The sequence below is a fragment of the Pseudorasbora parva genome, chromosome 24 (genome assembly GCF_024679245.1).
Source record: "Pseudorasbora parva isolate DD20220531a chromosome 24, ASM2467924v1, whole genome shotgun sequence".
Taxonomy (NCBI): domain Eukaryota; kingdom Metazoa; phylum Chordata; class Actinopteri; order Cypriniformes; family Gobionidae; genus Pseudorasbora; species Pseudorasbora parva.
Window position 1 is genome coordinate 9,017,709 of NC_090195.1, and position 53,676 is coordinate 9,071,384.

Sequence of the window (53,676 nt, forward strand, 5' to 3'; positions counted from 1 at the left end):
AACTTTTTTCGTCGGTGAAATCTTGGGGAAAATGGAACAAACCAAGGTTGTTTTGATCTAAAATGTAAGTAACTTAATATTAATTAGGCTACTTGTTTATTGAACTAGGCTACACAATTCACGATTGCAAAAACTCAGTTTTACCCCAGTATGTTTCTTCTGTGAGTTTATATTGCTGCTCAATTGTTTTGATTTGAATTGAATTGAATTCAATAGAATTGTTTTGACGAATGTCTCTCACAAAGAGACTGGCAGTGCGAGCCTCAACGCGACTTGTTAAAGGGATAGTTCACTTTGAAATTAAATTTTGATATGTTTTAGCATTGAAATTCTCTCATGAACAATCTGCTCAAGGGAATGACTATCAGGGCTGAGGCCATCAGTCCCAGTAGCCTGAGGCATGTGCGGAAAGAGACATTTTTTCGCATCTAAAATTCGGCCAGGCATCGAGTAAATTTTACCACAATGTCCTTTGACAGTCGTGCTCTGAATGTCACCGAGTCCAGTGACAGTCCCAGATAAGTTATAGACTGCGTGGGGATTAGAACACTCTTTTCTGTGTTCAATTTTAAACCCAGTCTCTGTATGTATTCCAGAAGCATGGCTGTGGAATACATGCTTCCACAGCATGTGGAACTTGCTTCCTGCTCTGACTGAGCTGTCACCAGCCAGTCGTCTATGTAAGTAGCGAGACAAACACCCTTCTCCCTGAGAGGAGTCAGAGCCGCTTCTGTGCATTTTACAAATACTCTTAGGCTGAAGGCGGTCGCACACCGGACGCGGAGCTCGGCGCCGCGCAGCGTCTCAGGTATCGCACACCGGACACGCACATTTTAAAAGGCTACGTTTATTATACATTTCCCCAAAATATGTTTAGACTTTATTCAAGCTGTTGAACTCAGAATGTAAAACAAATGTGTCTTGTAGCAAAGGTTGAAATCAGTATACCTTAACGATAATATACTTTTAATATAAAGCCTTGAAATGGAGCTCTGTGGCGCGGCAGGATTTAGAACAACTTCCTGAGTCGCCGCGGACAGGCGCCAAATGCCGCCACCGGTGTGCGTACACTCATTGAAAACAATGTGTTCGAATTTTAAAGACGTGGCGTGCCGCCGAGCGCCGCCGAGCTCCGCGTCCGGTGTGCGACCCCCCTTTAGAGACAAGCCAAATAGGAGAACCAGCCACACCACGGAAGGCAAACCTCAGGAATTTCCTGTGTGGCGGGTATATCTTTATGTGAAAATATGCGTCTTTCAGGTCAATCGACGTAAACCAATCGCCCTGGCACACTATTTTTAGTGTAGAATGGGTGAGCATCCTGAACCTTTACTTTCTTAAGTATTTGTTCTGTGCACGCAGATCTAATATGGGATGAAGAGCCATCTTCGGAACGAGAAAATATCTCGAATAAAACCAACTGTGGCTTTGCTTAGGTGGGACTATTCTTATCGCCTTTTTGTTCAACAGAGAGGAAATTTCTTCCTGAAAGACATGCTTTAATTCTCCCCGCACCTGAGAAAGAATTATTCCTTTGAACTGCAGGGGAGAAGTGACTAGTGGCTCCATGGGGGGGCATTCGGAGAAGGCCATCCTTCTCCATCCCCTCCACGTCAAGTGCGGGCATCTTACTGGTGAACGGTTTGTCCTTCCAGGTCACAGCAACCTTCTCCAGGAGCTCTGGAAATTCTGGAAGGAGCTGACGTGCTGCCCGTTTCGCTCTGAGCAGCCTCTTGCCCTCGTAGCGAGATTTTGCAGTCTGCGCCACCATGGTTGGCCATGGAATATTTAGTTTATCTGCAGCACGTTTGCACACATCTTGCAGATCAACACTGAGAAGCGGAGAGGATGGTGCCCCACCTGCCTCTTCCGTGGTTCCCGCCGCAGCGAGGAGTTGGAAAGGAAGAGGGAGTCCTCGAAATCTTTCTCTTCTTCAGAGAGAAGATACTCAGATTGCCCCTCTTCCTCAAAATCGAGTACGTCCTCATTCTCGTCCATGCTGAGCACGCTAGGCAGAGGGACACAGACATCAAGCTCTTCACTCCAGGATAAAGCTGCCGTGGCGGGCAGCTCTACTACAGGAATGGTTACATGCGGAGTGGCAGCTGGAACAGGGCTAGGTGACGAGGGGATCTTGGCCTGACAGGCTAGCTTGGCGTGCTAGCCTGCGTCGAAGGCTCGTCATGGTGAAGCGTGCGCAGTGTTCACAGAAGCCGAGGTTCTCAATCGCCATTTGGGCATGTTTCAGCCTGAGACATGCAGAGCAGAGCTGGTGTGTGTCCTTGCATGAAATTTTATTCCCGCATGAACAGAGTCGCACCGCATCTCCCTCGCTAGCCATGATAGTTTGCATTGCTTCAGCCATCGTGGTTATGGAACAATCCTTGCAATCGGCTGGGATGCAAATTGAAGGAGCCAGACGAAAAACGGTGTGGTGGCCAGTAGTTCATCTAGAAGTTTGTTGTTTTTTTCCAAAAGCCCTTCGGCTTCTGGTGTGACGCGAGAACAGGTTTTTGAATGTCGTAGTGACGTTGTGTAACCCCTTTTATACTGAGGGAGGGGAGGTCACTCCCAGACACAACGTCACGTCTGCCAGCCAATTGGGGCTGGCGTAATGTAATAGTGCTTCTGAGGAATATGCAGAAGGGGCGTATCCCATAGTAAGACGGAATGCTTGAAAGAGAACCGTCACAGCTATAATCGCAAGAAAGTGCGTCAAAATGACCACTCAAACTGTAAATGTTTTGCACATTTAAGAATTTTAATTCTGCATTTACTTGCTCTCATGTTGTTTTCGCACGTCACGCAATCATTTGAACGTCCATGTTTACTACAGTATGTGCGTCATGTTATATTCATAAAATAAAACCATTGTGTCTTTTCAGAAGACTTCAGAAGATTTGGATTAGACACTCAATTAGTTATTTTTAACGATGCCTTTATGACATTTTTTTTATTACTTAAGTTTGAGAGGAATAATGGACTTTAAAAATGGAGGAACAGAAATCCCTCAGGTTTCATAAAGAACATCTTAATTTGTGTTAAACGAAAAATGATATGATGGTGAGTACATAATGACAGAGTTTACATTTGTGGTAGCCTAAATTTGTTCATTTGTGGTTGGGTGAATTATACCTTATAAATAGGCCTAATACAGCAAGTTGAGCCTTGGATAAAACGGCTATATCGCAAATCATATAGTTTCCATCAACAATACATATCATCACATTTCCACGATATATCGCTTAACGATATATCATTACACTCCTAGTATAAGAACAAGTACATGTGCCATTGTGACTCATAATGCGATTCGTATGTTCCTGTCTTTTTCATGAAGCTTTTCACAACAGATGCATTGGAAATATGGGGAAACTGCTCTGAAACATACACACAAAAAAAAGAGTAATGAGTACCATATCAGGTGACTATGCATTTAAAATAAGGCACAGATAAGCTGATTTATATGGCATATATTGATCTGAATGTCACTGAAAGGTTGTTAAGTTATCCCCACGTGCATCAGTTAGTCTAAACTGACCTGTTGCCGGTTCACCACTGTTCCTTCCTTGGGCCACTTTTGATAGATATCATGGAATGAGAATGAAAGCTTGTATAATATAATATAATATAATATAATATAATATAATATAATATAATATAATATAATATAATATAGCTATCAGGTAAATGAGTAGAGACCACTGAAAGTATATTCACAACATTGATATTAAATGCTCAGCTCAGCTGCATACATCAGCCTCATCTGTTACTCAGCCACTGATTCGTTGATGTTAAAATGTTACTGTTATTTTGTATATTTTTCACAAACAGAACGTACCATTGGAGGTTTGGCATATGGTTGTATTTTAGTACTGTCATGATGTTTTTAAAACGTATTGTTTCCGACATGCAGATAACGTTATTTTAACACCTGAATAAAACGTTGTAGGAAATGATTCGGATAAAATAACTCAAAGGGGTATTGAATTACAGTAGAAGAAACCATGATACATATAAAAGGATTCAAAATTAATATTTAACACTATCAACTATTCGTCCAGCGATACGTTGAAATTAGAGTACATTATTAATCCTGAATTGGGATATTACCCATTACAATGTTCACTGTTTGTGAGCTTAGGTAACACTATCGATCAGGTTGAGGCAGTAACTTATAAACACATAGCCAAAGACACTTGTATATATGAAAAAGGTAAACAAAAAGTTTATTGGACTATTCTAAACACACAGAAACTTGTGTGGAGCTGATAACTCGCACTGTGGCTAAATGAAATATTGGCTGTTTGAAAGATGATGTGTTCGCCATGACTGTTTTACTATTGACAGACAACAAGTTATTTTTTGGTAGCTTGTTTATTGACTTGTTAAGAGCAGTTTATTGTGGAAAATGTGACAAGCGGGTCCAGTCGTGTCTGTGTAGCACATTACGGGTCTCTTCGGGTTCAGGTATACATTTTTGGACCCGTGAAGACCTCTAGATCGGACATGTGTAAAAGTGACATATAATATGCAGCGAAGACTCAAGAAGGTTTTTGTCTTATTCTAAAGCCTATATTAGAGTAGAATAATGTTGAGATGTGCATGTTGTGGATTAAATTGTGTTAGCCTTTATTCCCAAACAAACACATTTAAAATCTTTAGGCTAAGCATTGAATTTGGCCTTCATTTCTGGTGCAACATTACATTTGCTATAATTCTAATATAACTCACTGGCGCTCATCACTCAACACAGCAGAATATCACATCACAGATCTTTTGCTGTTATACAATACATCATATAATATAACCCACCTTGTGGGTTATTACCTTTATGACAAAAGTAAACACAATGCAATGTACTAAACCAGGGGTTTTCAAACTGGGGTCCGGGGACCCGGGGTCCTCCAGAAGTTTCTAAGGGGTCCCCAGAAAATGTTCAGATGATTAAAAGACAAAGCAAAAATGGATAAAGTCTACTAAACAATCTAACTGTTTAATTTCTAAATGTTTCTCTCCCTGTTACATACCATCAGGGCCGTGTCAAGCCTTTGCAGGGCCCTGGGCTAAGCTTTTGCGGGGCCCTTGTCAGCATTACAATACACCATCTAAATGTCACGTTTAAACAATGTTTAATTCAATTCATAACTTAATATTTACTTTATATTTATTATATATTACGTTGCTCAAGCAAGTGGCAAAATATTTAAACTAGCCCTATGTTAAAATCAAAAACCTTTTACATTAAAACTTACAATAGACAAAAAATCTAGTCTTTAATTTCTTTAACTTTTAAATCTTTTAAGAAATCCTGCAGGTCATAAAGAACTTTATTTTTTCATAGCATCCGTGTGTAGTGAGAAAGCTGAAATCCGTTAACATTGGGACGTACAGGCGATCTGTTCGTGATCAAACTATTTGCGTTGCAGATCTAAGAAGTCCGCCCCTGCCTGCCACTGTCATATTTTCTTACATTTTCGTTCGACATGTTGAGGTGACGATGTACTGTGACAACGATGCTCAACGTACGCATATAATTACCTCGATCAAAAAAAAAAAAAAAAAAAGGATAACGCAAAAGATAATTGTCTCGGGGGCCCCCTGGTGTTTGGGGCCCTGGGCTGTAGCCCATGTTGCCCATTAGGATAACGCGGCCCTGCATACCATATACATACTTTTCAGAATTGTATATGTTTGCTTTGTATCTTGCTAGTGAGTTTTTCTCACTATAGTCCCCTTTATTATGCTCACTGGGTTTGTAGAGTAATATTAAATTACAAAATTAATGTAATTGTTGTATTTCTAAGGTAAAATGTGTAATTTAATTAGTTACTAATCATATTAAAAGTAAATTGCTTTGCATTGATAAAATAATCCAAATAAAGTAATCTAAACCACATTTATAATGAGTTTCTTATAACAGTAAGCAATTATATTTACATTTACATTTAATCATTTAGCAGACGCTTTTATCCAAAGCGACTTACAAAAAAGGGGAGAGCAATAGAAGCAACGAAACAGACAAGGCCAACAACCTGTAAGAGGTGTAAGAAGTCTCAGTTAATTAGCACAGTACACAGGTTTTTTTTTTTTTTTTTGGACAAACAAACAAAAATTAATGGATAGTTAAGTGCTATTCAACCTTACAAAAGTATGACTTACAAAAGTTATTCTTAACTAAGATCGTTTCGGGAAACACATGTTAACGTTAAGGTACACCTTTAGGAATAACTTAAGAATGACGTAGCGTTAAGAAGGTTTCGGGAAATCCAGCCCTGACCACTCAAGAAAAACATTAAAGTTGTCTCTTCTTTATCACTCAATAGAATAAAATGCTACTGTAAAGTGCAGTTGAAGTTAATAATTGTGTTAATATTTACAAAAAATTGCTGCAAAAATAGTGAAACTGCTGCCAGTCCTGCTTAATCCTATTCAAACGGATTGACAGCGCAGAGTTGTTTAGAACTATTGAGAGGTCTATGAAAGTAGAAGCGAGATCAACGAGTGTCGCAACTCTCTTTTTCTATGGCCCTGATGAGAAGCTGAAGTCTGTCAGATTATTCATAACCTTAAGACTAACGTAGTCTTACTAAAAGCTAAAAAACTTCAATTTTGATTTCAGGGGGTCTTTAAGTTGTGTTTAACCGGCCTGTTATCAGATTTATATTAAACTTGGAGTATTTTGGATCTAATTTGTCTGTCTTCATCTTCTTGCCTGAGCACAATGTGACAATAAGTCTATTATATTCTAATTTAAAAACGTGTATCTAAGTGCATATATGTTATTGCAAGCATGTAAGCATTATTTCATCCCTTTGTTTGGTCCTAAGCAGAAGCAGTCTGTAGGAAGTCCACAACCTCTTTATGTTCAGAGGCTCTTGCCTAAAGGTGAGAGAAGCCAAATCATGAATAAATACAGGAAGCATGACATTATCAACATATCTTATCATACATATTTGATATTTTCTGATATATAAGACAGATTCTCACAAACAATCAGTCATTTTGCAAAGCAACGTACAAACGAGGAACATTTAAATGACTTCTATCCACAAATCCACTCATACAGCTTTATAAATGACAAGTCACTGAAGGCACTGGTTGTTGGGTTGTATATTCCTCACACATCCCCCATTAACTCACCACTTCAACAGGCGTCTTTCCATCATAACCGGGTAAGGCCATATTAACCCCAGCTAACTTCCAAATCTTCAATCCCTCCAAGTCACCACTTGCAGCAAGACTGTAAAACAAAGATCAGAATATCTACATGAGCCATCATGAACCCTGAAGCTACTATCATCATTCCAGCTCCAGAAAATTCTGTTCTGGCGTGTGTTTAATACATTGATCTGTCCAGGAGACATCAACCTCATGTCAGCAAGGCTTTAAATTGATACTTCTGATCTGTACTCTATGTGGAGGGCATTTATCATTGCCAGTGAGGGGGGATAAGAGACAGTTTAATCTTGTTTTATAAAGCATATTCTAGAGCATAAATTCTGGCCTGATGAACCTTGTTCAAATAAATTGAATTTAATCAATTGACACTGCTTGTAAATTTGAAACAGTATACTGTTTAGTAGACTGCATGCCATAGAGTTTTTATTTATTTATGAATTTGTATACTATTATTAATAATACACTTATAGATTTATAGATCTTTGGTGACATACAGTATGAAGACTGATGTAGCTGAAGGACTGACACAAGATGGTCATGTTTAGAGCTAAATTCCAATAATATCTTTGCTGTCTCAATGCAATAAAAGTCCCTGAATGACTGGTCAGACCAGAATAAATACTACAGAAAGGGTGAGAGGAAATGTGTGTGAAAGAGAGAGAGAGAGAGAGAGAGAGAGAGACCTGCACAGCTTTGTTCCAGTATCCTGCAATTCCTCAGGGGAGAGGTGAGCTCCTCTGTTTCTCAGCAGCTCCACAATATCCTTATGCCTACAGACAGAGAAAAGTGACATGTCTTAAAGGGATAGTTCACCAAAAATGAAAAGATTTTTCCCAAGATTTGATTGATTGATTGACTTTTATTATCCCGAAGGAAATTTGTCTTGGACACATCCTGCTGTATAAAAACAATAAAAAGAGGATGCAAAATGGCACCGTAGAGTAAACACACATTTTTGCAAGCTGCGTGGCAAGCCTCGGTTTTCTGTAAAATTTGCCAGTTCATTTAATCGGAGGACCAGCTATGTAAGTAGCTTTGTTTGAGTAGGATGAGTCTCAACAATTATTTTACCAAACCGTCAGGTTTTTCACTGAGAAGTGCAAAAAAAGCGCCGCCAAGGAAAACGCAGAGGAAGACAGACATGGCCGCAGATAACGTATTAGCTACTACAACCCAGGTAATCTCAGACGAAGAGGCCGCAAAAGTTACTTCTGATGACCCTATTAGCAAGCCTGCTACCGATCCTAACATTATTCAAGCTATGAAGAGCATGGCGAACGATATAGTGGCAGTGATTGACGCTAAGATCTCGACGGTTCTCGAAGCAAACGATAACCAGTCGTCTAAAATTCAAAGTATTTTACAGTGAGTTCAAGAGGCGGAGGACAGGTAAACGACTTAGAGAATCGTGGAAGAAGATGTAATGTACGCATTATCGGCTTACCGGAGGATACGGAGGGATCTAATCCAGTCAAATTCTTCGAGAAATGGATCTCGGATTACCTCAACTTGGACGCAAAGGCAGGTAAAGTGAAACTAGAGAGAGCCCACCGTTCCCTCGCTCCAAAGGCGGCGCACGGCCACCGTCCTCGACTGGTCATTGTTCGATTTCACAATTTCCAAGTCAAGCAAAGAGTGATGACAGCTGCCAGTAAGCGCTTCGCTCTCAACAGCAAGCCGCAACAGCAAACAGGTTTTTTTTATTTTCTTTGATGTGTGTTTCATTTGTACTATAGTTATGGTCAATGTTTTCTGTTTTTGTTTAGCTTGGCAAAATTCTTTTTTAGGTCACTATCACTCAAAGATGTTTAGGTACAACTCTTTCTTAATTGAGGTTTATTACAATGGATAACACATTCCATATTTGTACTTGGAATGTCAAGGGAATGCACAATCCTACAAAAAGGAAGAAGGTTTTGTCCTATATTCGAAAGAAGAAGATTGGTATAGCTCTATTACAAGAAACACATTTAGACAAACAAGAACATTTAAAACTAAAACAGGGAGGATATAATCAGGTATACTCTTCATCCTTCTCATCAAAAAATAGAGGGGTGGCAGTATTGATCAGAAAAGACATCCCACTTAATGTGGTTAAACTGATAGAAGATGACAGAGGCCGTTTTGTTATTTTAAATGGCACCTTATTTGGCAGTTTGCTCTGTTCCATCCAGCGGCTCTACCACTGATACTGCTGCCTCCTGCTCTGTTACATCCAACGGCTCTAGCACTTATTCTGCTGCTTCCTGCTCTGTTCCATCCAGCGGCTCTACCATCTATACTGCTGTCTCTTGCCCTGTCCCATCCAGCGGCTCTACCATCTATACTGCTGTCTCTTGCCCTGTCCCATCCAGCAGCTCTACCATCTATACTGCTGTCTCTTGCCCTGTCCCATCCAGCGGCTCTACCATCTATACTGCTGTCTCTTGCCCTGTCCCATCCAGTGGCTCTACCATCTATACTGCGGTCTCTTGCCCTGTCCCATCCAGTGGCTCTACCATCTATACTGCTGTCTCCTGCTCTGTTCCATCCAGCGGCTCTACCATCTATACTGCTGCCTCCTGCTCTGTTCCATCCAGCGGCTCTACCATCTATACTGCTGTCTCTTGCCCTGTCCAATCCAGCGGCTCTACCATCTATACTGCTGTCTCTGGCCCTGTCCCATCCAGTGGCTCTACCATCTATACTGCTGTCTCCTGCTCTGTTCCAACCAGCGGCTCTACCATCTATACTGCTGTCTCCTGCTCTGTTCCAACCAGCGGCTCTACCATCTATACTGCTGTCTCCTGCTCTGTTCCATCCAGCGGCTCTACCATCTATACTGCTGTCTCTTGCCCTGTCCCATCCAGCGGCTCTACCACTGATACTGCTGCCTCCTGCTCTGTTCCATCCAGCTGCTCTACCACTGATACTGCTGCCTCCTGCTCTGTTCCATCCAGCGGCTCTACCACTGATACTGCTGCCTCCTGCTCTGTTCTATCCAGCGGCTCTACCACTGATACTGCTGCCTCCTGCTCTGTCCCATCCAGCGGCTCTACCACTGAGACTGCTGCCTCCTGCTCTGTCCCATCCAGCGGCTCAACCACTGATACTGCTGCCTCCTGCTCTGTCCCATCCAGCGGCTCTACCACTGATACTGCTGCCTCCTGCTCTGTCCCATCCAGCGGCTCTACCACTGATACTGCTGCCTCCTGCTCTGTCCCATCCAGCGGCTCTACCACTGATACTGCTGCCTCCTGCTCTGTCCCATCCAGCGGCTCTACCCCTGATACTGCTGCCTCCTGCTCTGTTCTATCCAGCGGCTCTACCACTGATACTGCTGCCTCCTGCTCTGTCCCATCCAGCGGCTCTACCACTGATACTGCTGCCTCCTGCTCTGTTCCATCCAGCAGCTCTACCACTGATACTGCTGCCTCCTGCTCTTTTCCATCCAGTGGCTCTACCACTGATACTGCTGCCTCCTGCTCTGTCCCATCCAGCGGCTCTACCACTGATACTGCTGCCTCCTGCTCTGTTCCATCCAGCGGCTCTACCACTGATACTGCTGCCTCCTGCTCTGTTCCATCCAGCGGCTCTACCACTGATACTGCTGACTCCTGTTCTGTCCCATCCAGCAGCTCTACCACTGATACTGCTGCCTCCTGCTCTGTTCCATCCAGCGGCTCTACCACTGATACTGCTGCCTCCAGCTCTGTTCTATCCAGCGGCTCTACCACTGATACTGCTGCCTCCTGCTCTGTCCTATCCAGCGGCTCTACCACTGATACTGCTGCCTCCTGCTCTGTCCCATCCAGCGGCTCTACCACTGATACTGCTGCCTCCTGCTCTGTCCCATCCAGCGGCTCTACCACTGATACTGCTGACTCCTGCTCTGTCCCATCCAGCAGCTCTACCACTGATACTGCTGTCTCCTGCTCTGTCCCATCCAGCGGCTCTACCACTGATACTGCTGCCTCCTGCTCTGTCCCATCCAGCGGCTCTACCACTGATACTGCTGACTCCTGCTCTGTCCCATCCAGCAGCTCTACCACTGATACTGCTGACTCCTGCTCTGTCCCATCCAGCAGCTCTACCACTGATACTGCTGCCTCCTGCTCTGTTCCATCCAGCGGCTCTACCACTGATACTGCTGCCTCCTGCTCTGTCCCATCCAGCGGCTCTACCACTGATACTGCTGCCTCCTGCTCTGTCCCATCCAGCAGCTCTACCACTGATACTGCTGCCTCCTGCTCTGTTCCATCCAGCGGCTCTACCACTGATACTGCTGCCTCCTGCTCTGTCCCATCCAGCAGCTCTACCACTGATACTGCTGCCTCCTGCTCTGTTCCATCCAGCGGCTCTACCACTTTATAAGTTGTTCTGATTCTCATTGACAATGCTTTAATTAGCAGTACTCTATATCTGCTACTACTATTGTCTAAACTTCAATCTTTTATCAACGGTTGTGATATAGTTTGCATTTTACATTCTTCTTCTTCTGTATTATTAGTAGTAGTAGTGATAGTAGTAGTAATAATATTTATTTTTTTTTTATTTTTTTTCTTATTTCTTAGAAGTTCTGGGGCTCTTACAAGTATTTTTGCATCTCAACCTTTTTTCGTCTTATTTTTCATTATCTGCACCTCTACAGTTTTACAGTTTTATCTCTTGTTCTTTAATCAATTCTTGTTTTATTGGGGTTATTATTAAGTTGTTACTGGGTCTGTTGGGGGCTGAAATATAACATTGGAAATTCTGGGTTGATTATTTCTGCCTTGCATAGCTCCTTATGAGCTTTCAACATTCTGCAACCTTTCATTGTGCGTCTCTGGTCAAGCCCATCCCCTTCTTTTTCATTTGCTGACCCACATCTGCTCTTTAATGTTTGATCATTTTGTTAGCATCATATCTTCACCTGGGTGACTCTTTGAGAGTCGCAATGGGCTTTCCCTTGTTGGTAAGGGAGAGATGTCACTAGTACGCTCTGAATCCCCTACTTCATGGTATGTGGGAATGCTGAAGCTGGCTGATGTATTTTAAGATGAGAAGCATGGACTCAATTGTCCTCTGGTGATCAATACACAATCTGTCCCATTGTTGCGGTGAAAAGCTTTTGTGAGGCTGAGTGCTGTCCTGTCCCCTTTTAGGGCTCTCAACTTACATCACTAGCAGGGCTTAAACCCCTATTTATAATAATTTTTATCTCATACCATTTTTCCTCAAAGAGTTTCAAATGTATTCTTTACAATTGGCCAATTCAACTCAGTTATCTAATTGAGTCTCATTGTTCTTTCACAATTTCTTACTCAACCCACTTTGAAAACTTTTAAATCAGCTCCGTCAGCTCCATAGCGATATGCTGAAAAGAAACGTAGATATGTTATGCACTGCGCAAATGTGGCAATATTTTTCCCTCTTTTTTACCACAAAAGTATTGACCAGGAAACTTAACCAGATTCATCCATGGTCATTATTTTATTGGGCATAATTTGCACTGTGGGCCCACATACTAAATTTAGATACAGATGTTTTGGCAAAATATATTTTTGCCTTAGTGTCTCTTCAGACACTATCTCTCATTCACTCACTCACACCCCCATGGCCATCAATCACACCACCATTATGTATCTTTGTTTCTGCTTCCGGCAGGTTGTGTTCTAATTGGGGAAAATATCAGGAATGCCACAAGGTCTGAACCATAGGCACTGTAGCATTCCCTGAGCATGAACCTTTCTTTCTTTTTCCACAAAATCTAATAGATAGTAGACCTAGTTATGGTGCAGTTGAGACAGCCGATTGTAATTTCTCAAGTGCATTTAATAATTTGTTCATCTCATTTTAAATTTGTAATTTTCTTTTTGTTCTTGCTCATGAGCTTCTTTAAGAAGAATATTGGAGATCTTTTCATTATCATGGATCCTTGGCCAATAATATTTTATCTCGTTATCCCACTGATGACAGCATTGTGACTTCATGTTTTTCATGACTTTGGAGTTATTATTATTTAATCCAGCTCTAGTTAAAGTTAAATCCATTAAACAAGATGGAGTGACCAATATTATTATTTCACCAATCACATTTTTTCTGTGAAACATCTTCTAAATCTATATTTTCTTACCACAGAATAAATATTTTATGCTTTTAGCCCTAGTTGTTTAACATACTAGCCCTTACTATACCAAATCCAGCCTCAGTTGTAACTATTAGGTGTCTTTTTTCTTTTCTTTTCAGACATAGAGCTGGACTGGTACCTATACTGAAAAAGCAGAGAAGGTTAGTTTAGCAGAGAATATAAAGAACTGCTATGAGACCAATGAATTATCAAGATTAATTAAGTTAATATAATAACTAACAAAATTTGAAGCAGACTCTAGAGTGATCATTGTAGATGCTACACCTGTGCCGCCCGTAAGGGAATCGATGTCAGTCCTTCTGTATAGATCATCAGTCTTTTGAAGCTGCTTGGCTGTTATTCCGCATGTTTCATCAGCCTGATGTCCCTCAAAGGCCTGTTGAAAAGTCCTGGTGTTGTCGATTGGGATATAGGCTCTTTTATTTCTCAGCCTCTTCTCCATTTTAGCTTTTGAATGATCTTGTCACATTTTTGCATGTCAGGATATTGTCTCTGTTCTCAGAAAAGCCTCAAGTGAAGGTTTTACCTTTCCCTGCATTAAATCAGTCTTTCTCCATGCTGACCTTTTGGAAAGTGTCATCTTCTCCTTGCAGCAGGGGAGCTAAAAAAACAAAAAAACATCACCCACGTTCTCTTCTTCTCTCTGCAGCCGTGTCTTCAACTTTCCCCAATTGTTTCTTCCAGTGGTCAAGGCACTGCAATTGAAGCCATCTGAAATTTGAACACTCAGAGATCTGCATGAATCAAATTGAACTTTTATATCTTCTAATTCCAATTGTATCTGAGCACTCAGCTCTTTTTCCAAATTCCATTCTCTAACCATCTTCTTCACTAGTATGTCACTGGTTGACTACAGCAGTTCCCTCATTCTATTTTTTAGTTGCAGCAAGTTCTTCGTTGCAGTATGCAGAAAAGAAAGACAATAATCTATCTTACTGATCTGAATGTAATACAACTAAATACTTTTCATTATTCTATATTCACATGCTGGGATAAAAATAATCTAGAAATGGTAAATAAAACATTTCTCAACCAACAGGAATTCTTTTTGGTTTAATTTGAATCAACAAGTTCCATTCACTAAGGTCCTACGATTGTTGCAAATTATCTATGAATGTTAAAACTTTTCTTAAAACTTGGTCACCCAATCTCATTCTCTCTCAGCTCAATGCACAAGTTATTTTAACACAAGCATAAATCTCTGCTTTGGAATACTTTCTCATACTGTCCCCCAGGGATAAGGAGATACACAAGTCTTCAGATATAAGATCCCTGGTTTGTCCCTCCCGTCCCTCTTTGGTCTGTCCCTCCCGTCCCTCCCTGGTCTGTCCTGCCCGTCCCTAGTAGAGCGTCTGGTAGCCACTCCTTAAGGAGGGGGTAATGTAACATGCCTGTCCTGTCTTGTGTGCAGTATGGTTTTGGTTTTGTCAGTATGGCCATTGTGCTTCTGTCTTTGTCTGATCCCTCCCCCCTTGTTATCTAATAAGTGTTTTATTTCTCCCACCTGTGTTCCCTCGGTCCCTGCCTCATTTGTCCCCTTTATAAGCTCCTTGTGTTTGTCAGTCTGTGTCGGATCCTTGTAATGTCTATGTCTCCCGTCTTCCCTGTGATTCCTTTTATGGTATGTTTAAGTTATGTTCTATTATTTCTAGTTTAGGTGTTTTGCCCCCTTGTGGGTTTTGTTTTGTATTTATGTTTCTTTTTATACATAAATCATTCATTTCTGCACTTGAGTCTTCGGACCATTTTCCTTTGTATGTGACATGACAAAAAACATGCCCACACCCGCACATGCACACCCGCACATTAGTTGCAGTGAAAACAGAGAGAATTTTTTTTTATCTTAGATATAGGCAAAACATTCAGTTATATACAAATGTACTATTTTACACCTAATGCAAACAGGTATTAAAGGGTTACTTCAGTGATTTAGCATTTGGCTTTGTATCAGTAGAAACCCGGGAGTATATTTGAATGATCGTTTCTACTACACTAACGACCCAGTTTAAATACACAGCTTAATGCTAAATCACTGAAGCAACCCTTTAAGGTAAAACATCTGACCTTACTGGCCTGGCTTACCTAAATTGAATGGCATTGTGAAGTGGTGTATCACCAAATCGATCTTTGACCGAGACAGTGGTCCCTTTACTCAGCAGATACTGAACCACTTCCAGATTACCCTCACATGTGGCGATGTGAAGGGGAGTTCGGCCATCATAATCTGCCATGCTCAAGTCAGTGCCCTATAAACAACAAACAATAACAAAAAGAAAGCATCATTCTTATGTCTTTTTCTCCCACAAGAGAAGAGAAATTTGGTACAAACAATGGTGGAGGTAACAGTAGTTTGGCTGTCTGTGTCTGTTGGTACACCGACTGGATATAAAATTGGCATTTGTTGGGACGTGAAACGCCATAACAAAGAGTTGCACAGTACAGTCATTACAAAGGGACTTGCTGTTACAGCAAACACTCAAATGCTTACCATTTCCTTTATGGCCTCTAAAGCCACCGTATCTCCATTCTTAGCAGCAGCACAGGCCAGAGTGGGCATTAGCGCATTTCGTATGGCTTCAAGCTCCTAAGGACATCAGAAAAATTATAGTGAATTACAACTGTTAAGCACAACCTTTTCTTGTCCTGAATGTGCTTGTTCATTATGGGGCTATACAAACAAGATTAGAGGCAAAAGGTCTGGCCTACTCACCTCTTTACAGCCAATGCTGAGAGCCTTGGCGATGACCTGAATAAAGCGACTGTCACTGAGAGAGAGCTTTGCACCCTCTAGGTCAGCTACCATCTCACCACGCAGATTGCGACTCATCATCTTATGAACAAATGACATTTTGAAACCATAAAGTAACACCACTTATACTGTACGGTGCAAACTGTCCTGGGAGAAGTAAAAATCTCCCTTCCTGTTTAATATTTAGATTGTCTTTGTGTTTTCTTTACCTCCTTCTTCTTTTCTATACTGAGGTCCTGTTTTGCCAACACATAGGAGAGCTTTGAAAGAGCAGCTTCTGGAGTCATATCAAACCCAGCAACCACACCCGCCTTACTTAGAGCCTGGGAGGGAATATTAAAGTAATACACACTCATGTAGTACACCCATATGAGGTCTTTCTCAAGCAAACTCCCATACCTGTCCAGTGGCGTATGATATTGTGACTGTGCCCCTGAGGCACTGAGTGCAGTTGACAATGATGAGTCCTCTATCAGTCGCTTTACGGATCTCATTCAGCAAGTCTTGGCGATTATCAGGGGCGTTACCACTGCCATAGGTCTCCAAAATGACACCCTCCATAGGAGCCTTCAAGAAGGCCTTGACCTGATGTGAAAATCTGAATATCTAAAAACTTGCATGTCGATATTAAATGGTAAATGGACTGCATTTATATAACACTTTTAACAGACCTATGGCCATCCAAAGTGCTTTACATATTGCCTCACATTCACCCATTCATACACCGACTGTGAATGTTTAATTCATTTATTATTAAACATTAACAAGCCGTTTTATTTCCATAATCTAATGTAATTCTGAGTGAAACAGAAAGTTTGGAGTAGCTGGGAGCCTCAGATCACAGATAGAATAAAGTTGACAAAACTTGATGAAATTAAGCTTAGCTGAGTGTTGAGTGCATTCAATGCTAGTTGAACTAAATATACGTTCACTTTACTTGAAGAAAATGTGGAAACCGATTGCACATAGTTTTTTAAGTCGCCATAGCTGAAAATGACCGATTAAACTATGTTGTGAATAATAGTAAGGTATTTAAGGTGTTTGAAACCATATACACTGTTTGAACATAACACTGTTACTTAAATGGAATTACTGAAGTAATATTGCTATTAAATCTTAAGTAAGATTAGTAAATATTGTAGAGTAGGCCTATGTTAACTAGAAATGGCATTAAACTAACTTGATCTTTATTATTTAATTTACTTGGGAGATGATAGCTTTCTTTTAGCTGATAATTAAATTAACTTCATGTTTCCCTTTAAGTTTTGATTTACAAAAATAAGGCAATCAGTTTCCAAAACCTTTTTTTAAGTAAACTAAACTTGTTAGAATTTACAGAGTATATATTTTTTAAATAATACATTTGATAAATATTTTAACTTTCTCTTATTTGTAATTTACCAACACAGGGTTCATTTTGATTTAATAATGACTTATTATCTTGTGGTAAAACACAACTTTGTAGGATCCATCTATTAACAGTCACCACAAGCTTTTTATTCTTTCATTTTACACATTTTTGTAAAATGAATGCGTGTCCCATTAGGATCACAATCTAATCACATTGTCACATTGTTATACTTGAGGGTGTTTGTGGCCCAATGGAGAAAATAATTAATGATGCTGAAGATTCAATTAGACTCCGAGCCTGGTACAGCACATCTGGAGCTGGTACCAAACATCAGCACACCCAAGGATGTCTCAAAGGCATCACAGGCACAGGCCTGAGATGTGAGATGAAATTAAGAATATTTCTGATGTTACTTGATGGCTAGACTTGGTTAAGCCATAACAATATCGAGAAAAACATGAATATTGGCATTATGACTATAGATGAACATGAAGATGTGTAACCCCCCCCCCTCCCCCACACTGGTCTGAAAGGGTTACTTCAGTGATTTAGCATTAAGCTTTGTATTTAAACTGGATCATTAATGTAGTAGAAATGTGAAATTATTTTTGAATTTGGTTCCTTCTAAGGACTGTGAAAAGACCGAAACTGTATTTATGGGGGGGGGGGGGGCAGCCATTGTTCCGCTCAGAGAACGCGGCATTCACATTCTAAACTATCTCGACGACTGGCTCATACTCGCCCAGTTGCGGGAGCGGTTGTGCAAACACAGGGACATGGTGCTCAGTCACCTCAGCCTGTTGGACCTTCGGGTCAACCGACCGAGAAAAGATCAAACTCTGTCCCACACACTCGGTCTTACCTTAGTATGGAGCTGGATTCGGTCAACCGGACTGCGCGCCTCACAGAGGAGCGAGTCCAGTCAGTGTTGAACTGCTTGAATTCATTCAAGAGCAGGACAGCGGTCCCACTAAAACTTTTTCAGAGGTTCCTGGGGCATATGGCATCTGCAGCCACTGTAACGCCGCTTGGATTGCTTCATATGAGACCGCTTCAACGCTGGCTTCATGGCCTAGTCCCGAGGTGGGCGTGGCAGAGCGGTCAGTACCGGGTCCCAGTGACTCCTTACTGCCACCAAACCTTCAGACTGTATGTAACCCTCATTCCCTGAAGTCCCGTCACCAGGTGCCGTGCTTCCGCTAGGAGGCCAAGTCACTAGTTGGCTCCTCAGCAGGAAAAAGCGCTGATCTACCATTCCACTTCCTATTTATACCCGCACTGCAGGACGGAGCGTGGAATGCGTGGATCGCATGCCAAATTTGTTCGGCTGGTTTTTACACACTCAAAGTAGGATTGGTCTCTAAAGTCAGATCCCAATTCGTCGGTTAGTTCCGATGTCAGTCCCTCCTGTTCTCTAACCGAGACAATTTATTTACAGTCTATGGTTGTATCACACCTGAGCACCAGAAACTGAGTAGGCTATCGTATATTTACATAATTTTCAGGTTTGATATTTTTGACAAGACTAGTTGCACTGTGCTGACCCAGGCTTTTTAAAAGTGAAATAAATCCATACTCCAGAGAGCCCCATGCCCCATGGCTAAAAGAACAAGTGGGCACGCACGCACCGGAAATCAGGTGTCCATGGAAACCAAAACCTGCGCGATTGGAACCGATGATCGGAACCGAAAACAAATTTTCTAAACGATTCCAATGGCATCGTTATTTTTAAAACGGTTCCAAGTTAGAACCGGTTCTCGATGCCCAACCGGAATTCATTGAAAAGTGGAAACACTCACTTTTCTCTGCACTGCTCCATTATGAATGCCTGAGGCCATGCTGTGCACATTTACATTCTGTAAGTAAGATCCCTCCCCTTTGTACGGGTTGAAAACATGCAGAACTAGCTCCCTCTACTGGCTGTAGTCTTTAGGCTCTGGCCAAAAAAATCCTCCAATGACGCAAAATGACGATATTTGCATCATCGAAGGATTTTTTTCCAGAAATAAAATGCATAATTCTCTCATCTCAGGGGGATATGAGGGGGGAAAGTACCATAATTTGAATATACTACCGGGTTTCTAATACAAAGCTTAATGCTAAATTACTGAAGTAACCCTTTAATAGAGTTGGCGTAAATGCTAATGCTAATTCCTGGATATTTTAGGACATGCTCTGTCTCATCACATACAGTTAATCTGCATGTAAATTAACCTCTCATCATCAGTAACAGATTGAAATTTACTACACATATTTTGTCACTCAACATTAAAGATGTTTGGCCAAAATATGTGGCATATTGCCACACAGTCTTACTGTATCAGTAGTAATCCCTGGGAAGAGTCGGAGGAGACCCACATTTTGGTTCAGTTGTGTGTTGACCTTGAATTTTTCACATGTGCTTGGTCGCCACACAGTGTCCCAGTTAACTAAACAATAATAAATTATCATTTTTACATCAGAATACAATCAGAATACAATTACATCAGTAATGAGGTAGCTCACATGAAATTGCAAGTTTTGGCAGTAACCATTTCTTGTGACACTGTCTGTTAAGCTACTTGAAATTTACTACAGATTGTGAGATATGTTTACTGTACAGTTGCTGATCATATAATTAGAATATCATTGGGGGAGATTCAGTCGCTTCAAGAACCACAACGCACAGACGTATGCAAGAAATGGGTTTCAGCTGTCGCATTCCTTGTGTCAAGCCACTCTTGAACAACAACAGCCTGGGCTAAAGATAAAAAGGACTGGACTGCTGCTGAGTGGTCCAAAGTTATGTTCTCTGATGAAAATAAATTTTGCTTTTCCTTTGGAAATCAGGGTCCCAGGAAAAGGAAGAGAGGAAAGGCACACAATCCACGTTACTTGAGGTCCAGTGTAAAGTTTCCACAGTCAGTGATGGTTTGGGGTGCCATGGCATCTTCTGGTGATGGTCCACTGTGTTTTCTAATGGTCCAAGGTCAACACAGCCGTATACCAAGAAGTTTTAGAGCACTTCATGCTTCCTGCTTTCCAACTTTATGGAGATGAGGATTTCATTTTCCAACAGGACTTGGGACCTGCACACAGTGCCAAAGCAACCAGTACCTGGTTTAAGGACCATGGTATCTCTGTTCTTAATTGGCCAGCAAACTCGCCTGACCTTGACTCCATAGAAAATCTATTCGGTATTGTGAAGAGGAAAATGTGACATGCCAGACACAACACTATCAGAGCAACCTGAGCTCTCATAACACCTGAGCAGTGCCACAGACTGATCGACCCCATACCACGCCGAATTGCTGCAGTAATTCAGGCAAAAGGAGCCCCAACTAAGTATTGAGTGCTGTACATGCTCATACTTTTCATGTTCCTACTTTTCAGTTGGCCAAGATTTCTAAAAATCCTTTCTTTGTATTGGTCATAAGTAATATTCTAATTTTCTCAGATACTGAATTTGGGATTTTCCTTAGTTGTTGTCAGTCATAATTATCAAAATAATAAAATAAAAACATTTGAAATATATCAGTCTGTGCGTAATGATTGAATGTAATATCCAAGTTTCACTTTTTGAATGGAATTACTGAAATAAATAAACTTTTTGATGATATTCTAATTATATGACCAGCACTTGTATATATAGCTTATACACACAGTAAACTAATTTCACAATCTATAGTAGATTTCAAGTAGCCTAATATTTCTGACTAATGCGGACATAAATGTTGGAAGAACTGGAATTACTGTTGATGTCAACTTCAGCATTGGCTAATGGTGGAAGATTTGGTGAGGCAAATCCATTAAAGCTTCCAGAGTCAACCTTGGTGACACGATTGCCTCTGTACATCTTATGGTGAAAATAGAGGCAAACCTGTGGAGAAATAAAGAGATAAAAGGATATTTTCTTGTCACTTACTAATTTTAAACAGTGTTATGTCCTGTTATTGTGCTTCATTGTGTGTCAGCCTTCACTGGAACACCTTATCATGGACCATCAAAACATGTACTGACTTATTTGACTTATTTGAAAAAAACGAGCGCCTGGAGGCGTATCGTGTGGGCGGAGCTAAAGAATGACGAATGCGCACACAAAGCATCCTCAAGCGTCCTTTATTTTGTAATTATTTTAGGTAGTTATTATCACGATGATCCATGGCCAAGGATGAGATGGGTTTTATTCGTTACTTATTTGACAGGATGCTATAAACACACAGGGACCTCCTCGAGCTTTTATTTTGACACTTCCGGATGGCATTCTGAATTTGCATATTAGTTAAATATTTAGTTTTTTATCGAAACATTTAGATTTAACATTTAGATTTAACATTTAGATTTAACATTTAGATATAACATTTAGATTTAGATTTTAGATTTAGATTTAACATTTAGATTTAGATTTAGAATTTAGAGTAAACATTTAACATTTAGTTGTAACATTTAATATTTAGATTTAACTATTTAAAATATCTCTAAGTTGACAAATATTGTTGTAAATGGGCTAAAAAGTGACTGTCAAAAATTCAAACCAGTTTTTTTAAACATTGTTTGAAGCTAAATGTGACAAAATGTTGCTGTTTATTTTCATCATGAGCCGCGGTCTCCCTCCCTTTATAATCAGTAAGTACACCGCAAGCTCACTGATCTCGGCACACTTGTGAAAACTCCCATTTTATTCAATGAGTGTAACTAAAGTGCACAATAAATCTTTGTTTACAGTGTGTTTACACTTTTTTCCACACGAAAGTATAATAACTGATGTTCGAATTTTGCTGAGGAGGAACTCTGAGAGACGTATCATTTTTGTGTTACCGGGTTAAATACTCAATTAATACCAGGCCTGACTATAAAAGTGACTATATATACTGATTATAAACTAAGTATTACACTATATGCATTATGGTCAATTCACCTATGCATCATGTTTTTGGATGTTGCAGAGTGGGGAAACCAGAGGACCCAAACTCATAAAATGTATTCCATATTCAATATCACTATACGAACACTATACAAACATTTTTAATATCTATATCATACTGCTTGCACATACTGCTTTTGCAATGGATAAAAAAGCATTTTAAAATAAATATCTCTCACCTCAGGAATGTCAAACTGTCCAGCAATCAACAGCGCCCCCAAAAGGTTGTCCCTCCCATCACTCCTCATCTCAAAGATGGGCAACTATCACACATAAATTGATTAGTTAAAGGAATAGTTCACTTAAAATACCTTTAAAAGCCAGTGAGTTACTTGTGAGCCAGTGAGGATGACAGGCTTTCCCAGATTCTCACACATGAATGATAAGGCAGAGGCGGTGTAAGCCATGGTGTCAGTGCCATGCAGAACCACAAAGCCATCATAGTTCTCGTAGTATTTCTACGAACAAGGCACACAATTCTCATTACTGACTGTCTAAAGTATGTGTTGGGGGGAATAGAGATGGTCAAAAAAGCACCTCAATGTCTTTTGCAATAGTGATCCAGTCATCTGGAGTCATATTACTGGAGTCAAGCAGGGGAGAGTACTCTAAAAACGTATACACAACCCTCATGTCCAGTTTGGATTGTCTGAGGTTAGACAAAATTAGACAAAAGACAAAATGAGGCTTGATTTTTGTCAACATACACTTGGGATGTACCATAATAACAACAATCTTTAAAAACAATCATTATCTCATTTAGTTGCGTTAAACCATAAAAAAGAAAGAAAGAGTGCTGCAAGCCGCAATTAAAGGGCACTTGTCACCCAGGGCCACCACCACCCGGTGCCCTTAGGAAAGCAGTGAACAGTGGGTGATATGCTTTTTTCGAAAGGGTTCCCAGATCAAGCCACTATCGACATAATGCTAATTCAATGGTAATGTGTCAGTGTTAACTGCATTGACCAACATCAAATTTACACCCGCAATAAATGCAGAAGTTTTTTTTTTTGTTTAATATTAGTTTTTTTTAATCCAAAAATCAATTGTAATTGCATCAATTTTACAATGTGCTGTTGGTTCAACATCATGTTGCACTCTCAGAAAATGAAACATAACAACTACAACTAAAGCCACAGCCTGAAATCAACTGAAAATAAAAGACAATAAATCTCTCAAGATCTCAGCAGAAGTTATTTTTGAGAGTTAACAGAGGTTTAGATGTTGATGTTTTATTGAAAATGTTAGGTCACCATTTTAGTGATCAAAGTTTGATTTAGTTGTGCAGTTTGACTTGGCTCTTTATGTGAGTTTGTAGCAGTGGTTACCAAAATGCATAATTTGTTGAAAAGATAAACAAAGATGATCAGGTGAAATAATTTTCAGCATCATAAAATGTAATAATTCACTAATCATACCCTTGACAAAAGTGGTTATTTGTTATTAATATATTATATTAACCAGCAAATCTTTTTCGCCACAGATAAGACAACCTGAATTGTAATTTTGAAATACATTGTAGGATTTAAAAAATACTAATTTTTAGACACACAGACATCAAGAATCAGCATATGAACCCCAACAATGATGACACGCAATGCATGCTGGGAGCCACCATGGTATAAAACTCATGGCTCCAAATCTGTATTGTGGCATGAAGCCCCATTGCTGAGATTCATATGCTGATTCTTGATATTTGTGTGTGTGTGTGTGTGTGTGTGTGTGTGTGTGTGTGTGTGTGTGTGTGTGTGTGTGTGTGTGTGTGTGTGTGTGTGTGTGTGTGTGTGTGTGTGTGTGTGTGTGTGTGTGTGTGTCTAACAATGTTTTTTCCCATAACGTATTTTAAAAATCAAAATTCAGAAAGTTTCATCTGGTGAGAAAATATTGTTGGTGGATATAATCTATTAATAACAAATAAGCACATTTGGTCATTGATATGATTTGTTCTACTTTATTATGCTGAAAAATATATCATTTTTGTTTTTGTTCAAATTCTGTGTTTCAATAAACACTTATACTTACACTTACACAAACTCACATAAAAGCCAAGAGTCAAACTGCCCAACTAAATCAAATACTGATCAAATATTTTCAATAAAACATCAACATCTAAACCTCTGTTAACCATTAATGTTCAACATTAAATGCGGGTGCAAACGTGATGTTGATTCAATAGTTAACGTTGAGACATTAACATTGATTAATCATCACCAAATAATTTACCATGACATGCTGGGTCCTGATCAAAATCAGCTGAGAGCCACCTCCTTAGATAATAAACTTGATTAAATTGCATGGCAACTTACGGCAGCACCAGTGTTTTCTCCTCAGGCTTGTAACATTCATACAGCTTTGTTTTGTGTGCGTACTCCTCATCATGCAGAAAGGGGAGTTTGCGTAGAGCTTTAACAAGAGCATTGGGTTCTGGAGACAGAACTGCAAATATAGAAGAAAAGCATGTAAGAAAGTTGCATCTCAACAAATTCAGATATGTACAACAGTAAGTGCTGCATGATTAAAACCCCTGGCTCAGTATCATGTTCCGTCCGTTTAATTCAGCATTTTGTAGCGCTTTGAAGCTGTATACCAAACGACAATGTATCATCTATAGCCACGTACACAAATTTGAACTTGATTAATATGGATTACATTTACAATATCTTTATGAGCTTTTCAAAGTGTCAAAGTAGTTGTATGGACTGTCAATGAAGGGACAGAAATCTCTCAGAAGGGTGGGTGTTTATAGCCTGACGTGGTCATACTCTGTCTGTGTGCAGTCTGAAACTTCTCCATTGGGCTGTGATTATGGGGCGTGTTTCAACCGAACCAGGAAAGACCTCAATTGGATAGACCTACAACCAATCAGAGCAACGAAGCGACGCATTATGCTAGTTGTCAAATGTCAACTGAGTTCAACTGCACTGTGTTGTCAAGTCCGAGTTTTTTCCACGGGTTGTTTTCTATGTCCGAGAGTTGAAGCGACTATTATGTGATATAAAGACCCATGAGTGCAAATTTTAGCATGCAACAGTGACAAAATAACACACATTTTACCCCCCAAACACCTTTTTTTTTATCGGGGATATCCCCCCCGAGAAGCTATTGTTTTGTGCTAGTAGTTGGTGGATTTTGTTGTAAAAACCTGGCAACCCTGTCTACACGAGCACTGGAATAAATGATCTTTGCCGGTGTTGTAAAAAAATAAAAGAATTTAATGATACACAGAGTACTTACCCAACATAATCATCTTTTTTGAGAGATTTAGTGAAGGTGAATGCATATACAAACAAGCTCTCCGTTTAGGATTCGAACAAATATAATCCAAGCCCCTTTGATGACGTGCATGATTACGTTACTGTTTATCATCTCTTTGTCATTGTCTAAAGCCCGCGCTGATGATTTCATTGGTCCGAGTTTCCGTTCAGAGATAAATACACCGCATTCACACGGGGCATAAGCGTTAACGCTTCCAATTTACTTTGAATGGGTGACATCATCCGTTGCCGAACTGAATTGTGAGTTCCATTGCGGCGCTTCACTCGCGTTGCAAATGGCAGAAGTTGAAGATTTCTCAACTTTTCAAGCGCCAGCGCAAGCGTCACCAATCAGATCACCGTATGCAAATTTCCTAGAGCAGGCGCTAGCCAATTGCGTTCATTACTGCTCCGTGAACAATCCAGACGCAGCTCCCAAGGGGGTAATCTAGCGCTCGGAAAGCGTTCCACCCCTAGGGGCTGCCATTGCTAACCAAGCCATCACCTGCTGTTAGCATCCCATTGACTCCCATTCATTTTTGAGTCACTTTGACAGTGAATAACTTTACATCTGAGGCGTTTAAAGACTCCATTTGTCCATTGTTTGTTTCTAAAGAAACACGACAATGCATAAAAGGCTCCATTACCTTGTATCTTACACTATCGCCCCGCAGAAGCTGTTTTTGTAAAAATAGGCTAACGATTGCGTCATAACCAACGCGACTCTGTCGCACAGTTGAGAAATTACCGTATAGACCTGAGGAGACGCTCGCAGGCAATATTTTACTGTCTATGAGACAGTCAGGGGGACGTGGAGACATAAAGTCTGATAAAGTCAAGGGGGAAGAATGGGGAGAAGCCCATAGTGAGACAAAAGCAACGGGAGAAAATATTTAAACAACGTGATTCAGCTTTCACTTTCCACAACTACTAGAAGACCTACAGCTGTCAGACAGGAGGCTCACGTCACATCTACGTCGTCAAGCTCAGTCTGAGCCTGCGCAGTTCGCTCAGCCATCAGGAAGTGAGTGCCCCTAGGTTGACTTCATTTTTTCGCCGTTGACGTCAATGGGATCGCTCTGTCCATTTCTTTTACTGTCTATGGCAGCTCCCGGACCAGTACGTGATATTAGGCTTGTTTGAGATGCGCCTTGCCTCGCCTGAAAAAAAGGCGAGACTAAGCGGCTGCAGTGAGGGGAGGAGTGAAAAAAGTGCAGGCAAGCCAGACAGTTCTCTCCTCTCGTAGTGGATCAGACACCTGCGAGATCAGTTGCGGATATTGCGGGATTCACACTCGTGCGCTCTGTTGCTGATAAACTGGATGTAATTTAAGTTCTGTTGCTTTTATATGAAAATAAATATAATGAACAAGACACCCAAAGTTTTTGTTATTTATTTCCATTCGAAAGGCCTGTTTATCAAGCATTTTTACTTTAATTACACACGTTTTATATATATTTTTATATATGACAACAATCACATAACCAACAGAGAGATCGCACAGTCTGATAGTTTGAGAATATTCACACATAATTTATACACATAAAAACATGATATCAGAGTTTTAAAATCAAATATTTAAAAAAATCCAACATACATCACGGTTGTTTAAACCAATAAGCATTAAGCTGTGTCGTCAGCAAGTCGTTTCCCATCATGCTTTTGCTCCGCGCAGTCGGTGGAGAGCAAATGCGCTCGACTGCAGAATCCGACACGTCCGCCTCGCCATCGCGAGAGATTTTTGACATACGTCGGCATGACATCAGAGCAAGACGGACTGCCCTCGGACACATTTCTAACCGGCATGCATCTCACGCTGATCACCGGTGATCGGTTCTGCGCAGATTTTGCTCATCTCAAACAAGCCTATTCTTCCCCCAACAGCTTCGAGCACCTGTGCAGTGCACTGAAAACAACTACAGGGGCAATCGCATTCGCACATAAATGATATTACCTAATTGATATTACATTAATTTGCCCCCTCCCCCAACAATAATGCATAATCGACACACTGCATAATAAAATAATAGATAGATTACTCCTCACTATTTAAAAACATTTAGCCCGATTAAACAAGGAATTATAGCCTAGGTCTAATTATATGATTAATGTCAGAACACTGCAACAATAATGTCAGTCTCAATGAAAAGTAAGAGCAGATTTATCTAAAAACAACTTGTTTAACACAAAATGGGTCGACTTCTCTTCTATTTTTTTCTCACAATATGAACCAAAATAGAAATATTAAGAAAATAAATAGGAAAGAAAATAAGGCAATAGGCTACGTTATCAGTATGTTGAATTACATTTATCTCTCGTTGTCTGAGAATATGCGCCGAAAGCTTGTCAGATTTTACTTTCACTTTCTGTAGTAAATAATTGACTGGGTTTGAGACTGCATTTAAACTGCGCATTGCGTGATATCCATTGACTCGCGTTCATGAAGAAAAAGAACACTATATAATTAATATAAAAAAAGTGAAAGTAAAACAAGTAAATTAATGATCAACTAGCTAAATGAATAATATGCACTGGATATATACACAACACAAACTGGAGGCACAACAGTTTACTTAATTTCTGCTATTTGATAGCTGCCTACATAATTAAAGATCTCACTCTTTTCGTTTTCTTCCTTAATGCTTTTAAAAATTAAATGGTCGAACTTCTGCTTTCGCGCAGGCGCAGTGAGGGGAAATAAGGCAATCAGTTCGTGGCTTTGCTTTAACTGTGCGATAACCTCACGAGGGGCGAGCAGAATTTCTGACACGCCAGAAATTCATCCGACCATCCGATTCCCGATCGTGAGAAGTTTGTCGCCCCTCGTTTCCCCTGTAGCCTACACTGCGCAAACACCTCGCGACAAACGACGCACGATAAACCTGAAAATCGGCCCGACCCAAAAAAGAGTCGCACGAGTCAGAATTCGGCTCAAAATCGGACGAAAATCGCACAGTGTATGCCCGGCTTTAAAGGGGCGATCGCTCAGCGCCGCTATACGTCTTTATAACACTATATTGAGCACCCCCATATTGCCAAAATGGTATGATCCTCGTTTCATAACACCCGTGAAGATTCGACCATAAGATCAGTGGTCGAATCCGGTCCTGCATATCGATGCATCGAATCTTCGACTCTTAGGGGTCACCCCTGTTTGAATCTTTTGCTTTACATGTTTACTGCGAGTAACCATTTGTGCCAACTGAGTAATGATAATCAGCTTTATATGGAGTAAGAGTAATGACATTTTCGCCACCATACAATATATTGCATCGCAGCAGACTTCTTCCCAATAGTCAACATGTCATTACGTCACGAAAGTGCAGACTGTTTCATGAGCCTATATGCACAAATGCTACATTTAAAGTCATTGACTGATAAGGCAGTGTAAAGCAACAAGTCAGCTGGACAAAATTTCTGTTGTAGCCAATACTGAAGTGGCTTAAACTTTAATTAATTGACTGGCCACTAGAAACAGGCTCCAAAAGGGAGCAGAATCAAGTCTCATGTTGAAATCCCCAACTTTACAGTAGAAAAAACATATTTGCCTGGTACAAATTGTAGTTTTGGTCTATATACTTTGCCCTTCATGGCAACTGTGAGGGGGGTGATTTTTTTATAACTCACTCATTTAAATTTTATTAAGCCTTAAAGGTGTGGCCACTTTGAGTGACAGGTGGATTGCCGTTTGTCTGCTGCCTGTTAGCCATCACGTTACCTCAGCTCCAGCCACATCCCACCTCTTTGCCCATTTTCAGTTATGAGCAAAGAAGTGCGGGGATGCGCTGACAAGATGGCAACGGCTGGCTTTAGGTTTTAAAAACTTCAGAAGGTCTTAGGTCTTCAGAAACCTACGGGTGACTGTTTTTTTACAGTCAGGATTCCATCAGGGATGGGCTCTGATGACATCCTGAATGCCTTATTTTTTTCCCAAACCAGTTAAGGGGAAATTCCGCCCAACCAGAGTTTGGTTTTTACATCTCAGAAGTGTATAAAGGGAATGCATCGACGTCACTTTCCCGCCGGGACACGCCCCCTCAGCCGCGACTGAGTGGCAGAAGAGCTGCTGCGTGACCGCAGTTAATAGAGGAAAACGCAAGTTGATCAGTTTAAACTAAAGGTTGGGCTCAATATAGTGTTCCTTACAATTGAAGGAACTGAAGCTCCACTCTCCACCTATTGACCAATCACAAAGTCAGTAGTGTTTGGGCATCCGGGTTGCCAGATCTGCTCTAGTTACCACAGCTGCAGCTACAAACGGAAAGGCTGGATCCTGCAGCCTATCTGGCAACCTCAAGTCAGGGGGGAGGGGATAGTTATTGAAGTACCAGTTTTGGCCACAATCTTACATACACTTCCTTTAACTGAACTCAGCACCTGGACAAACACTCGAGCGGTGAGTGGATTTCAAGTTTGACACCTGTGATTGGCCAATTCCGTTGTAGATATCTACAAACATGTCTGGCTACATTACTCACCGAAGCGAAAAAACACGATGGAAATGTAATCATTTGATGAGTGCATGGGCGTCGGAACCATTGTGTGTGGGTGGGACAAGACCCACCCACTTTTTAAGACCAATTATATTGGACCCACTCACTTTATCGTCTCTAATTCAGCACATGTCTGTTTACCTTGACTACCCCTAAACCGAGAAACTTATTAAGAAACATGTTAAACGCTTTATTTCCCCTTTTCTAATATTTTCTATTTTTTTTATTGAAAATAAATACCTTTCCGATCTGATATGTGATGGGGAAAGGGAGTAGAGCGACTGTGGCAAAAGGCGGATTCAAACCTATGCTTGATATGCGTCAAAACTTGATGCCATACATCTTACCCCTACTCTATACCCACAGTAAATAATACAGTGATTTCTGTCATTTTGTCTGGCCCAATCAATCTTTTAGTAAACGGCATTTTTTCTGTCTTGACACGGAGCATAAAAAACATGCAACTTGTTCATTATCATTATCTGTGAAACTGTCGATTTCTATGGCAGTTAAATGAATATAGCCTTTTTATTAGACTATTGGTATTGACTGGTTTGAGGTCTTTTTTGGTATAGGAAAGGGACATGGCCTCAAACGCACCATAATGCAGGAAATCACATCTATGAAATCGTTTTTTAGTTACATTTAAAATTTTACATGGTATATATCCAGCTAAAAATGTATTAGAGAGGTTTAATTTAGATATTGATTATTCATATGATTTTTGTTCAATAGAAAAATAATCTATTATTCATCCCTTTCGTGATTGTATATACACAAAGATTTTTTGTGTGGACATTGAACATTTCATTAGAAGGAAAACAAATGTTATATTTAAAATAAATAATTTTGATATATGTATATATTATTCCAATGAACGTGATAATAATAATTTCACCTTTATTGTACAACTTTTTATTATTTTGGGAAAATTTCATATACACAAGAAGAAATGTTCAGGATCCAAGCCACGTTTTATTCATTTTCTTCAGGAGACTAAGGACTATTGTACCAGTTTAAAGAATATTATGAATAAAAAAGCAAGAAAGACTTGTAATATTCTTAAAGAATATAATTTGTTTGATTAATTTATCAAGGTTTGTATACTCTGGCATTTTTTTGTTTCATTGTTCTTTTTTATTTATTTTTATTTTATTTTGTTGTATATGTGTATTAATATATTTTCTTTGCTGTATTTTACTAGCCTGAATGCCAGCAGAACTTAACCCGACAGTACCCCCTCCTTAAGGAGCGGCTACCAGACGCTCCACTAGGGACAGGGATGGGAGAAACAGACCAGGGCGGGACAGGAAGGACTGACCAGGCCAGGGGGACATGGGAGGGACAGGGGAAACAGATAAGGAAGGAAAAGACAAGGGAGGGGTAAACAAGGAAGGAACAAGGAAAACAAAAAGTTCAGGAGGCCATGGTGGCCCACAAAGTTCAAATGGCCAGGGCGGCCCACCTAGTTCGGGAGGACCACCGAGTTCAGGTGGCCGGGGAGGCTCGCAGAGTTCAGGCAGCCAGGGCGGCGTGGGCAGAGCAGGGCGCCTCGGTGGCGCGGGCAGAGCAGGGCGCCTCGGTGGCTCAGGCAGAGCAGGGCGCCTCGGGCGCCTCGGTGGCGCAGGCAGAGCAGGGCGCCTCGGTGGCTCAGACAGAGCAGGGCGCCTCGGTGGCTCAGACAGAGCAGGGCGCCTCGGTGGCTCAGACAGAGCAGGGCGCCTCGGTGGCTCAGACAGAGCAGGGCGCCTCGGTGGCTCAGACAGAGCAGGGCGCCTCGGTGGCTCAGACAGAGCAGAGCGCCACGGTGGCTCAGGCAGAGCAGGGCGCCTCGGTGGCTCAGGCAGAGCAGGGCGCCTCGGTGGCTCAGGCAGAGCAGGGCGCCTCGGTGGCTCAGGCAGAGCAGGGCGCCTCGGTGGCTCAGGCAGAGCAGGGCGCCTCGGTGGCTCAGGCAGAGCAGGACGCCGGGGAAACCTCTCCGGTCCAGCAGTGTCCAACGGAACAGAGTCCACCGGCATTGGGACCACCGGAATTCGGACCACCGGTGCAGGGACCACTGGCATCGGGACCACCGGAACACGATCCACTGGCATTGGGACCTCCGGAACACGATCCACCGGCATCGGGACCACCGGAATACGATCCACCCGAACATGATCCACCGGCACTGGGACCACCGGAACACGATCCACCGGCACAGGGACCACCGGAACACGATCCACCGGCACTCAATCCACCGGCACTGGGACCACCGGAACACGATCCACCGGCACAGGGACCACCGGAACACAATCCACCGGCACAGGGACCACTGGAACACAATCCACCGGTACAGGGACCACTGGAATACGATCCACCGGTACTGGGACCACCGGAACACGATCCACCAGCACAGGGACCACCAGAACACAATCCACCGGTACAGGGACCACCGGAATACGATCACTGGGACCACCGGAACACGATCCACTGGCACAGGGACCACCGGAACACGATCCACCGGCACAGGGACCACCGGTACACGATCCACCGGCACAGGGACCACTGGAATACAATCCACCGGCACACAATCCACCGGCACAGGGACCACTGGAACACAATCCACCGGCACAGGGACCACTGGAACACAATCCACCGGCACAGGGACCACCGGAATACGATCCATCGGTACTGGGACCACCGGAACACGATCCACCAGCACAGGGACCACCGGAACACAATCCACCGGTACAGGGACCACAGGAACACAATCACTGGGACCACCGGAATATGATCCACCGGTACTGGGACCACCGGCACAGAAAGTGTCTTTCTCGACCTCCTCCTCTGTTTCTGGGCCGTCAAACTTGGGACCCCCGGAGCAGGGACCACCGGAACTATATCCACCAGAATAGGAACCACTGGAACACGGACCACCGGAGTTATCGGAACCATGGTCCTAGGGAGACTGGAGTCCAGCCGATCCACAAACTCGTTGAAATCAGGAGTCCCCATTCTCTCTATTTCCCTAGGACTGAGAGGCATATCCAGGCAGAGGTTAAACACCTCTGCCTTCTCTGTCTCGTTGAGGTACAGTTGATGCACCTCTTTGAGGAATTGGCAGGCAAACTCCTTTACACCCGCCCCCTGTTGACGGATGTACTTGGAGTTTACCTGCCACATCACCTGTAAATGTCTTTCAAGGTCCATGTCCAACAGAAAACAAACAAAACACGAACACCTCCTGCTGAGTCCTCCTAGTAGGGTTGGATCCTTCTGTCACGTAACACACACGAGAAAACAGGTGCGAGGACTCAAGTGCAAAGGAGTGTATTTATTATAACAAAAGAAACATAAACACAAAACAAAAACCCACAATGGGGCAAAACACATAATCAGAGAACACAAATAAACTCAAAAACCATACCAGCAGGGAAACGGAAGACGCAGACATACAAGGATCCAACAACAGACTGACAAACACAAGGAGCTATAAAGGAAAGAAATCAAGAGGGGAATCAGGGAACACAGGTGGGGCCAATAACACTAATCAGATAACAAGGGGGAGGGGAGCACATGCTCAACATAACAAAACCCACATGTGCACACAAGACAGGACAGGCATGTGACAACAATGCGTCGCTTCGTTGCTCTGATTGGTTGTAGGTCTATCCAATTGATGTCTTTCCTGGTTCGGCTGAAACACGCCCCATAATCACAGCCCAATGAAAAAGTTTCAGACTCATATTCTGAATAGAATTGAGTATAACCACGTCAGGCTAGTATTTTACGTTTTTTTTTTTTTTTGGGGCATTAAAAAATAAAACAAAAAACAAAGATTAACTGCACAATGTGTGTAAACCTCCAATACATCTATAAAGTAATCATTCCATCACAATTCACAAATAAATTTCTCAATTAAGTGACTTTGTCTATAGTATTAAACACAAATTTTACACAACATTAAAATAATATTATTTATTTCAAATAAACTTTTATATTTATTATTATTTTAAATTATTATTGCCCCTGGGTCAGTAATGAACTCTTGTAAAGTAGCAGTGGCTGGGACAGATTTTAAGTATCACCTCAAGATGCAATCTAATCCTCTTTACATGAAATAAGCCTACTCCCGAGCAGGTTTAAGCCAGAGCCATAGAGAAAGAGAGTTGCGACAACGGAAGATCAAAACGCTTGATAGTCACGTGATTCATGTAAACTATAGTTTACTACAGCAGAACAAAGAAAATCATACAGGACTGGAACAACATGAGGGCGAGTAAGTGATGACAGAATTTTCATTTTTGGTAAACTATCCAAAAAATCTGAAATGCTGACAAGAAGCAAGAATGCCCCACTGTATCTATGTTGACTGTGTGTGTAGTTTCCAAACTAAAGGTGCATTAAAGACATTAAAGAAAAGTTACAAGGGCTTTGGTCATTTTTTTTATTTTAAAGAAATTAGTTCCACTGCAATTTCTAGTAACGATTAGAACCATTTAAAAATTAAACCCCTAATTAAAACGTTTTGATTGAATTAATTATAAAAGAGGTTGAGTAAACGTACATTTTAATATTGAAGTCAAGTTTGAGCCAATTAAAAACTGTTAATTCAGGTAACAATTTCTAGAACGAAATTGAGTGAACGTAATACATCTGTGGAACTAGTTACTAAATAATTATTTGAAAGCACTATAATTTTTTTACAGTGTACGGAAGTATGACTTACAGAAGGTATTCTTAACTAAGATCGTTTCTGGAAACACATATTATAACTTAACCCGTTTAATCCCAAAATTTTTCCCTGCAATGTGAGTACATGGAATTTACTCCTTAGACCTCCCTATAACACACAAACTTTATGCCTTCTTTGATTTTATGTTGGTTAAGTTAGTAAAATATTAGGTTTTATACTCTGTCACAATAGTGACCGGTGGGAAACAGCATAGACAGAATTCATTCAAATTCTTCAATTAGACCTATTTACACGTTTAAAACTTAAAATAACAAGCATATCCAACATATAAGAGTGAGATATGATTAGAATTTACTTCAAAACGATTTCTATTGTTCATGATACACAATAAAACAAAATTGGGGTGTGAGAATTGCAACCCATTGAAATAAATACAAAAATCTAGGTAACACGTTCATCTTCACTGAATTAACGTGTCTGGCCAAAGAAAGGGGAAGAGGTGACCAACAAACCTTGAAAAGATCTAGGCACTTACATGTAGTTATTACTCCTAAATATTAGGAAGAGCAACTTTAAACATTGAAGCACCAATTGGTAAATCCAAAATTGGGAAGTGTATAAGGTATATCTTATAAGGTTTATAAGGTATATCTCATAGATATAGATAGACAGATAGACAGACAGAAAGAAGTATAGATAGACAGACAGAAAGAAGTATAGACTGATAGACAGACAAACAGAAGTATAGATAGATAGACAGACAGAAGTATAGATCGATAGACAGACAGACAGACAGACAGAAGTATAGATCGATAGACAGACAGACAGACAGACAGACAGACAGACAGAAGTATAGATAGACAGAGACAAGTATACACAGACAAAAGTTTAGATAAATAGATAGACAGACAGACAGACAGACATATAGATAGACAGACAGAAGTATAGTTAGACAGACAGACAGAAAGAAGTATAGCTAAACAAAGGTATAGACAGACAAAAGTACGATGGATGGATGGATGGATGGATGGATGGATGGATGGATAGTTTTCAGTTCAGTCTGTGAGAGAGTTCATATGAATAACGCAGAATGACATATTCTGTGTTATACTACCGGTCACAATTGTGACCATCTTCATTTATCTGCATCCTGACAACAGAATAAACTGTATTAATATAATTTCAATATGTATAGATAACCCTTTCATGATGATGTGCAAAAAATTAATGAGATGTTTAAAAATTAACTTTGATTAATTCATAAAATTTTCCTGTCATTTCTGTGCTTTCACGTTGTCATTGTGTTAAGATGTAGCCTACCAAGAAATAAGTGTGTGTGGTCACTGCCCAGAACTCACACACATCTTAAATGTAGATTATAAATGAAAATTTGCTTCATAATAGAAGTTGGTTTTTAATACCACACTAAAATATGCGAGGAAAATTGTGACCGGTGGGATTAAACGGGTTAAGAAAGACGTAGTGTTTCGGGAAATCCAGCCCTGGTCAATGTGAATGTGAAAGTGTAAGTGTTTTTTTGTTGTTGTTGTTTTTTTTGTTTTTTTAACCGGCCTATAAAACAATAAAGTAATTCGGAAACACGGTGCTCATTTTGTTTAAGATGTACATCATAGAATAGGCTATGGCATGCATTTAATATAATTACAATATTTAAAATTAGTTTAAAAAAAATCAATAATAGCTTTTGTATCAATAATACAAAAAAATACAATTTTTGTGTGCAATATATCCAGCCTATGATTCTTCGTAATTATATGAAAAACTGTGCCAGTTCTGTTCAATATTAGTTGAGCAGTTCATCTGATGGTGTTTACCGCCGTCTTGCAGGATCATTCCCATGGTTCCGCCGGTGTTTAAGACCAGGACCCTCGCCTCGGTTTTCAGATCAGAGCCGGAAGTGTCGCAGGAGACTCTTCTACGTTTCCCCCTCTGAATCACATAGGATTGATTTAACATGTTACTCGGCGATGCCATGCTTGCTAAAGCATTAACGTAACCAACAAATTATTTCAGAGACAGCGCGTTGATCTGAAACATAGCCATAGGGTGCGTCTCAACCAACTCAGCAGAGCCGTGGGAGGGGGGGTGGCTGCTAAAGCCACTGCCCCTCTGCCCTCATCGGCCAAGGTGCCCTTCTTGCCCCCCTCCCTCCCTCACCCAAGAAAATTCCCATAAAAGCGTTCTGTTCCGCTAAAAATCCCTTAATTCCGCTAATCCATTTCGTGTTTCCCACTCGCTCTGCAGCTTCGTTCAAAGTCTGTTTCGGTGACTGCTCTCGGTGGAGAAGACAGTTCCGGAATGTCATTAACAGTCCACATTACAGACAGTAGCCTAGTTGAACCGCTGAATTAGTAGGCTAGTTTGGTAGTTTGTTTGTTTGTTTCAACATTGCAAACATAGATTCAAAGCTCCAGCATGCAAGCGTGTATCGTCATACACTGTTTACTGAATATTTATCTGACAGTTTGTCACTCTTTAACTCCTGTAAAATATATTTCCGAGTATAATCAATTTTATGAGTTAATACTAGTATCTATAACATGCGTCATATTTATGATGTTTTATTAAGACCATATTAATGGTATACACATTTTTTTTTAAGGTAAAAGGATAGGCTATTATAAATATAAATGAGTTGTATTATAGGGAAGCCTACAAGGGGGCTAAATGCACACCCTCAGAAAAATGTGCTTAATCATATCATGTTAAATATGCCTTTTACCCCATGCCATACTTTTACATTCTGTTATTGAAAAACTGTTGCGTATGATTTACAAAAATCATAAACAAGACCTTAATTTGTCTCAAAATATATTCAATAATATTAGTGATTATAATTTGCTACTTAAATCTCCAATAGAAAAAAGACTAGCATAATTACAACAACATTGAATTGGCACTAAAGCCTAACAGTTGTATTTACAGTATGATTGTAAAAGGTTTGTTATTCATTCTCTATATTAAGGTAAACCTTAAGTGAGGCGTTAGCGGGTGCTGTCCATGACGGCGGTGCTGAATTGGCTTATATCGATGGCTCAAGAATCGATTATTTACTCTATGCAGGGCCGTTTCACTGCGTTATGCGAAAAAAAATATGTTCTGTATAAAAGAAGCACTTCGGAAATAGTTGAACTTTCATTTGTCATACAAAATTGCAACTAAATTTTACATAATTCTGAAATGAGTGCACGAACCATCGTGCTCAACCGCGTGTATAATAATGTAAATCCACTAACTGTGAGTTTGAAAGAGTCATTTAAATTATTACAATATATTTTCCATAGTGTTTTGATTTACTTCACAACCAGGGATGATTGCCCAAGCACAGCTGCATCACATTATTGTGTAAATAACTCATTTATATTATTAGATGGCCTTCTCAATAAAAACACAACACGCAAACCATATAATCAGCTGCTACTATGGCGGAGAAAAAAGAATGAAAGAAAAAGAAGAGCCGCCAGCGCCAGTATGTCTTGGCTGTCTTGGCAGGCAACATTTATTTTGAATAGCAGCCAGGGGACTAAAGTTTTCTCTTATAGTGCATACACTTAATGGATCCGCGGACGGCGCCGTCTTTGATAGTTTGACTAAACGCCCCTCCACAATCATTTCCTTTAAATAGGCTCCTAAGCTTTTCCTGTCTAATGGTTTGCCAGCTGATGTACTTTTGGATAATATCATTAAAAAGCTAACAACATTAGTGTAAAGACAATAGTGTAAAGACATTAGTGTAAAGACAATAGTTTATGACTATTTTAATCCTTGCATAATATGAACTGTTAATAGTTATAAGGTATAGCTAAGAGTGGTCCAGACCAACCTTACGAAAGTATGACTTACAGAAGGTATTTTTAACTAAAATCGTTTCGGGAAACACATGTTAACGTTAAGAGATACCTTAAGGTATAACTTAAGAATGACGTAGTGTTAAGAAGGTTTTGGGAAATCCAGCCCTGGCTTCTTAACTATAGGGAGCTGATTGAAATGCACACATAGCAACCCGCAAATACCATGCAACTATCCTAAATGAACTTAGTTACTTTTACACTTTTATTAACACAAAAGAATAATTATATCAATAATTATATCTTGCACACCAACTGAAATATTTCAGGTCTTTTATTGGTTTAATACTGATGATTTTGGCATACAGCTTATGAAAACCCCAAATTCCTATCTCAAAAAATTAGCATATCATGAAAAGGTTTTCTAAACGAGCTATTAACCTAATCATCTGAATCAACATTTTAAATGTGAGTTTTACAATGAGTAAAAATAATACTTTGTCTTATCAAATCCAGTTATTATTTTCAAAACCTTACCAGGAAATGCAAATCCATGTAATTTTTTTATTTGTATAAGGCTATGTGAATTCACTGATGTCTGTTGAAGATTTTCGTGCCTTCTCTTTTATTTTGTTGCAGACATGAAGTGAAACTTTGTTTAAGCCAATGAGGCCGCTGGACAACTGTCATGTGATTGCAAATTAAAGAACACACAGCTAGTAACTGCTATTGCGACAACACGGCCTTTAAACAATTGCATGCTCATCGTAATTTCTTTCTTTCCTTTTCGTTTTCCTTTTATTCCATTGTTCTAAAAGTTGTTCAGATAACCCGGGCTGAGTTAGACTTTTATTTAGCCTAATAATATCTCACAATATTAAACGCAAAGTAGGCTAGACGACGTTAAAAATGCTGGGCTGTGATATCACTAAAATATTAGCCAATTAATTAAATCAAATCACACGAAAATATTGACCAAAACTAAACATAGGCTAGGTCTTAAGAGTTCGGACATGTTGGAATGGTAGAATTTCTCAGGATGCTCTTCACAACTGGAATAAGCAGAGCATGTCAAACAGTATAGTGAGCTTATCAACTCCCGATCATGAATAACTACATTTTTATAAATAGTATAGGCTTAGTAGGCCATCCCTGTTAGAAAAAAAGTATAGGCCTACTTTATTGTATTTCAAATATATTCCCTTTTAAATAGTATATTGCAAATATACTAGCAAAAATTGTACCATCTATAAAAAGTATATTAGCATCATATTTTCTAAAAAAAGATAAATGATTGGGGGTCGCCAATGTCACGTGATTTCAGCAGTTCGGATCGTGCCAAACTGCTGAAATCACGTGACATTGGCGACCCGAATCTTTGATCGATTCACTGATTCATTAACTGTTTGATTCTTTTTGGAGGCACATGGAGAAGACAATGCTGAATAAAATCATAGTTTTTGATATTTTTGAACCAAAATGTATTTTCGATGCTTCAAGAGATTCTAATCAACCAACTGATGTCACATATGGACTACTTTGATGATGTTTTTATTCCCTTTCTGGACATGGACAGGAAAGTGTGCATTGACTGCATTTTGCTCTGGGACTAAAATATAAAATATCTTAAACTGTGTTCCTATGATGAACGGATGTCTTATGGGTGTGGAACGACATTAGGGTGAGTCATTAATGACATCAATTTCATTTTGGGGTGAACTAACCCTTTAAGGCATTATCTCCGCAACGCTTTATCGTATTCAAACCAAATTTTGTATGACCTAAAGCTACATGCAGTTTTTCGGCACAGCGCCACCTACTGGTCCGGAGATATGAAAAATGCCTATTTTTGCTTATAACTTCTGAACCATTTGTTCAAAAATCATAAAATTGGTCTCATTAGATTAGTCATGCCGAGTCAACTGATATCACATTTTACCATAGCTGTGTCTCATTTCGTTAAATTTCGAAGGCCGCGTCCTCCGGAGGACACGTCCTGTGTGGGATGCAGTATACGGAGTGTCCTCAATCAGAATTAAACGAGACGTCCTTCGTACGACACACAGGCAGGAAGTATCACGTTGCTATGCCCACAAGTTCAGCCTCGTTGCTCTCACGCCAGTTTATATGAATGAAAATTATTTATAACTTGAAAATGAATATGAAATGTTTCTTGTCTTGACAGCAATGTACTGTTCTAAATGTTTAAAATGCACTAAACAGTTGTAATCCTGTTTACCACAACTATCTGTTTGAGGTAATAGAGCTTAAAAAAAAAACAAAAAAAAAGCTTGAACTACTTAATTTAAACACCACACCTACGCTCGCATGTATATCTGGTGGTGGTGCCGTTTTTTCATATAATATAAAAAAAAAATATGACGCTTGTTAACGGAGATGCAAAGAATTGTGGGTTATCTCCAGCCGTGAAGGATATACCTCATGCACACTCCGAATTCCTGTGAAAGAAGGACGCATTCGAAGGTCGCGTTTGGAACTTTTTTGAAATGAGACGGCCTTATGACGTATGCACCCTTCGAATGCGACCTCTGGAGGACGCAGCCTTCTGAAATGAGACACAGCTCATATCGGCCATTTTGGATGTCGGCCATTTTGAATTATATGCTAAAATGCTGTATCTTATAAATGCATGAACGGATTGTTACAAAACTTGGTATGGATCATCACCACGATGCCTTGAAGTAGTCTGAGAAGTTTCAGAACAGCGCCACCTAGTGGAGAATTTTTTTTTAATTTAAATTCTTATAACTTTGGGTGTGGTTGACATATTTTGATGGGAGTAACTTTTTTGTCTCCAGAATCCTTGCCGAGTCCAACAATACCAGACTTGCCAGGTTTCAGCGTATGGTTTGAAACCGCTAGTCTGATCGAGACGAAACCAGCGTCAGAAGTTCGGAAACATAGGTCGATAGCTACAGGTCCTTCTCAAAAAATTAGCATATTGCGATAAAATTCATTATTTTCCGTAATGTAATGATAAAAATTAAACTTTCATGTATTTTAGATTAATTGCACACCAACTGAAATATTTCAGGTCTTTTATTGTTTTAATACTGATGATTTTGGCATACAGCTTATCTCAAAAAATTAGCATATCATGAAAAGGTTCTCTAAACAAGCTATTAACCTAATCATCTGAATCAACTAATAAACTCTAAACACCTGAAAAAGATTCCTGAGGCTTTTAAAAATTCCCAGCCTGGTTCATTACTTAAAACCGCAATCATGGGTAAGACTGCCGACCTGAGTGCTGTCCAGAAGGCCATCATTGACACCCTCAAGTGAGAGGGTAAGACACAGAAAGAAATTTCTGAACGAATAGGCTGTTCCCAGAGTGCTGTATCAGGGCACCCCAGTGGGAAGTCTGTGGGAAGGAAAAGTTGTGGACGCTGCACAACGAGAAGAGGGGACCGGACCCTGAGGAAGATTGTGGAGAAGGACCGATTCCAGACCTTGGGGGACCTGCGTAAGCAGTGGACTGAGTCTGGAGTAGAAACATCTAGAGCCACCGTGCACAGGCGTGTGCAGGAAATAGGCTACAGGTGCTGCATTCCCCAGGTCAAGGCACTTTTGGGCTACTGAGAAGCAGCACTGGACTGTTGCTCAGTGGTCCAAAGTACTTTTTTCGGATGAAAGCAAATTTTGCATGTAATTTGGAAATCAAGGTGCCAGAGTCTGGAGGAAGACTGGGGAGAAGGAAATGCCAAAATGCCTGAAGTCCACAGTCAGCGATGGTCTGGGGTGCCATGTCAGCTGCTGGTGTTGGTCCACTGTGTTTTATCAAGGGGAGGGTCAATGCAGATAGCTATCAGGAGATTTTGGAGCACTTCATGCTTCCATCTGCTGAAAAGCTTTATGGAGATGAAGATTTAGTTTTTCAGCACGACCTGGCACCTGCTCACAGTGCCAAAACCACTGGTAAATGGTTTACTGACCATGGTATTACTGTGCTCAATTGGCCTGCCAACTCTCCTGACCTGAACCCCATAGAGAATCTGTGGGATATTGTGAAGAAAAAGTTGAGAGACGCAAGACCCAACACTCTGGATGAGCTTAAGGCCGCTATCGACGCATCCTGGGCCTCCATAACACCTCAGCAGTGCCACAGGCTGATCGCCTCCATGCCACGCCGCACTGAAGCAGTCATTTCTGCAAAAGGATTCCCGACAAGGTATTGAGTGCATAACTGAACATAATTATTTGAAAGTTGACTTTTTTTGTATTAAAGGTCCCGTTCTTTGCGTGTTTTCGAAGCTTTGATTATGTTTACAGTGTGCAATATAACATGAGTTCATGTTTCGCGTGTGAAGAAACACAGTATTTTTAGCACAATTTACTTATCTGTACAGCGCAGTTTTCTCTGTCCTAAAAACGGCCTGATGATTTCCTTGTTCTATGAAGTCCCTCCTTCAGAAACACGTAACGAGTTCTGATTGGGCCAGCGCTTCCCGTGTTGTGATTGGACAGCAGCTTAGCGCACTTTGCCCGGAAAGGTCCCACCTCTTACCATAACGGCGAGATGCTCTTCTCCACGTGAGAGAGCAACAAGACCACGCCCCCTATTTTGCGTGTACTTGTGGGCGGAGGGTTAGTCAACAAACGCTTCTAGTGACGTCATTCAAGGAAGGAAGTGCAGGAGTGTAGTCCAAACCGGCCGTTCGCTGTAGGCTTTGAAAGGGAACTTCTGTTAAATAAAATATCTTGCTTGGCATTGAACTTTGAGCTTTATAATTTTACAGGTATTATTTATGCTCCAACAGCAACATTTCACACTAACTAAAGTTTGAAAGATGGAATCGCGAAGAATGGGACCTTTAAAAACACTTTTCTTTTATTGGTCGGATGAAATATGCTAATTGTTTGAGAATTTTGGGTTTTCATGAGCTGTATGCCAAAATCATCAGTATTAAAACAATAAAAGACCTGAAATATTTCATTTGGTGTGCAATGAATCTAAAATATATGAGCGGTCATGGAGGGGTTTCCGGTATGATTTATGATGTGACCTTTTGACCTTTCGAACTTCCGGGGTCATGGGGGATTACCGGTATAATATATAATGTTTGACAGATGGTTTTATCCTTTGAAGTGGGTATGATATATTTATGCCAGATGGTTTTATCCTTTGAATTGGGTATAATATATGATGTTTTGAAGTCGTTAATAATAAGAATATGATGTTTTATCCTTTGAAGATTTTGCAATAATAATACTTCATGTTTATGACAGAAAGTGGGTGTTATCAGTACCCTCCTCCTCATTCCATATTATCAGGCTGTACTGTGAAAAAATGTGAAGTGTATCTCACACAAGCCTTCTGTTCTTTTCAAATAATATAAACAAAAATCTACCCCACAAAAGTTGAATGTTTATAAAATAGTTTCACTAGTTCACACTTACATAAAATGTATAGAAAGTAATATTAAGGGGGGGGGGGGGGGGGTGAAACACTCCGTTTCAGTCAATCTCATGTCAATCTTGAGTACCTATAGAGTAGTATTGCATCCTTCATATCTCCGAAAAGTCTTTAGTTTTGTTATATTTATAAAAAAAATATGGGCTGTACCGAGTCTTTCCGGAAAAAACAGAGCACCTGGAGGCATATCGTGTGAGCGAGTGTTTATGGGTGTGCATTTCCTCTTGTGAGAAACCGGAAGGAGTATTTTTGATACTTAGTTTGATACTTAGTCTTTGATACTTTGATACTGCGTATTTTTGAAGTTAGTCTGCCAATGCCTTTCCAGAGCCAACATTTAGTTTGTACTAATTTTATTTCAAAGTATAATCTTTAAAGTTTAAATAAGATCTAAATCAAAATTTTAAAGTTTTAATAAAGTCATATCGTCTTTATCTTTATCTAAAATGATTTTCCTTAAATTCAACCTAAAGTACAAATCGTCTGTTCAAAAAACTTTAGCTTGTCTACAAATATTCAAAGCAGGTCTTAAACTATTAACCTTGTATGAACCCATGCTATAAAACACATTGACAAAGTTTGTCCTCCTCCATGGTCAAAGATACAGCATAAGTAAAGTTGAATTTTACTCGTCTTATGTTTAAGCATGATCTTACTTTAAATAATAAATGGTCATATCTTATACTACTAAAATAGTCAAACATTTTGTGGTAGACGTGATCTAGGATTGTAAGTTGTATATGATTTTACTTTTCTTGTGTCTTCCAAACTGGCCTTCATCACAGTGACACATTATTATGCATTACAGCACAAAGAGCTGATTTGGAATGAGAAAGAGAGACTCTGAGGCCTTCGCAGGGCTGGCACACTGCATTCTCACAAACTTTTCACTCTTCACACTAACTCAGTGTGGGATCTGGCTATGAATTAAAATGGGTTCCAAATAAACATCAGACATTTTCCTTTTAACTCTATCCTTGGACTGAGATCACATTTTCAAATAATCAACCCAAAACATCAGCTTCTAGGTTTTCCAACATATTAACTCACCTATAGTTATTTCAACAATCCAATATTTAGTAAAATAAGCATTATCAGAGTTTTGCAAAAGTGAGAAGAGCAAGAACATATTTATTTTAAATCCTCTACATCACAGTTTATGTATCTTTGCAACATATGTTATTGTCTTTAAATTTATCTCATAATTAAAATTAAAATGATCACAGCTCCTTCTTTCCAAAAATAATTATTTAATTTATTCTTTATTTAGTTTCGTTTACAAAATTTAGGCCCCGTCCACACGGAGCTGTTTAGCTGTATACGTATAAATTTTATACCGTATCAGCGTTTCGTCCACACGGATCCTGCGTTTTAGAAACATGAATCCGATATTTTTCGAAACCGGGTCCCAAAGTGGGTAAATCTGAAAACAATCATCTTCCGTTTTCATGTGTACAGCGAATCCGTATATTTTCTGAAACAGTGATGTCATCATCACACTACGTCCAGCACGGTGAAGAGTTAAGGGATACAACTACGGGCACTGGGCATGCGCACATCAATATCGCATCATTTAATTAATGTATCTGCATTATTGTAAGGGTATGTTTTGGGTTGTGGTAGGTGTAGGCATTAATAAAACGCATCTGTTAAGTAGCAAATGTATTTATTGTTATTTTATTGTGAGATTTTGCCTCACCTCCGACCACTGCTATACCCCTGCTAGCCACAACTCTTCTTCTCCGTTTTAGTGTATTTCTGTGGCAGAATTACAGCGCCACACACTGGCCTGGCATGCAAACTACATCGTTTTTAGTCAGTAATCGTAATCTCGTGTGGACGCAGATATTTCTTGAAATGAGGGGAAAAAAGATCGGATTGGGAAAGCGCTGGCTTCGTGTGGACGGGGCCTTAGTCTGGTGGTCTCATTTTGCCACATTTTCAACACCTTATGGGTGAGTGGACACAGTTATGTGCAAAAATGCCCCGCTGACCACAAATGAACACTTTTATTCAGCAATCGACATGTTTCAGTCTGGTTCCCAATCTGTAAGGCGGTGTCTAAAGCAGCAATCGCTCGGACAGTCAGAGAAGAGAGCTCTGGTCCAATAAAACATACAATTCCTTTTGCAATTAATGGTATCATTCATCTGCTTTTTCAAAACAAAAATCACATTTAGCTATCAGATTCCCTCAGTTACTGGGATCTTTCCTTCAGGGTTTAATGTTATCAGATTATACAATCCCTCCATTACTGGGATCTTTTCCTTCAGGGTTTAATGTTATCAGATTCCCTCAGTTACTGGGATCTTTCCCTCAGGGTTTAATGTTATCAGATTATACAATCCCTCCATTACTGGGATCTTTTCCTTCAGGGTTTAATGGCATTCCACCCATTTTACAACCCATGAATAAGCATTAACATCTAGAAATTTGAATTTCTTTTGTTCTCAATTTATTTGTAGCCAGTTAAGTTGCCGTATAATTGTCTAAACATAATTAAAACATAGCTCCCCATTTTCTTAATAAGTCCTGCTTATTTATTTCAATTGCTATCTTCAGAGCAGAGCTGCTTACAGCATTTGCTCTCCCGTCTCAAAATCTTTATTCGGACTAATCAAGTTACTGATCATGTCATTCAAATTGTTAGCTTTAATTTAGTTAGCATAAATTGTTATCTATAGCTTAATCAAAGTTCATACCCACCAGCGATCTTTAAACAACTGTGGCAACAGTTGTTTAAACACAAGCCCCACAACAGCCCTTAGATTTATCTTCCCTCATCAACAGATTCTTTCACCCCTTTCAGCCCGGTGAAACACAGCATTCCCTCTTTTGGAAATGAGGCATGAAAAAGAGGCATGAAATCGCTCTCACAGACATTTTTCTGCACCGTTCCCACCTGGTGGAATGACCTGCCAATCTCAATTCGTGCTGCCGAGTCTGTAGCCATTTTTAAAAAACATCTTAAGACACATCTTTTCCATTTGCACTTGACCAATACAGAATAGCACTTACTGATCACCACAGCAACGACCAAAAAGCGCACACTCCTGGATCATATCTACGTCTCTCATCCGGATTTGTGCCTTCAGGCGGGTATGTTACATAGTTATCATAACTATCAGAATCCAGTGTTCTGTATTTTGCGTACGTGAGTTTTTGTTGTAGATGGCTATTGCTGCGCGTTTAGCTAGAATGCTATACAAAACCAACCCATTGGGCCACTGAATCTGCATTAACGACAACAGTTGGGGCAACAGCTTTAGTCCTAATGGGTTGTTATCATAGCTATCAAAATCCAGTTTTCGGCATTTTGCGTACGTGAGTTTTTGTTGTAGATGTCTAAAAAAAAATTTAAACAAAAAATTGTGTATTGTGCTAATTAATTGAGACTTCTTACACCTCTTACAGGTTGTTGGCCTTGTCTGTTTCGTTGTTTCTTTTACTCTCCCCTTTTTTGTAAGTCGCTTTGGATAAAAGCGTCTGCTAAATGATTAAATGTAAATGTAAATGTGGAAATCATGATATTTAATTAATTTCTCTATACCTTGCATGCATTTTTGGCCATATAATTTTATTATATGTATCATACCAGTGTATCATATTCTGTTAGCTTGCTTTGGGATTTTACCATATTGGCAGTCCGATTCTGTGGCTGTTCGCGTGCACGCTAGTAATCGGTCGGACGTCTCCGTACAGATCTTATCCTTCCCCCAGACCAGACGGGACGGACGATTACTCAAACGCCTGATTTTTTTTTTTTTTTTTTTGCCCTGGTTACCTGACCGCGGGCGGAACCAATCTCAATCTAAGTAAAATGGTCCCCAGACCAATCTAGGTCTTAGACCAATCTAGGTCTTATTTCAACACAGATTCAGACTCCCACCATGGTTTATCTGTATCAGTTCAAATTTCAATTTAACCAAATTCAATTTAAAATTCTAGCCCAAATGTTTAAGTTTATCTCTTACCAGAAGCGTCCCGTTGCCACCCCGGGTCCATTTTCTGATTCCAGTGGTTGGACCCTCCAGGACCCCTAGAGCAGCCGGCCCTCAGTCGGGGTAAGGCTGTGACTCTAACGTCCAGGATGATCAGTCACCGTCCGCTCTCGGGGTCCGGAAGGCACATCCAAGGAATCCCACTTCTGACACCAAGATTGTTGTGGCAAAAATATGTTAACTTAGTTGCATTTCTGAATAAGAGACAAACCTTAGCCAATTGTGTCTTTTATAAAGATTTAATCCTTGCAAGAAGAAATTCACAGTCAACACAACCAGGTAATGCCTGCATTGAGTATGAAGTGAGGAAACAAAAGAAGGCCCAAGCTGGTGTTGATACAGTTGATACAATTTAGATGATTTTTGAAGGGGTCTTGGTAGTTTCAATTATTTTTTCTAAAACATAATTTTCTTGTCCTGTAGAAACCTTTGCCACCAAACAGTTTTTAATCTGTAAAAATTTCCAGAAGTGATCCCGGCCTTCTAAATATGGAGCTAAATGAGTATCAATAAAGATAAATACACACACTACATTCACAAATGCACACACATGATTCATAAATGCACACACAGGATACACAAATGCACAAAAAAAATTCACAAATGCACACACACAATTTTAAAAAACCCGGAGATTCACAAATACATACAAAATTCATAAATGCACATAAAATTCATAAATACACACAATTCAGAAATGCAAAGAAAATGTACCAATGCGCTCAAGAATCAGAAATGCACATTCCCTGATGTGCATCATTCCCTGTTTAAAAAGGGCATTTGTGTGTTAAGCCAAGTCAGGGGAGTCTCAAAATTCACACACAAATGCAGTGAAGTTCACAGACCGCAAACAGTTTGTAAATCAAGATATATTTGTGTGTTGTAACAACAACGACTCATGAGTTTAATGTCTCGGGGAATAATTAACTCAAAAGGGATTTAATATTCAATATTCATGAATTTATGAATATAATTTGCCAGTTGTTCATTACGTATTAAAATTTTCCGATAGGGAAAATTGTTTAATTAAATACAAGTAACCCTTTATGGAATTGCTTGAAATTATCCTACTAAGTTTGTCCTGCAAATTAGTTATAGACTTTTCAAATCAATTCTCAATAAAGGGATTACTGCTTTACGAGCGCATAAGAAACATTAACTTTACTGATCAGGATAAGTTCAATATTTCAAATGGTCATACAGTTTACTTTACTAACATAGTAGCATAAGCAGTTAGGTAACGTTAGATCGCAAGTTTCATTGACTTTGTGTATGTGGCAGAATAACAGATTCAACTCATTAAATGTCTTTTGAAGGTTTAATAAACACAGACTAAAAATAACACTACAATTCACACCGAAAGTACATACTAAATATGCATCAAGAGAGTAGAAGTATAGATATTAACGAAAGAATACATAAAAGAGAATAATGAATAGACTGAAGTTAGAGAGAGATAAAAGAGAGAGAGAGAGACAAAGAGAGTGAGAGAGAGAGAGAGAGACAAAGAGAGTGGGGGGAGGGTAAGCAACAACTTTCCTTCAGTTCACCCAAATACGACCTTCACGGAGTTAATTTATCCCAACGGGAAAATAACACACCCTCTTTACAGCAGTAAGAATAAGAATACTTGCATTCTTTTTGGTTTCGTTTTGGCTTCTCGCTTGTGTGCGCGTGCGTTCCGAGTTCAAATGTCCTGCGTGTCCGGCGGTCCTTTCCGAGGTTGGGAGGGAAGCGGCTGTTTGCTTTAGCAATGCTTCGTGTTCTTGAAGATCGGATTGTAGAAGAGAAGATTTTTGGAGGGGCTGAGGCCTGCTTGGAGGGCCTGCATTGGTGGCATGGCTTAAGTGCCAGCCCCCCCCCCCCCCCCCCCCCCCCCCCGTGGGTGTTGGCTCCCACAGGAGAGAGTTGAAGAAGTAAAAGCCAGAGAGTTTCGGAGAAGAGAAGAGAAGGAGGGCATCCGAGGTCCTCCTTTTATGGTCTGGCCGTAGTCCCACCCTCCAGGGTTAGACTTAACCAATGAGAGTGTTGGGATTTCCCGGCGGGAAATTCCTCAGCAGATTTTATTGCTCTTTGTTCTGAAAGTTTGACTCAGTGGGTCTCTGAGCCTTCATACTATAATTAATGCAACAAACACACACTGCATTTTCTGAATAAGTGATATACATGGAAGTGTAAGTCGTGAAGTGAGCATTAATTTGATAGGAGACATGACATATATGAGGTTATCTGAACTAGTACTTTGTTAAGACAAAGACAAAAAGATGCAAAATACCATACAGAATAAACATTTTACAAGACAGTTATGTGTTTACATATAATGTCCTGGGGTGCATGTTCATTTATAGATGGTTTGTCTATAATTTGAGGCAAAAGCTCTGTGTCTTAAACTCTTTGTGTATAAGACTTCATGTGGCCACATTCTTTTGGGGGCCATAAAACACCTTATCAGATGGTTTCCAGGGTGACTGAAGAATCTCCCTCTGTTGTGTTGGGGGAAGGTCTGCCACCCAGCACACAGCTTTCACAACAGATTTGTTAAATGTAACTGGCGATTGTGTGTTTGATTCGCCTGAGTCGCTACAGTGTGTATCAGAAATACATTTCTGAATCTTGCCCTGTGGATTTCTGAATCTTGAGCGCATTTGTAGATTTTCTTTGCATTTATAAATTTTGTGTTTTTATGAATTGTGTGTGCATTTATGAATTTTGTATGCATTTGTGAATTTTCTGTGCTTTTTAAATTGTGTGTGCATTTGTGAATTTTTTTGTGCATTTGTGTATCCTGTGTGTGCATTTATGAATCGTGTGTGCATATGTGAATGTAGTGTGTGTATTTATCTTTATTGAGACTCATTTAGCTCTATATCTAAATTACATTTGTCCTTTAAATTAGTATAGGATATAAGATTATCATTAAATAAATCCTTCTATAGAGTACATATTCCTTTTCTAAACCATTGTCCCCAAAACAGGTTTTATTTCCTACCTTAACATAATGATTGTTCCATGTTGATGAGAAATGCTGACACGTGAGAAATCTTACATTTTCTGTGGATGATTGTCCAAACCTCTTAAGAATTAAGTAATATGGGATTAGCCATATTATGCTGTAAGTTCCCCAGTGGGTTTTGTGAAAAAAGCCTCTATTGTCAGAAAAGGGTATGTAAGTTGTCGTTCTATTAATACCCAATCTAAATGTCTCGTGAGCTTAGACATTTAAAATGCTATTTTATAGAGCTTTTTTATAGAGCCTCATCATTGCCTCATCATCTTTCCCTCGACATGTCCTCGAAGATGGAAAGCCTACATTCATCCCATTCAACTCCCCTGCTCTTTTTCGCTGCTGCCAGGACTTTCTCCCTCGCAATAAGGATGAGAACATGGAATACTGTGCAGGCTGGTGGTGGTGGTGTAATGGTGTGGGGGATGTTTTCTTGGCACACTTTAGGCCCCTTAGTTCCAATTGGGCATCGTTTAAATGCTACGGCCTACCTGAGCATTGTTACTGACAATGCTTGATACCAGGATAATGCACCATGTCAAAAAGCTTGAATCATTTCAAATTGGTTTCTTGTACTAAGGAGGATTTATATGTTTCTATAATATAGACTGATCGTTAACAACAAAATTAGGATGAATTCAACAAAACAGAATTAATTTGTGGACTAAAATTTAAGACGAAAATGTTATAGTGAACACGTGTTATTCAAGAGGGTTTTGTAATGAACACCGTAATAGTTAGGACCGATGCGCAAAAATCTCCTCCTGTGCTCCCGTTGTGGACAATGTGACTGTAAGGCAGCGCTGATTAATATTTTTATTTATTTATTTTTTATACATTTTGAATTCCGTTTGGATTTACTAGAGGCATATAGCCTAAAACAATCAGCACAAATAACACTGTTTGATTTAATCATCATGATAATGTGGATATAACGTATGAAATGGAGTGAAAATTAAATTAATTCTTCTAATCGTTCTTCTTACATTTATTTTCCACAATCTAACTTCAGTTCACGACCTCACCATCTGTGTCGCCAATTCCATTTGTCTTCAGAATGTGTGTACGTACTGCTCAAAATTTGCTTAAAGGTGCGCACATTCTCCCGTCAAGTTAGTTTTTTATAGATCACAACATTTGCGTGGGAACTGCTGTTTGTACGTTTCCACTTTTGTGCGTTTGTGCATATGTACGCTTTATAAATGAAACCCATTTTTTAGGTCATTTGGCGTTAGGGGATATGGTGTTGGTGTTTGTATTTAGAGTAATGAAAAAAAAGAGTAATAGCCTTTCCCTATCTGGGAATATTTTGATTTTATCGCTTCCAATGTGTGTATGCTTTACAAAATAGATAAATAGGGAACTACTGTCTAAGAGAAGAAATAGACTCAGCCCTAACACTGTAAAACAGCTTTTATGTCTTAATAAAAATAATTCAAAACTTTATCACTTTTCTGTCATTCACTGTACACAAACATTATCATTGCTAAGTGTCATGAGCACATTTAATGTTAATATCACACAATGGCCTTATTCACTATGTGTATGGAGAGTATGCCTACTTTAGATCTTCTTGAATCACATATATAGCTCATATATATTTTATTGTCACACTTTAATTGGTAAATTAATTTATTTAATGGACAAATTAAACACAAAAATGTAAGGCTTTTATTTGTACACATAGCATTGAAACGGTGTAGTGTGTTGTGATTGCTTTATTGGACAGAGCTTCGATCTTCCACAGGCTTCTGCCTGCTTTATTTTAAATAAGTACCAGATGGCGCTGTTCTTGACACTCGCGACACCTCGAATCTTTTCCCGAAACAGTCAGGGTAACGCCTCACTGCTTCATGAGGCTTCATTTCCCCATCCCTATCATACTCTCACAGTTCTGCCAGGCTATCTCTGGACATGTTGGTTGCAGCAGAGACGAAACAGGATCTAAATGTAGAAGATTTTATTTAGAAATTAAAAAAACAGGATATAAGGAATAGGAACCAAAACATGATCAGAACAACCAACTTAGCACAACAGAACTGAGAATGAACTGAAAGACGCACAGAGCTTAAATAGAGAGAACAAACCAATCAAAGAAACGTCAAACACCTGTGACAACTTAATTAAACCATTTGTAACCTAGGAGACTAACAGGGAGGGAAAGGAGGATGACTGGACTAATTACCAGAACAAGACAACCAACCTAGAAACAGACATGAACAGAAAAGAAGATAAAAAATGAACTCTAAGCATCCTTAGGGGGACGGGCAGGACGTGTCTCCCGCACTTTTAATAAAATGTATTTTCGTCCACTGCACTTTTACTGGGTCCCGTTCCGAGCGGGATTTGAACCAACGTTACCTGCGCGGGGTTGGGCAAGTTCCCTTTCGAACGGTCAGTCGTACTGCATCTTAAGACGCAATATGGGAAATAATCTTTTTCTCGAATTATTGAAGTATTTTTGTAAAATCACGCAGTGCTACTGCCCAGTCAAAACTGTGTAGAGACTCTCACAGGCTATTGGCTGGCCAGTGAGAACTGCATGAACTAATGGCAGAGCAGTGTAACTAAATGGGCCAATGGGCACAAAACCCACGAATCAGGGTTTAAAGCCTGCGAACGGGGCACAAATGCCTGCCAAAAGGGTGCCCTTAAATACGCTGTAATGCCATAAAATGTCAGATTAATCTCCTTCAGCGACGATCT

The 53,676-nt window shown here is 40.0% G+C and overlaps 1 protein-coding gene across 2 annotated transcripts; it reads right to left on the reverse strand.

The window, feature by feature from the left end:
- Positions 1 to 6,143: 6,143 nt before the first annotated feature.
- LOC137063896 (60 kDa lysophospholipase-like) lies at positions 6,144 to 46,773 on the reverse strand. 2 transcript variants are annotated; one of them, XM_067435187.1, is made up of 16 exons: positions 46,672 to 46,773; positions 36,555 to 36,669; positions 24,604 to 24,733; positions 22,835 to 22,946; positions 22,630 to 22,755; positions 22,477 to 22,560; positions 21,127 to 21,253; positions 19,711 to 19,823; positions 16,443 to 16,628; positions 16,253 to 16,366; positions 16,005 to 16,124; positions 15,783 to 15,878; positions 15,377 to 15,540; positions 7,866 to 7,952; positions 7,144 to 7,243; positions 6,144 to 6,882 (listed from the first exon to the last, which is right to left on the reverse strand). In XM_067435187.1, exons 2-16 carry the CDS (start codon positions 36,577 to 36,579, stop codon positions 6,826 to 6,828), a joined length of 1,641 nt encoding a protein of 546 aa, XP_067291288.1. In that variant the 5' UTR covers positions 36,580 to 36,669; positions 46,672 to 46,773; the 3' UTR covers positions 6,144 to 6,825. The 2 variants fall into 2 exon arrangements, with proteins under 2 accessions (XP_067291288.1, XP_067291287.1); XM_067435186.1 differs by lacking the exon at positions 46,672 to 46,773 and having other exon boundaries at positions 36,555 to 36,836.
- Between the last annotated feature and the right edge of the window lie 6,903 nt (positions 46,774 to 53,676).

Coding starts and splice junctions, on each gene's coding strand:
- LOC137063896 (XM_067435186.1), bottom strand. CDS start 36,714: ATGGCATCGCCGAGTAACATGTTAAATCAATCCTATGTGATTCAGAGG. Junction 16,367..16,442: donor TATCATACGCCACTGGACAG/GTATGGGAGTTT, acceptor ATTCCCTCCCAG/GCTCTAAGTAAGGCGGGTGT. Junction 16,125..16,252: donor GTATAGAAAAGAAGAAGGAG/GTAAAGAAAACA, acceptor TTTGTTCATAAG/ATGATGAGTCGCAATCTGCG.